Source organism: Equus caballus, chromosome 7 (genome assembly GCF_041296265.1).
Source record: "Equus caballus isolate H_3958 breed thoroughbred chromosome 7, TB-T2T, whole genome shotgun sequence".
Classification (NCBI taxonomy): domain Eukaryota; kingdom Metazoa; phylum Chordata; class Mammalia; order Perissodactyla; family Equidae; genus Equus; species Equus caballus.
The window spans coordinates 44,552,983-44,625,071 of record NC_091690.1 but is presented as its reverse complement, the minus strand read 5'-3'; positions in this window follow the sequence as shown (position 1 = coordinate 44,625,071).

Below are 72,089 nucleotides of genomic sequence, written 5' to 3'. Positions count from 1 at the left end.
ATCCTATGTGAAACATCCTCTCTGGGGGTACCTAACCACTCTGTGCACCCCACTTCTTTGGTGCCCTTTCTTCCTTCGGGAAGAAAGGCCCCAGGTTAGAATCCTCAGATTTAAGCCCAGAATAAACTCACCCAAATTTTCATTTATAGATTGATTATGTATTATTTTCGTCGACATCATCCATTGTAGGAGAGCCCTCTCTGTAGAAAATCTCTTGTTTGCAGTCTGTTGTCTTCAGCTGAGTGGTCACAGGTGAGCTGGGTGGTCAAAGGTGAGAGTGCAGCAATCAGTTCCTAGCCTAAGGAAAGATGCTTATCCCTAAGGAAATGCCACTGTGGGGGGAAGTTGCATCTTTATCTCAAGGGCCTTTGTTCTGGCCGTAGGAAATGTCTAAGCAGATACACAATGTGTGCTCAACAGCCACTGTCAGGCCCTTTTGGAAAAAAGAAAGTCAGGCCGAATTAGGTTTATACCAAATGGCTTCCTCATATACTCCAATATATCCTATTGCTTGCCATTTTTATTTGTCAGCAGCTACAGAGGAGATTCTGAAAAGCGATTAAACTTTGCAGTCCAGGGCATGCTGAGAGTGAATCTCCAACTTAGAATGAGAGGAGGCCTCGCTGGCACGGTTCTATGGCTGTTAAAGCCAGCCTTTTCAAATTTTTAAATCTTTGCTTAGCAGCTAGGACAGCTATATACACTATCCACGGCAGGAGAAGACTGTCAGTTGAAAGTGTCTTGCTTGCATTGTATATATATATCATCTTGAAATTGACTTTCCAAACTTTGCACTTCAGGGCCAGCTGACAGGGTATCTGGCTCAGAGAATGAGGAGGACTTACTGAAGGCAGTTTGTCAAAGCTGTTAAGGAAAGTCTTCCCTGCAGATTTCCCCTATCTCTTCTCTCCAGCTAGGACGGAATATCTATACCTCCCATTGCAGGGGAGCCCTCTCTATAGAAAATCTCTTGTTTGCAGCTACAGAGGAGATTTTGGAAAGTGATTTTACAAACTTTGCACTTTGCGTACCCAGAGGGTCTCTCTCTCAAAGAGAGGAGGCATCACTGAACACAGTTTTCCCTACCTGTTAAGGCCAGTGTTTGATTGGTGTTATAGGCTTACAGAACGGCTATGGGCTTTTACAATTGAAGTAACCCTTGCAAAGCCCCGCTTGCTAATACTTGTTTGCTAACTTTTCCTTTCTTTCCTCAGGTTTCACTACAGCCATGACAGAACATCTGTAGCATTCTTTCAGTGGTGGAGCGCCTTGCTGAGACAGGTTGCTTGTAGCTCTATAGGAACATATTCTTTTTTTTTTTTTTTTTGGTTAAAGACTGACACCTGGGCTAACACCTGTTGCCAGTCATTTTCTTCTTCTCTCCAAAATCCCCTGCAGTACATAGTTGTATACTCTAGTTGCAGGTCCCTCTAGTTGTGCTATGTGGATCACTGCCTCAGCATGGCCTGATGAGTGGTGCTGGGTCCACACCCAGGATCCAAACCTGGCAAAACCCTGGGCCACCGAAGTGGAGCATGTGAAGCCAACCACTTGGCCACAGGGCCGGCCCCTATGGGAACATATTCTTATAAGACTTTCCAAAGATTGCATTATAGGCTGCCCACAACGGTGGTCTTTGCATATAATTAAGAACCCTGATGATGAACCAGCTTGCAAGTAGCTGTTCAAGAACCTCTTCTTACAAATCTTTGGAAACTTTTCACACAGTGGTAACAGAATAACTATAACATTCATTCACTGAAAGAAATATGTGGTGGAAACGTCTCACTTGTAGCTGTTTTAGAAAGCCTTTGTATAACATGAATGTAACATTTCAGTAAGGCAGCAAAACCTAGAACACTCATTCAAAACAGAACACTGAGGTGAAGCCTTCTTGCTTATAGCCATGAATATGTTCCTACAAGAATTTTCAAACTTTTGCTTATAAGCCATAGAGAATGGCTCTCCAATGAAAGACCACTCTTGCTGAATCAGCATGCAAGTAGCTGTTTCAGAACATCTTCTGGAAATCTTTCCAAACATTTCATTGAAGCAGGGACAATATAACTATAACATCCATTCACTGAAAACGCTCTGTAGTAAACAATTTTGCGTCTACCTCTTTAGGAATATTTTCATGTCATACCCATGAATCACTTGTCAGCAAGTGGGTAAGAGTATGCATAAAATTCATTCACTGTATGAACACTGAGTTGTACATTTTTTGCTTTAGGCCTTTTAAGTACATCATCATACTATCTTATAACATCACATATCTTCACATAATACTTATGAAACATTTGACTGCAAGTGGGACAGAATACGTATAACATTCGGTCATGGAGAAAACACACTGCTGAGAAGATCTTGCTTGTGGCTATTTAGGAGTATGTTCCTACAAGAAGTTTCAAGAATTTCAGTGTGTGCATACTGAACAACAATCACTTTTATTGAAAGACAGCTCCTGCCCAGCTTGAATCCAGGTCTTTATTGCCTTGGAATTGGATGTCATTTCAAATGTTTCTTTGCAGTGGTGACAGAATATCTATAACTTTGATTCACTGAAACAACTGAGCCAGGGAAAACACTTGTTTTAAGCTCTTTAGGAACATCTTCCTACAAGACATCTCAATCATTGCAGTATAGGCTATGTAGAGTGGCTCTCACGAACCTGGAAAGAATATTTCCCACACCCAGCTTGCATGAAGCTGTTAGGGAATTATTACTGAAATATATCTTGTAATGATCTGTATGTTCTCAGATCTATTTGTAATGTTTGGCAAATATTGTAGCATTTCCACTGCGCTTACTATCCTCAATCCTTAGGATTGGTAAAAAAGAACTAATGGCACAACCAAAACTTAATTGGCAAAGCTTTCCTAAGCATTTACTCTCTAACGGCCAAAAGCTCTTGTGCTATTGCTCCTTAATCTTAGATCTACACTTTTTGTAAACATCGGCTGTTTCCTTTTGAAATAATAATAAAACAGCCTGTGCAATTAGATGAAGAAATATATGAACCAACTTTGCTTAAGGGATATATTACATTGCTGTCATGGTCTTATTGATGTGCTGAAAAGAAATGAAAGATTGGTAGCTGATTCTTTCACAGAGAGCTCTCAGAACTTAAGGATCTTGGACCATAACCTGGAGAATTTGTTTATGGAAAGAGACATCAAATAAAAGACTCTATGCAGTCCTGTTGGAAAGGACCATACCAGGAGAGGAGAAGACATCTGATCTCCTGTGTAACACTCACCCTGGTATCTTTGACTTTGTGTGTAACAATTCATGAGGCATCTCCAACTTCATGTGTCACACACTCCCTGTTGTCTCTGACTCCCTGTGGAGCACTAACACCTGTGTTTCTGACTCCGTGTTTCACACTTCCCATTCTTTCTCTGAGTACGTGTGTCACACTCCCCCTGCCGTCTTTCACTTTGTATGTAACACTCACTTGGCATCTCTGACTTCATCTACACCTGGCGTTACTGACCACGTGTGTCACAATCCTTCTGGCATCTCTGACTACATGTATAAAAATCCCTCTGGTATCTCTGATTTCATGTGTCAGAAATCGTCTTGTATCTCTGACTTCGTGTCATGATCCCCCTGGCATCATGACTTCATGTATAACAATCCCCATGCCATCTCTGACTTCATGTGTCACACTTACTCTGGAGTCTTGACTTCATATGTCACACTCCCTGTAGCATCTCTGATTTTGAATGTAACACACTCCCTGGTGTCTCTGACTTCCTGTGTAACATTACCCCTGTTTCTGACTTCGTGTGTTAAACTTACCCTGTCATCTCAGACTTCATGTCTAACACTCGCTGTGGTGGCTCTGACGTCGTGTGTCTGTATGTTGGTTTCCTGCCCTGCAACTTTACTGTATTCACTTCCTTTTTGTTTATTTATTCATTTATATATATTTACTAGGGTAACATTGGTTTACGACATAATAGAAATTTCAGGTCTACATCGTTATTTTTTTATTTCTGTGTGGACAACATCATTTTCACCACCCAAAGACTAACTACAATCCATCACCATACACATGTCCCTAATCAAACTTTTCACTCTGTTCCCTCCCTCCATTCCCTCTGGTAACCACCAATCCAATCTGTCTCTTTGTATTTATTTGTTGTGTTTTTCATCTTCTATTTGTGAATGAGATCATATGTTATTTGACTTTCTCACTGCAACTTACTTTACTTAGCTTAATACCTTCATGATCTAGTCATGTTGTCACAAATGGCCAGAGTTTATCCTTTTTTATGGCCAAGTAGTATTCCATTGTGAGCATATACTACATATTCTTTATTGTTTCATCCCTTACAAACATTTCTCTAAAGCTAGGACAGAGTAGCTATAATATACTTTCAATTAAAAAACAATGTGCGGAAAAATAATTGATTCCAGTTGTTTAGGATCTTCAGAAGTGACCTTTCAAACTTTACAGTTCATGGCATGAGGCAGGTTTTCACTCACAAATAGGGAACAAGTACTCAGGCTGAACTCAGCTTGCCAGTAACTGTCATGGAATGACTTCCTGTCTGAAAATTAAAAGTTTTGCTTACAGCCAGGAGAGAATATCGAGAACATCCATTTGATGTGGATTAAAGATGCCCCAGCTAGAGAAGCCCAAGGTGACCTGGCCTACATGTCAAATTATATGACCCAGTGGACTTTTTTTATGGTATGAATTAGGACTGCCCCAGGGAGAGAAGCCCAGGGCATCCTCACCTACATGCCGATCTATATGGCCAGATTCATATCTAAAGTTATATGACCGCACAATAACCAAACCCCATCTGCATGAAATCATTTAATGACTTTTTACATCATCTTTTCTTTTTCCAGTAAAAATAAGTCACGTACCCATGCCTTATAAAATTAGCCCTAACCCTCAACTCAGGCAGCAGCAGGAGCTCTGACCGCCCATGGGTTCTGTTCCCACACACCAGCTCTGCCTGCCCATGGGTCCTGTCCCCATGCTATTCCACACTATTCTCTAAATAAAAGAGCACTACTGCCAGATCTTGAGAGCCTAAGAAATCTTTCTTTCGACTCCTCGGCTCACCGATCCCACATCATTTCTGGTGGCCCATACAGGGACTTGCTTCATCGGCTTGTGAGCTCGAGTTCTGGTAAGTGCCCTTTTCTTCCTTGTGCCTTTCTCATTTTCAAGGATGGATCTAAATTCACTTCTCCATCGGGAACTTTCTTGGACGGCTGTATGAATCCACGTTTGCTGCCCATGGCTACACTAAGGGGCAAATCGTGGCATTCAGCTTGAAGAGAATCAGTATCTTAAGCCTCAGGGTGATGAAGAATGAATTAATCCATTCCTTCCTGACTCTATCTCTAATAGACAAATTTTACGTGGGCACGGGTCGGCCACTTAAGTCATTAGGACGGTCGCCAATCTCCAAGACTCCCGTGGAAGGTTTCTTTTCCTAAGGCTGGATTGGGATCCCTCCCATGCATGGCACCTGACCATTCTTCGAACTGCAGGAAGGTCCCAATTGGGACTCCAGTTCAAGGAAAGTACCAAACTCTATCCTTTGGTGGAGTATGGGAACCCCTTCTTGGGAGAATGGCTACAGGCTGCACTTGGGTAGAATGTCCCCCAGACTGGTGGAAAATTCCTCACTGTTTTTCTCTATCCTGGGGAGCATTCACCAGGTACCTATTCCTGCCAGGCAGAATAGGGAAGATGTTCAAGGGATGCCCCCATCATCCCTTGCTACAGGAACCCCAATGGGGGAATTTTCAAGGTAATGGTTCCTTTTCTTTCCCCTTTTCTCTCGGGGACCATTCACCAGGCCTATGCTACCAGGCAGAATAGGCACCAGGCACCTGTTACTGCCAGGCATAACAGGGATGGTATAAAAGGGATGCAATGCCGGGGGACGCCCCCCATCACCCCTTGCTATAGGAACCCCACAGTAGGAACAACCGGTAGGACGCTGCCCTAGGTTCGGCGGATTCTTCACGGTAATGGACCCGTTTCTTTTGTCTCTCTTGGAGTTACAATGGCCATTTTCATCTCCTTTTGAACTTTGCAACTGGGAAACAAAGAAATCTTTAAAGAGTAAAAGGCTCCACCCCTGGGAGCCCCAACTTTGGGTTTCTGGGCCTGATCACCCCAGCAACCCTAAGTGGGGGTGCCGTCTCTTGATGGTTGACTCATTGAGTATTTTAGTCACCTACTGAGTTGGTTATGAGGGTAGGAGACCTGTGATTTATTCTGTGAACTGTCATGCTAGCGTAGTGTGCCCCAGCACAGGAACTGTTGTGTGACTCTTATCTTGATAACCCTCTGGAAGAGGCCATGAGGGTGAGGTCTGATCTCTTCTTTTCCGTTCTTTGTCTGTTTTGCTCATCTCTTCTGTTGTAACCAAGTCGAGGTTAAGTTCAGGCTAGACCTGAGCAGAACCTTGACCTTCTGTAAAATTGGAAAAATAAGCCTTTTGCCAGGGATTTAACTCTCAAACCTGGATCTGGGAGCCCCAGCCTCCAGCCAGTTCCAGGCCTTTGCCTCCTGCTTCCCTACCTCAACTTTGCTGGCTCAGAGCCAAAGTGCCCAGGCTGAGCGGGACTTGACTAAATCTTTTTTTTTTAAGATTTTATTTTTTTCCTTTTTCTCCCCAAAGCCCCCGGTACATAGTTGTATATTCTTTGTTGTGGGTCCTTCTAGTTGTGGCATGTGGGATGCTGCCTAGCGTGGTTTGATGAACAGTGCCATGTCTGCGCCCAGGATTCGAACCAATGAAACACTGGGCCGCCTGCAGTGGAGCACGTGAACTTAACCACTCGGCCACGGGGCCAGCCCCTTGACTAAATCTTATAACTATGTCAACACCCGCAATCGGCCTCTGCACCCTTTCTCCAGCTGCTGTCAGTCAGCTTAGGAGCCTTCCCCGTGGCGGTAAAGCCAGTGTCTGACTGACAGCAGCTGGAGAAAGGGTGCAGAGGCAGATTGCAGGTATGCAGAGGCCGATTGCGGGTGTTGACATAGTTATAAGATTTAGTCAAGTACTATCTAGCCCATCACTAATTCCTTTGTAACACTCCACTGGGTGTGTGTCTTCATGTGTCACATTCCCCCTGGCATCTCAGAATCCGTGTGTAATATTCACCATTGTATCTCTGACTTCCAGCATAACACTCCCCCTGGGTCTTTCACTTCGTGGATAACTCTCCTCTGTGGCTTCTCTGGCTTAGTGTTTAACAGTCCCTCTGTTGTCTCTGACTTCATGTGACACTCTTCTCATGGTGTCTCAGGCTTCATGCATCACACTCACCCTGGCTTCTCTAACTTCATTCATAACTCTTCCACTGGTGACTCTGGGTTCGTGTGTAACACTCCATGTGCCCTCTCTGGAATCATGTGTAACACTGCCCTGTTATCTATGAATTTGTGTCAAACAATCTGAGTGGCTTCACTGACGTTGTGTGTCACACTCCCCTGTTGTCTTTGTTTCACGTGTTTCTCTCCCATTGGTATCTTTGACTTTGTGTGTCACACTCCCCCATCGTCTCTGATGTCATGTGTAGCACTCCACTTGGCGTTTCTTTCTCCGTGTGTAACACTCCCTGTGGTGTTTTTGACTTCATGTATAACACTCCCTATGGCATCTGTAACTTCATGTATCACTCTCCGCCTTGCATCATGAGCTTCGTGTGTAACACTCCCAGTGGTGTCTCTGACTTCGTGTGTCACACTCCTTCTGGTGTCACTGACGTCGTGGATCTCACTACCCCTGCTGTGTTTGATTTGTGTGTAATACACCCTGTGGCCACTCTGACTTCATGTGTCACTCTCCCACGTGTGTCTCTGAGTATGTGCATCACACTCCCCATGCTGTCTATAAATTTGTGTATAACAGTCCCTCTGGCATCTCTGACTTCATTTGTAACATTCCCCCGGCACCTCTGACTTCAACTGTCAAGTACGAGCTTTTGCCTCTGACTTCATGTGTCATATTCCCCATGGCGTCTCTGCCTTCATGTGTAACACTCACTCTGTTGTCTCTGACTTCAGCTGTAACACTCCCCCTGGTCTCTCTGACTTCCCATGTAACACTCCTCCTGCCATGTTTGTCTTCCCCTGGTGTCTCTAACTTCTTGTTTCCTGTGCAATTTGTCATGTCTGACAAATGTCCCACAACTCCTGTCGTCTCTGATTTTGTGTGTCATTCTTCTCACGGTTTCCTTGAATTCACTTGTAACACTGCTCCTGGCATCTCTGACATCATGTATAGCTCTCCCTCTTGGTGTCTCTGAATTTGTGTCTCACAATCCCCCTTGTCTCGGACTTTGCTCATAACACTCCCCCTGGTATCATTGTTTTCATGCAGAACACCCCCACGTGGCTTCTCTGGCTTCGTGTGTCACACTCCCCCAGCCGTCTTTGGATTCGGGTGTCACTAACTCCCTGTCGTCTCTAACTTCATGCATCACAATGACCCTGTGTTCAGTGTGTTTGTATATCACAAGATACCTGGTGTTTCTTTCTCTCTATGTAACACTCTCCCTGGCATCCTTGACATCATGTGTGACACTCCACATGGCATCTGTTACATTCTGTGTAACACTGACCATGGTGTTTGTCACTTCATGTGTTACACTCAGCATGGCATTTCTGCCTTCTAGTTTAACACTCCCCCATGTCATCTCAGACTTTGTGTGTCACAGTCCAAGTGACATCTCTGACATCGTGTGTCAGACTCCACATGGCATTTTGGACTTCTTGTTTCACACTCCCCATGTTGTCTCTGACTTCATGTGTCACATTCTACCTGGCATCTCTGACATCATGTGTAACACTCCCCCTGGTGTATCTGACTTTGTGGGTTACACTAGTTGTGGTGTCTGTGATTTCATCAGTCACAATCCACCTGTCTTTTTTGACTTTGCATGTGACACTCCTCTGGTGTCACTGACTTCATGAATAATGCTCTCCCTGTTGTCTGTAAATTTGTGCACCACACTCATCCGTGGCATCTGTTATTTCCTGTGTGGCAGTCCAACTGGTGACTCTGACTTCATGTGTAACACTCCATGTGGCACCTCTGACTTCGTGTGTAACACTTGCACTCATGTCTCGAATATTGTGTGTATAACACTCCAACACATATCTTTGACTTCATGCACAACACTGCACCGTGGCATCTCTGAATTAGTGTGTAACACTCCCCATGGCATCTGTGAGATCATGTGTAATACTCCATCTGTCATCTCTTACTTTGTGTGTCACATAGCCGGTGACATCAATGACTTCGTGTGTAACACTCACCTGGTCTCTCTGACTTCGTGTGTAACACTCCAACTGGTATATCTGACTTCATATGTCAAACTCCACCTGCCATCTCTGACTTCATCTGTAACACACACTGTGGCATCTCTGACTTCATGCGTAAGTCTTCTATGTGACGTCGCTAAATTCATGTATGACAGTCCCCATGGCATCTCTGAATTCGTGTGTAACACTCCCCTTGGCTTCTGTGACTTAGTGTTTCACACTCCCCGTCATCTCTGAATTCGTGCATAACGCTCATCCTGTCGTCTCTGACATTGTGAGTCACACTCCAACTGGTTTCTCTGACTTCGTGTATCACACTCCCAGTGGCCTCTCGGACTTTGTGCGTAAACCTCCAAGTGCTGTCTTTGACTTCGTGTGTGACACTCCCCATGGTGTCTCTGACTTCGTGTGTAACACTCCCTTGGCCTCTCTGCCATCCAGTGTAACACTCACCACGGCATCCCTGACTTCATGTGCAATAATCCCTCATGGTGTCTCTGACTTCAGGCACAAAACTCTCCCAGCTGTCACTGACTTAGTGTGTAACAGTTCACCTGACGTCTCTGACTTCTTGTGTCACAGTCTCACTGGCAACTCTGATTTCATGTGTCACATTCCCCCTGTTGTCTCTGAATTCCAGTGTAACACTTCCCCTGTCATCAGTGACTGCGTGTCACACTCCAATTGGCGTCAATAACTTAGTGTGTCACACACTCCCTGGTGTCTCTGACATCCTGTGCAACACTACCCCTTGTGTGTCTGACTTCGTGTGTCACCCTCACCCTGGTGTCTCAGACTCTGTGTGCAACACTCCCCCTGGTGTTTTCTACTTCGTTTGTAATACTCCCACTGGAGTTTCAGAAATCGTGTCTGACATTCACCGGGGTGTCTCTGACTTCCTTTGTCACACTCCACCTGTCATCCCTGAATTTGTGTATCACACCCTCAACATATTTGACTTCATGTCTAACACACCTGGTAGTTTCTCTGACTTCGTGTGTCACAGTCCCACTGTCATCTCTGAATTCTTGTGTCACACTTGGAGTCTCAGACATCATGTGGAACACTCCCTATATCATCTCAGAGTTTGGGTGTAACACTCCCCCTGATGTCTGTGACATCTTTTGTAAGATTCCACGTGGCATCTCTGACTTCGTGTGTCACGGTCCCCTGGAGTCTCTGACATCATGTGTAACACTCCATGTGGCATTTCTGCCTTCCAATGTAACACTCCTCCATGGCGTCTCAGACTTCTTGTGTAACACTAACACTGGCAGCTCTGATTTCGAGTGTCCAACAACTCCTGGTGTCTCTACTTTGACTGTAACACTCACTGTTGCATCTCTGACTCTTTGTGTAACACTACCCCTGGTGACTCTGACTTCTTTTGTCACAATCCCCATGGCGTCTATGACTTCGTGTTTCATACTCACATGTAATCTTGACTTCATGTCTAACACTCCCCATGGTGATTCAGACTTCTTTTGTCACAATACCCATGGTGTCTCTTGCTTCGTTTGTCATATTTCACCTGGCATTGTTGATTTGGTGTGTAACATTCCAGCTGGCATCTCTGACTTCATGTGTCACACTACCCCTGACATCTCGGAATTAATGTGGTGCACATCTCATGCTGTGTCTGACTTCATGTGTAATATTCCAGGTGGCCTTTCTGCCTTCATGTGTAACACTCCCCTATGATGTCTTGGACTGCTTGTATAGCACTCCCACTGGCATCTCTGATTTCTTGTGTCACACTTCCCCTGCCATCTATCACTTTGTGTGTCACACTCTCCCTGGCATCTCTGACTCCGTGGGTGACAATCTCCTTGGTATCTATGAGCTCGTGTGTTACACTCCCCCTTGCAAATCTGACTTTGTAACACTCCACCTGGCGTCTCTGACTTTGTGTGTCACAATCCCTCTGGTGTCTCTGACTTCTTGTATCACACTCCCCATGTCCTCTCGGATTTCTTGTGTAACACTCTGCATGGTGACTCTTCTTGTGTCACACTCCTCCTTGTTTCTGTGTCTTCATGTTTCACACATCTCATGTGGTCTCTGACTTTGTATGTATCACTCCCACTGTCGTTCCTGACTACGTGTGTAACACTCCACATGGTGCTTCTACCTTCAGATGAAACATTCTCCTGTGTTGTCTCGGACTTTGTGTGTAACTTTCCATGTGTCATCTCTGATTTTGTGTGTAACACTCTCCCTAGAGTCTGTGACATTGTGTTTAATACTCCACATGTCATCTTGATTTCCTGTGTAACACTGCCTCTGTCGTCTCTGACTTCATTTTTCCCTCTACCCCTAGTTTCTTTAACTTTGCTTGTAACACTCCCCATGGTGTCTCTGACTACCTTTGTCACACTCTGCCTGGCATCTCGGACTTCGTCTGGAACACTCCACATGGTGTATCTGACTTCATGTGTAACATTGCCCTTGTGTCTCTGACTTCATGTGTCACACTACCCCTGGTGGCTCTGACTTCCTGTGTCTCACTACCCCTGGTGGCTCTGACTTCCTGTGTCTCACACTCCAGTGTCTGTGATGTTGTGTGTAACACTCCCCCTGTTGTCTCTGACTTCATGTGTCATGCTCAAGCTTTCATCTCTGACTTCATATATCACACTCCACATGGTGTCTCTGAGTTCGTGTGTAACACTCCCTTGGCATCACTGACTTCGTGTGTCATGATTCCCCTGGTATTATGATTTTGTATATAACAATCCCTGTGCCATCTTTGACTTCATGTCACACTTCCCCTTGAATCTCTGAGGCTGTGTGTAATATACCCTATGGCATCTCTTACTTCCTGTGTCACACTCCAACTGTCGTCTCTGACTTCTTGCACAAACTGCCTCTGATGTCTTCGACTTGGTGGGTAACATTTCCCTGTGGCTACTCAGGCTTTGTGTGTAACAGTCCCCCACTGTCTCTGACTTCGTGCGACACTCTCTCCCTCTTGACTCTTGACTTCTTGCATCACACTCCCTCTGGCTTCTCTAACTCCCATTGGCATCTCTGAGTTCATGTGTAACACCCAACCTGGCCTCTTTTACTTCGTGTGTCACAATTCCAGTGGTGTCTATAACTTCATGTGTAACACTCCTCCTGGCGCCTCTGACTTTGTGTGTAACATTCAATGAGGCATTTCTTCCTTGTTGTGTAACACTCCACCATGGCGTCTCTGTCTTCCTGTGTCACACTCAGCATGGCATCATGGGTTTCGTGTGTGACATTCCCCGTGGCACCTCTGACTTCGTGTATCATTCTTCCCCTGGTGTGTCTGACTTCAAGTGTCACACAACCCCTGGTGTCTCTGACTTTCTGTGTAACGCTACTCCTGGTGTTTCTGACTTCGTGTGTCACACTTGCCCTTGTGTCTCTGACTTTGTTTCTAACACTCCCTGTGGTTGCTCTGAATTCGTGTGTCACACTGTGCCTGGCATCCCTAACTTCATGTATCACACTCCCCATGGTATTTCTTTGTAACACACCCAGTGTGTTTTGTAACACACCCAGTGGCATCTGTGACTTCACGTGTCACACTTCCTGTTTTGTCTCTGAATTCATGCATCACACTACCCCCATCGTCTCTGACATCGTGTGTCACACTTCACCTGGTGTCTCTGACTTCATGTGTAGCACTTCCTCTGTATTCTCGGATCTTATGTGTCACACAAGCCCTGGCATATCGGACTTTGTGTCTAACACTGCCCATGCTCTCTCTGACTCCGTGTGTAAAATGCCCCCTGTTGTCTATGACTGATTCTAACACTCCTAGTGGTGTCACTGACTTCGTGTGTCACAATCCTTCTGGTGTCTCTGCTTGCCTGTGTCACAACCTCTCTGGTATCTTTTAGTTCCTGTGTCAGACTACCCTGTTGTTTCTGAATTCGTTTCACACTCCCACTTCTTTCTCTGAGTGCATATGTCACAGTCCCTCTGCCGTCTATTTCTTCATGTGTTACACTACCAATGGCGTCTCTGACTTTGTTTGTCACACTCCACATGGTGTCTCTGACTTTGTGTGTAACACTCCACATGGTTTTTCTTACTTTGTAACACACCACATGTCTGTTTTCGTGTGTTACACTCCTCCCCGTGTCTATGATTTCGTGTGTACCACCTCAATATTCCTTTCTGATTTCGTGTGTGATACTGCACCTGTTATCTCTGGTTTTGTGTTTCACACTTCCCAAAGTGTCTATGACTTCTTCCATCACTCACACCCTGGTGTCTCTGACTTCCTGTGTAACTCTACCCCTGGCATTTCTGACTTTGTGTGTCACACTCACCCTGACACATCAGACTTCATGTATAACAATTCCCCTGGTGTTTCTGGGTTAGTGTGTAACACTCCTCCTGGCACCTCTGAATTCATCTGTAACAGTCAATTTGGCATCTCTGACTTCGTGTGTCACAATGCCTCTGGCATCTGTGACTTTGTGTGTCACACTCCCTGTGGCATCTCTGATATCCTGCTTAACTCTACCCATGGTCTTTCTTAGCTCATGCATAACACTCCCCCTGGCATCTCCAACTTTGTGTGTAACACACAACTGTGGCATCTCAGACTTTGTGCATAAAACTCCCCCAGGCGTCACTGACTTTGTATGTTACACACCCCTGGCATCTCTGAATTCCTGTGTCGTAGTACCCCTGACTTCTCTGATTTCATGTGTAACATTCCCCATAGTGTTTGTGACATCATTTGTCACACTCTCCCTGGCATCACACAGATTTCATTTGTAACAATCTACATTGTGTCTCTGAGTTCGCATGTAACACTCCCCAGACATCTATGACTTCATATGTAATACTTCACTTGGCTTCACTGACTTCATGTGTCACAATCTTTCTGGCTTCTCTGACTTGATGTGTCACAACTCCTCTGGCATCTCTGATTTGGGGGTGACACTCCCCATATTATCTATGACTTCGTGGGTAATACTGTATGTGGTGTCTCACATTGTGTGTAACACACCACCGTGGCATCTCTGAATTTGTGAGTAATACTCCCAATGGTGTGTGAATTCATATGTAACACCTCCCCTGGCATCAGTGAATTTGTAACACTCCCTGCTGCATCACTGTCTTAGAGCATTACAATCCCTGGCCTCTTTGACATTTCACATAACACTCTCCTGTGGTGTGTCTGAATTCATGGATCACGCATCCCATGTCGTATCAGCCTTTGTGTGTCATAATCCTAGTGACATCTTTGACTTCGTCTGTCAAACACACTGGTGTCTCTGACTTCCTTTGTAACAGTCCATGTGGTGTCTCTGACATCCTGTAACTCTCCCCCTGGTGTCTCTGACTTTGTGTGTAACACTCCAAGTGACATCTCTGACTTAGATTATAACACTCCCCCTGGTGTCTCTGACATCGTGTGTAACACTCCATGTGGCATTTCTGACCTCCTGTGTAACACACATCCTGATCCTGCTTTCCTTTACTTCATGCATAGTACTCCCACTGATGTCTCTAAATTCATGTATCACACTCTCACTTACGTCTCAGAATTCTTGTGTAACACTACCCTTGGCATCTCAGAGTTTGTGTGTCACATTCCACCTTGCATCTCAGACTTCATTTGTAACACTCCATGTGCTGTCTCTGACTTCATGAGTAACACTCCCCCTGGAATCTCTGACTTCATGTGTAAAACTTCCCCTGCTGTCTCTAAGTGTCTAACACTACAAGTTGCGTCTCTGACTTCGTGTATAATGCTCCCCCTGGTGTCCCTGACTTGTGTGACACTTCATGAGGCGTATCTGACTTCCTGTGTAACACTCACACTGGTGTCTTTGATTTTGAGTTTAACACTTCACGTGGCATCTCTGAATTCATGTGTAACACACTCCCCCTTCTATCTCTGACTTGGTGCGTCATGGTGCCCATGTGGTCTAAAACTTCATTGTGTAACAATCCCGCTGGCATCTCTGACTTTGTGTCTATTTCTCCACCTGGCATCATTGAATTTGTGTGTAACATTCCCCATGGCTTCTCTGAATTTGAGGGCCACACTCGACCTGTTGTCTCTTACTTCGTGCGTCATACTCCCCATGGTGTTTCTGATTTCGTGTGTAACACTCCCGGTGGCATCTCTGACTTCGTGTACCACACTCCCAATTGTGTCTCTGATATCATGTGTCACACTCCCCCTGGTGCCTTTGACTTAATGTGTAACACCCACCATTGCACCTCTGATTTCACATGCCACAATGCACCTGGGATCTCTAACTTCATGTGTCACATTCCTACTGGCATCTGTGTTTGTGTGTACCTCTCCCCATGTTGCCTCTGACTTCGTGCGTTGTGCTTCCCCTAGTGTCTCTGACTTTGTGTGTCACACTTTCCCTGGCGTGTCTGACTTGATGTGTCACACTCCCCTTGGTATCTCTGACTTCCTGCATAACACTCCAACTGGTGTCTCTGAGTTTGTGCATAACACTCCCACCGGCTTCTCTGACGACAGGTGTAACACTCTCTCATGATGTCTCTGATTTTGTGTGTAACATTGCCCCCAGCATCTCTGATTCATCTGTAACACTCCCACTGACATCTCTGACTTCGTGTGTCACATTCCCCTTTGCATCTTGGACTTCATGTGCGACACTCTATGTTGTCTCTCTGCCTTTGTGTGTCAGATGCTACATGCATCTCAGACTGTGTGTGTAACACTCATCATGGCATCTCTGATTTTGTTCATAACACTCCCCCGGTGTCTATGACATTCTGTGAAACACCACACGTGACCTATCTGCATAACACTCCCCATGGCATCTCTGACATCGTGTGTTACAACCACATGAAGTCTCTGCCTTAGTGTGTAACACTCCCCTTTGCATTCCTGACTTCATGTGAAACGCTCCCTGTGGCATCTCTGACTTCGTGTGTCAAACCCCATATGTTGTCTCTGACTTCTGGTGTCACCAGTGTTCTCTGTGTCATCTTGCGATACAATACCCCCGTTGTCTCTGACACCATGTGTAACACACACCCTGTCATCTCCAACATAATGTGTGATGCTCCAACTGTCATCCCTGATTTCATTTATAACACTCCCCCTGGCATCTCTGATTTCATGTGTTACACTTCCCCTGGAGCTTCAGACTCCGTATGTAACATTCCATGTGCTGTCTCTCACTTTGTGTGTAACCCTCCTTCAAGTGTCTCTGACATCGTGTGTAACCCTCCCCATCACTTCTCTGACGATGTGTGTCTCACTCCACTTCTTCTTTCTGACTTAGTGTAGCACAACCAACCAGTTGCTTCTGACTTCTTGTGTAACACAGCCTTGTGGTGTCTCTGACTTCATGTGTAACACTCCCCCTTTCATCACTAACTTCGTGTGTCACACACCCCTTGGCATCATGACTTTGTGTATAGCAATCCCCATGCAGTGTCTGACATCGTGTGTCACACTCCCCCAGGCGTCACTGACATCATGTCTCACACTGCCCCTCATGCCTCTGACATCATGCATCGCATTCTCCCGGGTGTCTTTAACTTCGTTTGTAACTCTCAGACTGTCACCTCTGATTTCATGTGTACCATTCCAGGTGGCCTCTCTGGCATCGTGTGTAACACTCTGTCTGGCATCTCTGACGTTGTGTGAAACATTCCCTGTGGTGTCTGACTTAGAGGGTCACACTTGACATGTCATTATTGACTCTGTGTGTCACACACCGCTGTTGTCTCCAACTTAGCATGTAACATTCACTGTTGCATCTCTGATTTTGTGTGTCACAGCCTCCTGGGCTTCCTGACTTCATACGTTACACTCCACCTGTTGTCTCTGACTTCCTGTGTCACACTCCACGTGGCATTTCTTCCTTTGTGTATTACACTGCCCTGTGTCATCTTGGACTTTGTGTGTAACGCTCCACCTGATATCTCTGACTTCGTGTGTTACACTTCATGGGGCACCTCAGACTTTGGTACACACCCCTGGGTGTCTCTGATTCATGTATAACACTCAACAAGACCTTTTCACCTTTGAGTGTAGCACTCATCCTTGGAGTTTTGGACAAATTATGTGACGCTCACACTGTCATCTCTGATATCGTGTGTCAAACTTCCCCAGACGTTTCTCACGTTGAGTGTAAGATTCCATGATGTGTCTGACTTTGTGTGTCACAATCCACCTGGCATCTCTAGCTTCGTGTTTCACCCTACCCCTAACGTCTCTGACTTTGCATGTAACACTCACGGTGGCACCTCTCATTTTGTGTGTCACAATCTGCCTGGCATCTTTAACTTCAGGTGTCACACTTCCTTTGTTACCTCTTACTTTGGTACACTTCCTGTGGCACCTCTACTTCGTTTGTCACATTTCCTCTGGTGTCTCTGACTTTGTGTGCCACACTCCTGGAGGCATCTCTGATGCTGTATGTAACACACTCCGCCTTGTGTCTCTGAATTCATGCATCACACTGACCCAGCTGTCTATACCTTTGTGTCCAACACTCCCAGTGGAGTCTCTGACTTTGTGTATGACACTCTACCTGGGGTGTCTGGATTTGTGTGTAACATTCCCCGTGGTGTCTCTAACTTCAAGGTTCACACTTGACCTATCATCTCTGACTTCGTTTGTCACACTACACTTGGTGTCTCTGAAGTCATGCGCAACACTCTTGGTGTATCTGTCTTCATGTGGCACATTCCCAATGGCGTCTCTAACTTCCTGTGTTACACTCCACATGGCGTTTCTGCTTTCATGTGTAAAACTTCCCCAGGCCCCATGTAACACTCCCCCATGTTGTCTCGGACTCCGTATGTAACACTCAATGTGTCATCTCTGACTTTGTCACACACCCCATTTGGTCTCTGACTTCGTGTGTCACCCTCTCCCTGGTGTCTTTGAGTTTTTGTGTAACACTTGCCCTGGTTTCTCTGACTTCATGTGTTACACTCCACCTGGTGAATTTGACTTCATGCGTAACACTCCCCATGGAATCTCTGAAATCATAAAACTCCCTCTGTATCTCTGACTTTGTGTGTAACACTCTCACTGGCATGTCTGACTTCTTGTGTCACATTCCCCCTGGCCTCTTGGACTTCGTGTGCAACACTGTACAATGTGTCTCTGCCTTCATGTGTCATACACTTCCTGGCATTTTGAACTGCATGTGTAACACCATGGCATCTCTGATTTTCTTTATAACACTCCCCCTGGTGTCTATGACTTCCTGTAACACCACACACGGCATCTCTGACTTGGTGGGTAACACTTCCCTTGGCATCTCTGACTTCGTGTTTAACACTCCACCTGTAGTCTCTGAATTCCAGTGTAATTCTCCCTATGGTGTGTCAGACTGCATGTGTCACACTTCCCCTCCCATCTATAACTCCTTGTGTTACACTCCCACATGTGTTCTCACTTCAGGTGTAACATTCCTGGTGGCATCTGTGACTTCCTATGTCATACTTGATCTTTCAACTGTCACTTCCAGTGTCACATTCACTGTGGGGTCTCTGAATGCCTGATTAACAGTCCCCCTATGTGTTTGACTTCATGCCTAACACTGCCGTATGGCATCTCTGGCTTCGTCTGTAATAGTGCCCCTGGCATCACAGAATTTGTGTGTAGCACACTACATGGCTTTTCTGACTTCATGTATAACATTCCCACAGGTGTCTCTGACTTCTTGTGTAAAACTACACGTGCTATTTCTTCCTTTGTGTGTAAAACTTCCCCGTGGCATCTGTGACTTCATGTGTAAAACTCCCCAGCCATCTCTGACTAGTTGTGTAATACTCCCACTGGGGTCTCTGAATTCATGTCTCACGGTCCCACTGCCGTCTCTGACTTCGTGTGTAACATTCCCTGTGGCATCTCTGACTTTGCATGTAACGATTGCCCTGGTGACTCCGTTTTCACGTGTAGCACTTCCCATGCCATCTTGATTTCATGTCTAACATGTCCCCTGGCCTCTCTGACTTTGTGTGAAATACTCCCCATGGTGTCTTTGACTTCATTTGTAAAAACACCCCTGGTGTCTCTGACTTTGTGTCACACTCCTCCAGTGTTCTCTGATCTTGTGTGTCACAATACACCCGATGTCTCTGATTTCATGTGTAACACTCCCCATGCTGTGTCTGCTTTCGTGTGTAACACTCCCTGTGGCATTTCTGACTTTGCCTGTAACAATCACCCCGGTGTCTCTGACTTCATGTGTAACACTTCCTGTGATGTCTCTGACTTCTTGTCTAACTCTTTCCTTTGCCTCTCTGACTTCTTGTATAACATTCCCGGTGGCATCTCTGACTTTGTGTCCCAATACCCACCATGTCGAGGACTTCATATGTGACATTCCATGTAGCATCTCTGACTCCTTGTGTAACACTACCCCTGGCTTCTGCGACATTGTGTGTAACAGCCCATGTGGCATCTTTAAATTTGTGAGTAATACTCAGAGGGGTGTCTGTGTATTCACACATAACGTTTCCTCTGGCATCAGTGACTTCGTATGTAACACTCTCCATGGCGTCTCTTACTTCGTGTTTCACAATTCCCCCGGCATCTCTGAAATCAAATGTAACACTCATCATATCCTCTTGTACTTCATGTGTAACTCTACCCATGCTGACTCTGAGTTCATGTGTAATACAACATATTGTTTCTCTGACTTCCTGTGTAACACTCCACTTTCCATCTGTGACTTCTTCTGTGACACTCCCCATGGTGTCTGTGCCTTCGTGTTTCCCAGTCACGCTGGTGTCTCTGACTTTGTGTGTAACAATCACCGTGGTCTTTCTGACTTTGTGTGTAACACTCTTCCTGGTGTGTTTCACTTTGTGCATAATACTCCAATGTGGTGTCTTTCCTCTTGTGACTAACACTCCACCTGGTGTCAGTGACATAGTGGATCACACTCCCCTTGTGGACTTTGTTTTTTACTCTACCCCTCATTTCTTTGACTTTGTTTGTAACGCTCCCCCTGGCATCTCTTAATTCGTGTGTCACACTGCCCCTGGTGTCTCCGAGTCTGTGGGTAATACTCCCCATGGCGTCTCTGACTTAATGTGTCACACACCAACTGTCACCTCTGATTTCGTGTGCAACACTCCCCTTGGTGTCTCTGACTTCTTGTGCCCCACACACCCTGGCTTCTCTTTCTTCTAGTCTAACACTCCATGTGGTCTTTCTGACTTCCTGTATAACACAACCCCTAGCATCTCGGACTCTGTGTGTATCACTCCACCTGGTATCTCTGAATTCATGCGTAACACACCCCCACTCAGTTCTGACTTTGTCTGTAACACTCCCCCTGGCGTCTTTGACTTCATGAGTAACACTCCCTTTGTCACCTCTGATTTTGTGTGTCACAGTCCCAGTGGCGTCTCTGACTTGTTTTGCAACACTCCCCTTAGTGTCTCTGACTTTGTATGTAACACTCCATGTGACATTTGTGACTTCCTGTGTGATGCTCCCACTGGTGTCTCTCACTTAATGTGTAACACTCCACATGGTGTTTCTGCTTTCATCTTTAACACTTTCCCTTGGAATCCTAGACATCACGTGTCACACATCACCTTGCACCTCTGACTTGGTAGGTCACTTTCCACCTGGTGTCCCTGACTTTGCATGTCACACTACCACTGGCTTCTCTAGCTTCGTGTATAAAGCAACGTGTGGCATCTTTGACATCATGTGTCTCTCCACCAGGCATCTCAAACTTCATGTCTAACATTCCCCATGGCATCTCTGACCTCATGTGTCACAATCCACCTGGCATCTCTAATTTCATGATTCACAGTACCCCTCACATCTCTGACTTCGTGTGTAACACTCACCATTGCATCTCTGACTACATGCGTCACTCTGCCCATGTTGTTTCTGACTTCATGTATCACACTTCCCATGGCATCTCTTATTTGTGTGTAAAACACTCCCTTGTGTCTCTGACTTCCAGTGTAACAGTACTCCTGTCATCTCTGTATTTGTGTGTCACACACCTAGCATCTCTGACTTTGTATATCACACTGTCCCTGGTGTTTATGACTTACTGTGCAACATACCTGGTGGCTTCTCTGACTTCATGTGTCACACTTCCCCTTGTGTTTCTGAGTTTGTGTGATACGCTACCCCTTCCGTCTATAACTTCGTGTGTAACACTCCCCCTGACGTCTCTGAATTTGTGTGTAACATTCCCTATGGTGTCTGTGACTTTGAGGGTCACATTCAACCTGTTGTCTCTGACTTCCTGTGTCACACTATCCCTGATGTTTCTGACTTTGTGTGCAACACTCCCAATTGTGTCTCTACTTCCTCTGCCACACTACCAATGGCGTCTCTGACTTAGTGTGTAATAATATCTGTGGGATCTCTGATTTCATGTGTCACAATCCAGCTGGCTTTTCTAACTTTGTGTGTCCCACTCCCCATGGCATCTCTGACCTCTTGTGTAACACTGCCCCTGGTGTCTGTGACATCGTGTGTAACACTTCATGTGGCATCTCTTACTTTGTTTATGACACAACCCATGGCCTCTCTGACTTCACGTTAAAAACTCCATGTGGTGTTTCTACCTTTGTGTGTAAACATTCCCTGTGGCTTCTCAGACATCCTGTGTCACACTCCATGTGGCATCTCACTTCGTTTCTCACACTCCCCATGACATCTTGGACTTCATGTGTAACAACCCTTGTGGCATCTGTGACTTCGTGTGTAACACTCGCCTGGCATCTCAGAATTCATCTGTCACACTCCCTCTATTGTTACTGACTTGGTGTTTAACAGTCCCTGGCTTCTCTGACTTCATGTGTCACACCCCCAGTGGCATCTCTGACTTCCTGCATAACATTCACACTTGTGTCTCTGACTTATTGCATAACACTCCTCCTGGCTTCTCAGAATTCATGCATAACAACCCAGTGACATCTCTGAATTCGTGTGTCACACTCCCCGAGGCCTCTCTGATTTCATGTGTAGCACTCATACTGGCATCTCTGATGTCGTGTGTCACAATACCTCTGGCCTCTCTTACTTCATGTGTAGCACTCTGTGCTGTGTCTCTGCCTTCATGTGTCACATGCTGCCTGGCATCTCAAACTGCGTGTGTAACACACACCATCACATCTCTGATTTCATTTGTAACACTCCCCTTTGTGTCTATGACTTCCTGTGTAGTGCCACATGTGGCATCTATGACTGGGTGTGTAACACTTTCCCTGGCATCCCTGACTTCCTTTTTAAAAGTCCACCTGTAGTCTCTGACTTCGTGTGTCACACTCCCAATTTCTTCTGTGAGTTCGAGAGTAAAACGTCACGTGGCATCTCTGACATCGTGTGTAACACACCCAAGTGGCCTGTCTGGATTCCTGAGTCATATACACAAAGGAGTCTCTGAATACGTGTAGCTCTATCCCCTTGCATCAGTGACTTTGTGTGTAACACTCCCCGTGGCATGTCTAATGTCTTGTTTCACAGTCCCCCTGACCTCTCTGACTTCATGTTTAATGCTCACCATGGTGTCTCTGACCTGTGTAATATTCCACATCATGTCTTACTTTGATAGGTCACACTCGGCCTGTCATTTCTTTCTTCTTTTGTCACACACAGCCTGGTATCTCCAACGTAGAGAGCAACATTCACCACGGTGTCTCTGACTTCGTATAGCAAAATCCCCCTGGCATCTCTGACTTCATCTGTCACAATCCACCTGGCATTTCTGACTTTGTGTGTAACACACTTTTTGGCAATTCTGACACCATGAGTGACACTTTTCTCATGTCTCTGACTTCATGTGTCACATATCCCTTGGCATTTCTGAATTCATGTGTAATAACACTCACTCGTATCTCTGACTGCCTGTGTGACACTAGCCCTGGGTATTTGGATTTGTGTCACACTCCTCCTGGCATCTCAGGCTTCCTGTTTAATACTCCCTGTGGTGGCATCAACTTCGTGTGTAACCCTAGCCCTGTTTCCTCTGACTTCGTGTGTAACACCCAGTGATGTCTCTGATTTATATGTCACACTTCCCCTTGTTTCTCTGAGTTCATGCATCACACTCCCCCTTTCGTCTCTGACTTCATGTGTAACACTGCAACTTGAGTCTCTGATTTTGTGTTTCAAATTAGACAGGTATCTCTGATTTCATGTGTCACACTCCCCCTTGAGTCATGGACTTTGTAACAGACCACATTGCGTGTCTGACTCCATTTGTAACACTCACCCTGGTGTCTCTGACTTAGTGTAATACTCCAAGTGGCATCTCTGACTTCGTGTGTATCACTCTCCCTAGTGTCTCTGACTTCACCTTCACACTCCATCTGGTGTCTCTGATTTCATGTGTCACACTCCCCTGAGACGTTTCAGACTTGATGTGTAACACTCCAGGGCCATTTCTGACTTCATGTGTAACACTCCCCCTGGTGTCTCTGACTTTTTGCATCACACTCCCCTGGCTTCACAAACATCATGTGTAATACTCCCACTGGCATTTGTGACTTTGTGTGTCACAGTCCCCCTGAAGACTGACATCGTGTGTAACCCTCCCTTTGTTCCTCTGACTTCGTTTGCCAGTCTCCACCTGGCATCACGAACTTTGTATGTAATGCTCCATGTGGTGTCTTTGACTTCATGTGTAACACTCACCATGGCGTCTCACACATCATGTCAGAATCTGCTTCCTGTCTCTAAACATCTTGTTTCTCACTACCCCTAGCATCTCTGACATTGTATGTAACACACGGTGCTGCCTCTGATTTCGGGTGTCATACTTCCCATGATGTTTTTGACTTTGTGTGTCACACTCCCCATGGCGTCTCTTACCTTGTATGTAACACTCCCCCGTCTTCTCTGACATCATCTGTACAATCACTTTGGCGTCTCTGACTTCATATTTAACAACCAATGTGGTGTCTCTGACTTTGTTTGTAACTCTCCTACATGGCATTTCTGAATTTGCGTATCATATTCCCCATGTTGTCTTTGACTTTGTGTGTAATACTCTCCCTGTCATCTCTGACATCATCTGTATAATCCCTTTGGCATCTCTGACTTCGTGTGTAATGACCCCAGTGGGATCTCTGTGCTCGAGTGTCATGCTAGACCAATCATTTCTGACTTCGTGTATCACACTGTCCTTGGCATCTCTGACTTCCTGTGTAACACTCTCTTGGCGTTTCTAACTTCATGCTTAACAATCCCCTGTGGTGTCTCTGAATTTGGCACAAGACTCCCGGAGGCGTAACTGACTTTGTGTGAAACACTTCCTCTGTTATGTTTGACTTCATGTGTCACTGTGCCATTTGCATCTCTGAATTTGTTTCACACATCCACTGTCATCTCTGACTTCTTGTGCTTCACTTCTCCCTGGCATCACTGAATTCATGTGTCAACACCCCCTTGTGACTCTGAGTTCAACCTTCATACTCCCCCTGTCGTCTGTGGCTTCATGTGTCACAGCACAACTTGGGTATTTGACTTTGTTCTCAAACTACCCCTGACGTCTTTGACTTCATGTGTCACACTGACCCTGGCATCATAGATTTCATGTGTAACACACCATGTGGTGTTTCTGACTCCATGTGCAACACTCCCCCTGCTGTCTCTTACTTTGTGTGTAACACTGCATGTAGCATTTCTTCCACCATGTGTAACACTCCCTTGTGGTGTCTTGGACTTCTTGTGGAACACTCCATGTGGCATTTTTGACTTAATGTGCAACACTCCTCCTAGCGTGTCTTACTTCATAACACTCAACATCACCTTTCTGCCTTTGTAAAATTCCCCCATTTAGTCTCGGACTTCTTGTGTAAACTCACACTGGTGTCTCTGATTTCTTATGTCACAATACCTCTGGCATTCCTGACATTGAGTGTAAAACTCACTGTTGCATCTCTGATATTGTGTGTCATAATCCACCTGGCATTTCTAACTTCATGTGTCACACTCCCTCTGGCATCTCCTACTTTGTGTGTAACACTCCCCCTTGTGCCTCTGATTTCATGTGTCACACTCCCTGTGACATCTCATGTTGTGTGTAATACTCCACCTGTTGTCTGAGACTTCTGGTGTAACTCTCCCTCTGGCATCTCTGACTTCACGTGTCAGACTCCTCATGTCATCTATGTCTTCATGCATAACACTGCATTAGGCATCTCAGACTTCATGTGTAACACATCCCCATGGCTTCACTGATTTTGTAAGTAATACTCCCACTGGTGTCTGTGTATTTGTGCATATCAGTTCCCTTGGCATCAGTGACTTCGTGTGTAACACTCCCAAAGCAGTCTCTTACTTTGTGTTTCACAGTGTCCCTGGCACTTTTGACTTCCTGTGTCACACTCCTCATGGCCTCTCTGACTTCGTGTGTAACACTCTCCATGGCACCGCTGGCACCATGCATAACACACCCCCTGGTGTCACTGATGTCATGTGTAATGATCAACATGCCATCTCTGACTTTGTGTGTCACATTTTCTATGGCATCTCTACCTTCGTGTTTCACAGTCACCCTGGCATCTCTACTTCATGTATCACATTCCCCCTGGGCTCTCTGACTTGGTGTGTAACACTCCCCATGTTATGTCTCACTTTGTGTATAATACTCCACTGTGGCATCTCTCACTTCATGAGTAACACTCCTCCTGGCATAGCTGCCTTCATGAGTCACACCCCACTTGTCGTCTCTGACTTGGTGTGTCACATTAAGCCTGGAGTCACTGACCTCATGTATCACTTTCCCCCTGGTGTTTCTGACTTCGTGTGTAATACACCCAGTGGCATCTCTGACTTCTTGTGTAATACTCTCCTTTGTGACTCTGAGTTCATGCATCACACTCCCTCTGTCGTCTATAACTCCTTGTGTAACACTCCCACTGTTGTCTCTGACTCCATGTATAACACTACCCCTCGTGTCTCTGATATGTGTAAGATTCCCCATGGCGTCTGACTCAATGGTCATACTCAACCTGTCATCTCAGACTTGTTGTGTAAGACTGCACATGGAGTCTCTGACTTCATGTGTAACACACCCCCAACATCTCTGACTTTGAGTGTAACACTCCTCATGGCCTCTCAGTCTTGGTGTGGCACATACCTCCTGGTGTCTGTGACTTAATTTGTAACAGTCATCGTGGCCTTTCTGCCTTTGAGTGTAACAGTCCCTGTGGAGTCTCAGACCTCTTGCCTAACACTCACACTGACATCTCAGATTTCCTGTGTAACATTCCCCCTGACATCTCAGATATCTTGTGTAAGACTCTCCGGGTGATCTCTGACTTTGGGTGTAACATACCAGGTGGTTTTTCTGAGTTTGTGTGTCACACAACACCTTGTGTCTCTGAGATCTTGTGTCACGTTTCCCATGTGATTTCTGACTTTGTGGCACACTGCACCTTGGGTCTATCACTTCGTGTGTCAAACTTCATCTGGCATCTCTGACTTTGTGTGTGAAACTACCCCTGGTGTCACAGACGTTTTATGTAACATACCACATGACATTTCTGACTCTGTGTGTAGCACTCCCCCTGGTGTCTCTGATCCTTATGTGTAACACTCCATGTGATGTCTCTACTTTGGGGGTAACACATGCCCTGGTGTCTCTGCCTTCGAGTATAACTCTCCAAGTGCCATTTCTTCCTTCATGTGTATCATTCCCTTGTGGTGCCTCAGACTTCATGTGAAACACACCATGTGCCATCTATGACTTCATGTGTAACACTCTCCTTGGTGTCTCTGACTTCGTGTGTAACAATCTACATAGCATCTTGGACTTCATATGGTACACACTCCCTCGTGTCTCAGACTTCATGTGTAGCATGCAACATGGTCTTTCTGCCTTCCAATGTAACACTCCCTCATGGAGTCTGGAACTTGTTGTGTAACACTCACACTGGCGTCTCTAATTTCCTGTTTCACTATCTGCCTGGCATCTCTGACTTTGTGTATCACACTCCCCTTGGCATTTCTTACTTTGTGTGTAGCACTCCACATGGTCTCTCTGACTTCGTATGTAAGATTCCCCTGTTCACTCTGACTTTTTGCATAAGAATCCCTCTGGTGTATCTGAGTTCATGTGTAGTGCTCCCTGTGGCGTCTCTGACTTTGAGTGTCTCACTCTACCAGTCATTTCTGACTTCGTGTGTCACACTCTCCTCAGCGTCTCTGACATCCTGCATAACACTCTCCCTGGCATCTCTGACTTTGTGCATAACAATCCCCTGTGGTGTCTCTGACTTTGGTTGCAAGACTCCCCCAGGGATCACTGACATCATGTTTAACACTCCCCCAGGCGTCTCTGACATCACGTCTCACAGTCCCACTGGTGTCTGTGAATTCGTGTGTTGCACTCCCCCTGTCGTCTATGACTTTGTGTGTACCACTCCCCCTGGTGTCTGATGTCTCAGGTAACATTCCACCTTGTGTCCCTGACTTCTTGTGTAATACTCCAGGCTGCATCTTTGACTTCATTTGTAACACTCCCTGTGCTGACTCTAACTTCACCTGTCACACTCCACATGGTGATTCTGACTTCATGTCTAACACTACACCTTGTCTCTTAACTTCGTGCCTAACACTCCCACTAGTGTCTTTCTGTTCATTTCTCACACTTCCTATGGTGTCTCTGACTCTGTGTGTAACACACACCCTCCTTCTCTCTATTTGTGTGTAACACTCCCCCTGGTGTTTATGTCTTCATGTGTGTAACAAATCCTCATGGCGTCTCTAACTTCGTGTTAGAGACTCCTTTTGTTGTCTCTGACTTTATGGGTAACACTTTCTGTGTCACCTCTAACTTCATGTGTCACACTTCCCCTGACGTCTTTGACTCTGTATGTTACAATCCCCTTGGCATCTCTGACTTCTTTTGACACACTCCTCCTTGTTTATCTGAGTATGTGTGTCACATTGCCCCTTCCATCTCTAACTTCGAGTGTCACACTACCAACATCATCTCGGACTTTGTGTATAACACTGTCAATAGTGCCTCTGATTTTGTGTGTCACACTTCACTTTGTGTATCTGACTTCTTGTGTCACACTGCAGGTGGCATCTCTGACTTCATCAGTCACATACACACTGGTGTCTCTGACTTTCTGTGCCATACTACCCGTGGTATTTCTGACTTCTTGTGTTACATGCTTCTGAGCATCTTAGACTTCGTGTGTAACACTCCCCCTTCCATCTCTGACTTCGTGTGTAACCCCCAAAGTGGCGTCTCTGAATTAGTGTGTAATTCTGCTATGGGGCATCTCTGAATTCATGTTTCATGACATGGTGTGTTACACTCCACATGGCATCTCTGATTTTGTGTGTAACCCTCCCCCAGCATCCGATTTTGTGTGTCACACTCTCCATGTCATCTATAATTTTATGATTAAAATTGTGTGTGGTGTCTCTGACTTGGTGTGTAGCACACCCATGTGGTGTCTCTGAATTCATGAGTAATATTCCTCCTGGTGTCTGTAAATTTGTGCATAACACTTCACCTGGCATCACTAACTTCTTGTGCAACACACCCATGGCACTTTACTTCATATTTCAGAGTCCCCCGTCATCTCTGCCTTCATGTGTAACACAGCCCCTAGTGACTCTGACTTCATGTGTAGCAATCCCACATGGTATCTCTGACTTCAGGCACAAGACTCCCCAGCCATCACTGACTTAATGTGTAACACTCCCCCTGGTGTCTCTGACTTCTTGTGTCACAGTCCCACCGGTGACTCTGAATTCATGTGCCACACTCCCCCTGTCGTCTCTGACTTCCAATGTAACACTTCCCTGTCATCAGTGACTTTGTGTGTCACACTCCTCCTTGGCATCTCTGACTTCGTGTGTCACACACTCCCTGGTATCTCTGACATCTTGTGCAACATTACCCCTTGTGTTTCTCACTTCACGTGTCACCCTTGCTTTGGTGTCTAAGACTTCATGTGTAACACTCCCCCTGGTGTCTTTTACTTCGTTTGTAACACTCCATCTGGAGAATTTGTGTCTGACACCCACTGTGGTATCTTTGTCTTCTTTCGTCACACTCCACCTGGCATCTCTAAATTCGTGTATCACACCCCCCTGATATATTTGACTTCATGTCTAACACACCTGGTGGAGTCTCTGACTTCCTGTGTTACACACCCCATAGTGTACCTGAGTTTGTGCATCACACTCCCTTTGCCGTCTATAACTTCAGGTGTCAAACTGCCCCTGGCTTCTGGCTTCTCTAACTTCATCTGTCACACTACAAGTGGTGTCTCTGACTTCCTGTGTAACACTACCCCTGGTGTTTCTGACTTGTGTCACACTCCAACTGGTCTCTCTGACATCCTCTGTAACACTCCCCCTCGTGTCTTTGATGTCATGCCTAACACTACTCTGTGGCATCTTTGACATCGTTTGTAACAGTACCCCTTTCATCTCTGACTTCCTGCACTACTTGCCCCTGGCATCTCTGACTTTGTGAATAAAAATCTCTCTGGCAGGGTTGGCCCGGTGATGCAGCAGTTAAGTTCGCACATTCTGCTTGTTGGCAGCCCAGGGTTCACAGGATCAGCTCCCGGATGCAGACATGGCACCGCTTGGTGTGCCATGTTGTGGTAGGCTTCCTACATATAAAGTAGAGGAAGATGGGTGTGGATGTTTCCTCAGCATAAAAGAGGAGGACAGGCACAGGTTAGCTCAGGGCTAATCTTCCTAAAAAACAAATATCTCTGACTTCACGTGTCACAATCTCATTGGCATCTCTGCCATCCTGTGTAACACTCACCTTGGTGTCTCTGACTTCATGTGTAACAACGCCTCGTGGTGTCTCTGACTTCGAGCAAAAGACTCCCCCAGCCATCACTGACGTTTCGTGTAACACTCCCCCTGGCGTCTCTGACTTTGTGTGTCATAGTCCCACTGGTGACTGTGAATTTGTGTGTCACACCTCCTCTGTCCTCTCTCATTTCCAGTGCAGCATTCCCCCTGGTATCCATGACTGTGTCACACTCCCTGGTGTCACTGACATCTTGTGCAACACTATCCCTTGTGTTTCTGATTTCATGTGTCATTCTTGCCCTGGCATCTCAGACTTCGTGTGTAACACTCCCTGTGTCATTTCAGAGTTTGGGTGTACCACTCCCCTGTACCTCTGCCATCATATGTAAGACTCCACGTGGAGTCTCTGACTTGATGTGTAACAATCCAATGATGTCTCTGAGTTCGTGTGTAACACTCCCCTTGCATCTCTACTTCATCCGTAACACTCCCCTGGCATCTCTGACTTCTCGTGTAGCACTCTGCCTGGCATCTGTGATGTCCTGTATCACACTCCCTGTGGCATCTTTGAATTCATGTGTAACACTCACCCTGTCATCTCTGACTTTGTGAGTAACACTTGCAATTGTGTCTCTGACTTTATGTGTAAAACACCCTTTGGCAGCTCTGACTTCGTTTGTAACACTCCCCCTGGCATCTCTGACTTCGTTTTGCACACTCCCCCCGACTTCTCTGGCTTAGTGTGTATCCGTCTCCCTGTTGTTCTGACTTCATGTGACACTCTCCCCCTAGTGTCTCTGACTTTGTGCATCAAACTCTCCCTGGTGTCCCTAAATTCATTTTTAACACTCACACTGGCATCTCTGAGTTCCTGTGAAACTCTCCACATGGCCTCTCTGACTTCGTGTGTCACACGTCCCTTGTCGTCATTGACTCATGTCTCACTCTCCCCCTGATATCTTCGATTTCATGTGTCACACTTCCTCTGGTGTCTTTGACTTCATTTCTAACACACGCCCTGGTGACTCAGAATTCGTGTCTAAAAGTTACTGTGGTGTATCTGACTTCATGTGTCACATTCAGGCTGGCATCACTAACTACATGTATCACCTTCCCTCTGGTGTTTATGACCTCGGGTGTAACAAACCCTATGGTGTCTCTGACCTCTTTTGTAACACTCCCCCTTTTGTCTCTGAGTTCATGCATCTCACTCCCTCTGCCACTATACCTTCATGTGTAACACTCCCGCTGGCTTCTCTGATTTCTTGTATAACACTCCCCCTGGCATCTATGACCTTGTGTGTAGCATTCCCTGTAGTGTCTGAATTCAAGGTTCACACTCAATGTGTCATCTTGCACTTTGTGAGTAACACTACCCCTGGTGTCTCTGACTTCATGTGTAACACTCCACATGGCCCTTCAGACTTCGTGTGGTACACGCCCTCATTCTCCCTGACGTCATTTGTAACAGTCTGCTAGGCCTTTTTGCCTTTGAGTGTAACAGTCCCCCGTGGAGTCTCGGACTTCTTGTGTAACACACTGACATCTCAGATTTCATGAGTAACACTCGCTGGGCCAGCTTTGACTTCATGGATAATACACTCAGTGGCATCACTTGCTTCATGTGTCATGCAACCCCTTGTGTCTCTGTGTTCTTGCATCACACTCCCCATGTAGTCTTTGGCATCATTTGGCACACTGCACCTCGCATCTCTGACTTCGTGTGTCAAATCTCCCCTGGTATCGTGGACATTGTGTGTAACACATCATGTGGCATTTTTGACTCTTTGTGTAACACTCCCTCTGGTGTCTCTGACTTCGTGTGTAAAACTCAACATGGCATTTCTTCCTTTGGAATTATCACTCCCCATGGCATCTTGCACTTCGTGTGAAACTCTCCAAGTGCCTTCTATTACTTCTTCTGTAACATTCTCGTTGGTGTCTCTGACTCTGTGTGTACCAATCCATGTGGTGTTTCAGAATTCATGTGGTACACAACCCTTGGTGTCTCAGATTTCACGTGTAATACACAAAGTGGCCTTTCTGCCTTCAAATGTAACACTCCCATGTGGAGTGTGGGTCTTCTTTTGTAACACTCACACAGGCATCTCTGATTTCATGTTTCAGTATCTTCCTGTCATCTCTAACTTTGTGTGTCCACACTGCATCTGATGTCTCAGACTTTGTGTGTAACACTTCCTGTGGCACTTGTGACATCGTCTGTCATACTTACCCTGTCATCTCTGACTTTGTATGTCACACTCGTCGTGGTGTCTCTGATTTCATCTGGCACAAAAACACTATCTCAGACTTACTGTTTAACACTACCCCTGGCGAATGTGACTTCGTGTGTCAAACTCCTCGGGGTGTCTTTGATTCTGTCTGGCACAAAAACCCTTGTGTCTCACACTTACTGTTTAATACTCCCCCCGGCAAATCTGACTTTGTGTGTCACACTCTTCCTGGCATTTCAGACTTCCTGTGTAACAATCCACCTGGTGTCTCTGAGTTCGTGTGTAACACTTCCCCTGGCATCTCTGACTTTGTCTGTAACACTTTGAGTCGCATCCCTGACTTCGTGCATAGAACTCCACATAGTGTCTCTGACTTCATGTATCACATTCTTCCTGCTGTCCATGACTTCAATTTATCACAGTCCCCATTACCTCTCGGAATTCTTGTGTAACTCCCCCTGTCCTCTCTGACTTCTTGCATAACAATCTCCCTGTTGTATCTGACTTCATGTGTAACACTTCCTATGGCGTATCTGACTTTGTGTGTCACACTCAACCAGTCGTCTCTAACTTTGTGTGTAACACCCTCATTGGCATCTCTGACATCCTGCATAACATACTCCCTAGCATCTCTGACTTCGTGCCTAACAATCCTCCATGGTGTCTTTGAATTTGGGCACAAGACTCCCCCAGGCTTCACTGAGTTCGTGTGTGACACTCCCTCTGGTGACTCTGACGTTGTGTGTCACAGTGCCACTGGCGTCTCTGAGGTCATGTGCCGCACTTCAGACCCCTGTGGTCTATGACTTCATATTAATGCTTTCACTGGAGTCAGTGACTAACGGTGTAACACGCCCCCTTGTGTCTCTTCACGTTTCACACTCCCTGTGTTGTGTCTTGAGATGGTGTGTAATATTCCCATGGCGTCTCTCACTTCCTGTGTCACACTCCTGGTTTCATCTCTGACTTTGTGTGTCACCTCCTGTGGCATCACTGACTTCACCCATAAAACTCTGCCTAGTGCCTTTGACTTCTTGCAAAACACTGCTCCATGGCTTCTCTGACTTCATGTTCACACACCCCATATCATCTTTGACATTGGTTGTCACTCTCTCCCTGGTGTCTTTGACTTCGTGTGTAACACTCCACCTGCTGTCTTTAACTTCATGCGTAACACTCCCCCTGATGTCTTTAACTTCGTTCATAACACTCTGCCTGGTATGTTTGATTTTGTTTGTAACACTCCCCCTTGTGTCTCTAACTTCATGTTTAACATTCCACCTGTAGTCTCTGATGTCATCTGTGACCCTCCCCCTGATGTCTCTGAATTAATGTGTAACAATCCACATGGTGTCTCTGACTTCGAGTGTAGCACTCTGCATGGTGTCTGTGACTACCTTTGGTGTTGAGGTCATGTATAACACTCCCCTGGCAACTCTGACTTCTTCTGACTTCTCTGACTTTCCACGTGGCATCTCTGACTTCGTGTGTCACAATCCCTCTGGCATGTCTGACTTCATTTGTCACAGTAACCCTGGTGTCTGTGACTTCGTGTGTCACACTATCCCTGTCATCATGACTTCATGTGTAATAATCCTCATGCTGTCTGTCTTCTCATGTCACACTCTGCCTGTCATCCCTGACTTCATATATCACACTCCTTCTGGCATCTCTGACTTTGTAACACTGAATGTGGCATCTTTGACTTTGTGTGTCACACTTCCTCTAGTGTCTCTGAGTTTATGGGTCACAATTCCACTGCTGTCTATAACTTCATATGTAGCACTCCCAGTGCCATCTGTGACAGTGTATAACTTTCACCCTGGCCTCTCTGACTTCATGTATAATATTCCTGGTGGCATCTATGGCTTCGTGTGTCACACTCCCTGTGGCATCTCAGATGTCATGCAAATCACTCCCCTTGGCATCCCTGACGTCATGTGTAACACATCCCCGTGGTGTCTCTGACTTCATTGTTACACTACCCCAGGCATCACTGACTTCGTGTATAACACTCACACTGGCATCTCTGGCTTCGTGTTTCACAGTCTCATGGCATCTCTCACATCATGTGGTAAACTGCATGTGCCCTCTCTAACTTCATCTGTAACACACGTCCTGGCGGCTCTGGTTCCACGTGTTACCCTTCCCCAGATGTCTCTGACTTTGTGTGTAACATTCCACTGCCATGTCTGAGTTCATGTGTAATGCCCAGTTTGGTGTCTCTGAATTCGTGTGTAACTCTCTTAGGTGGCATCTGTAAATTCCTGTATCACAATCCTCCTTTTGTCTCTGACTTCATGTGTAACTCTCCAACTAGCATCTCTGTGTTCTTGTATCACACTCCCAATGGCATCTCTGATTTTGCTTTTCATAGTCTGCCTAGTGTCTCTAACATTACGTATACCACTCCATGTGGCTTCCCCGACTTCATGTGTAACACTTCCCCTGTTGTCTCTGTCTTCATTTGTAACACACTACTTGGCATCTCTGATTTTGTGTGTAAGCAACCGCTGCTGTCTTTGACTTCATGTGTAACACACAACACGATGTCTCTGACCTCGTGTGTAACTCTCCTATATGGTGTTTCTCAATTCTTGTATCACACTTCCTATGTCATCTCTCAATTTGTGTAACACTCCCCTTGTCTTCTCTGAGTTTGTGCATCACACACCCACTGGTGTCTGACTTCATGTGTCAAAATCCCTATGGCATCAAGGACGTCTGGTGTAACAGTTCCACTTGTGTCTCTGACTTTGTGTGTAACACTCCACCTGGCATTTTTGCTTTCATGTGTCACACTCCCCCATGTCATCTTAGATTTCATGCGTATCACACCCCTGTGGTGTCTCTGACTTCATTTGTCACATACCCCATGTTATCTCTAAATTCCTGTGTCCCTCTTTCCCTGGTGCCTTTGAATTCTTGTGTAAAACTCCCCTTGCTGTCTCTGTCATCTTGTTTCACACTAACCTTTGCCTCTTTCTTCATGTGTCACACTCCCCATGGCATTTATGACTTTGTCACACACACTATGGTGTCTCTGACTTCGTGTGCAACACTACCCCAAGTGTTTCTGACTTCCTGTGTCACACTTCCACTGGTGTCTCAGACATTGTGCATGTGCATAGCACACCCCTTTGCATCTCTGACAAACTGTGACACATGCCACATTGCATCTCTGACTTTTTGTGTCACACCCAACCTGGTGTATCTGCCTTCTTGTGCAACATTCTACATGGTGTCTTGGTATTTGTGTGTCACATTCCCTCTAGCATCCCTGACTTCCTGTATCACACTCCCCCTGGCATGTATGACTTCATGTGTAACTCACCCCATGGAGGCTAAGACTTCATGCATCAACCTCCCATTTGTATCTCTGAGTAGGTGTGTCACACTCCCCCTGCCATCTATAACTTCGTGTGTAACAGTCCCAATGCCATCTCTGGCTTCCTGTATAACACTCCTACTGGCATCTGTGACCTCGTGTTTCACACTTTCCCTGTCGTCTCTATCTTGGTGACTAGTACTTCCCCTGGTATCATTGTTTTCATGCATAAAACACCCCCATGGCCTCTGTAGCTTCGTGTATCACAATCCCCATATCCTCTCTAAATTTGTGTGTCACTAAAACCCTCAGGTGTTTGACTTCATGTACAACACTCCCGCTCTCGTCTCTTACTTCATAATTCACAATGCCCCTGCCGCCTCTGATTTTGTGTGTCATACTATACCTGGTGTCTCTGACTCTCCGTGTAAGACTCCGCCTGACGTCTCTGACGTCTTTTGTAATACTTCTCCTAAGGTCTGTGACATCATGTGTAACATTCCATGTGGCGTCTCAGTCTTTGTGTGATACACTCACTGTGTTGTCTTTGACTTCATGTGTTACACTCCATGTGGCATTTTTGCCTTCAAGTCTAAGACTCTTGCGTGTCCTCTTGGACTTCTTGTGTGACAATCACCTTGGCAGTTCTGATTTCGTCTGTCAAATTCCCCCTGGCATCTCTGACTTGTGTAACACTCCACATTTCGTCTCTTGCTTTGTGTTTCATGCTCCCACTGACATCATGAATTTCTTGTATCACACTAGCCCTGTGTTCTGAATTCCTGTGAAACAGTCTACATGGTGTATCTGACTTTGTGATTAACACTTCCCCTGTTATCTCTGACTTCTTGTGTCCCATGTCACCCTCATCTCTGACTTCATGTCACAAAACTCTGTCATCTCTGACTTCATGTGTCACTCTACCCCATGTTTCTTTGACTTCATTTGTGACACTTCACCTGGCAACTCTGACTTTGTGTGTAACGCTCACCTTTGACCTCTCTAAATTGATGTGTCACACACCCCCTGCCATCTCTGACTCCATGTGTAACAAACCCACTGGTGTAACTCACATCATGTGTAACAGTTTATGTGCCATTTCTGACTTTTTGTGTCACACATCCCATGGTGTCTCTGTCTTCGTGTTTTGTGGACACCCTGGAGTCTCTGGCTTTGTGCATAACACTCCCCCTTGTCTCTCTGACTTCATGTGTAACAGTCCCCTTGGCGTGTTTCACTTTGTGTGTAATACTCCACCATTGCATCTCTCAATTTGTGAATAACAATCCTCCTTGTGTTGGTGACATCGTGAGTCACTCTACCTGTGGCCTCTGACTTCATAAGTCACGCACCACCTCTTGTCTCTGACTTCATTTGCCACTCTACCTGTGATTTCTTTGACTTTGTAACACTGCCCCTGGCATCTCTGACTTCATTTGTCACACTGCCCCATGGCTTCTCTGGCTTAGTGTGTAAAAGTCTCCCTGTTTTCTCTGATTTCTTGTGACACCTTCCCCACGGTATCTCTGACATCATGCACCAAACACCTCCTTGTGTCTCTAAATTCGTTTGTAATGTTCCTTCTGGCATAACTCAGTTCATGTGAAACCCTCCACGTAGCCTCTCTGACTTCATGTGTATAACTCCCCATGGCATCTCTGGCTTCCTCCGTAACATTCCCTTGGTTTCTCTGACTTCTTGAGTAATAATCCTACTGACTTCTGTGACTTCCTATGTTTCACTCCCCTGTGGCATCTCTGATGTCACGTGTAACCCTCCCCCAGGCATTACTGGCTTCATGTGTAACACATACCCTGGCATCTCTGACATCATGTGCCACAGTTCTCCTGGAGTCCTGACAACATGTTTAACACTCTATGTGGCCTCTCTGACTTCCTATGTCACACTCTCCCTGCTATCTTTGCTTTCGTATGTAACATTCACCCTATCGTATATGACTACATGTGTAACACTCCTCCTGGCATCTCTGACATTTTCCGTAACACTCCAAGTGGTATTTCTCCCTTCGTGTGTAATACCCCCATCTTGTGTCTCTGTCTTAGAGTGTAATACTCCCCTTGGTGTCTCTGGCTTCATGAGTAACACTGCTGCTGCCATCTCCGTGTTCATGTGTAACACTCAACGTGTCGTCTCTGAATTAGTGTGTGACTCACACCCGTGGCATATTTGACTTTGTGAATCACAATCCCTGTGACATCTCTGACATTGTGCATCACACTCCCCCTTTGTATCTGAATTCATGTATAACTCTTTCCCTTGTGTCTCTTTGTGTGTAACACTCTCCTTATCATCTCTAACTACTTGTGTAACACTCCCTCAGTCGTCTCAGACTTTGTGCATGACACTCCCCCCGGTGTCTGTAAATTGATTTGTAAATAACTGCATGGAGTCACTGAGTTCATATGTAAAACTCCCCTTGGTGTCTTTGACTTCGTGCATAATACTCCACTATTTTGTCTCTCACTTTGTGTGTAACATACCCCGTGGCACATCTGACTTCGTGTAAAACACTCCCTCTGGTGTCTGTGACTTCACGTGTAACACTTCCCCTGTCATCTCTGACTCTGTGTCACAGTCTCCCTGGTGTCTCTGGCTTCGTGTGCAATATTCCATGTGGCCTTTCTGACTTCATATAACACTCCCACTGGGTCTCTGTTGCTTGTGTAACACTCCCTCTCATGTCTCTTACTTCATATGTCATACTCTCATGGTGTCACAGATTTCGTGTGCCTCACTCTTCCTTTTGTTCTCAATTAGTGTGTAACATTCTACATGGCATCTCTGACTTTGTGAGTAACACTTCCCCTCATGTCTCTGACTTCTTTTGTCCCAATCAACTTATCATCTCTGACTTCGTGTGTCACACTCTACCTGGTGTTTCTGACTCTGTGTGTAACAGTACTCATGGCACCTTTGACTTTGAGTGTGACACTCACCCTCATGTCTCTGACTCCCTGGGTAACATTTCCCCATGGTGTCTCTGACATAGTGTGTCAAACTCTGCTTGAGGTCTCTGACTTCATGTATCACACACCCTCTGGCATATCTGATGTCTTCTTATAACACACCTGGTAGGATATCTGAATTCGTGTGTAGCACTCCCCCTTGTGTTTCTGAGGTCATGTGTCAAACCCTCTGCCGTCTATAACTTCATGTGTACCTCTCCCACTGGCATTTCTGACTTCATGTATAACACATCTCTGACATTGTGTTAACATTCCCCATGGCATCTGACTTCGTGGGTCACACTTGACCTGCCATTGCTGACTTTGTGTATCACACACCCCCTGGCATCTCTGACTAGGTGTTTCACAATCCTCCTTTTGCTTCTGACTTTGTGTGTAACATTCCCCCTTTGCACCTCGGTCTTCTTCTGTAACACCCCACATGGCATCTCTGACTTCATGTGTAACACCCCTGGTGTCTCTGACTTCATGTGTAACACTTCATGTGGCATCTCTAACTTCATGTCTCTGACTTCATGTGTAATACTCCACGTGGCATTCCTATCATTGTATGGAAAACTACAATGTGGAGTCTGAGATTTCCTGTGTAACAATCTCACTGGTGTCTCTGACTTCATGTGTAACATTACACATGGCATCCCTGACTTCACATGTAACACTCTCCCTGTTGTCTCTGACTTTGTGTGTAACACTCCATGTAGCTTCAGTGATGTCAAGTGTAATACTCCCCCTGCCTTCTCTGCCTTCATGTGTAACACACCTCTATGTCATTTTGGACATCTTGCATCACACTCCACGTGGCTTCTCTAACTCAGTCTGGTACACTCACCCTGGCATCTCTGACTTCATGTGTAACAGAGCATGGTGGTTCTGCCTTTGATTCTAACACTCTCTTGTGGCACATCAGACTTCTTGTGTAACACTCACCATGATGGTTCTTATTTCATGTGTCAAACTCCCTCTGGCATCACTTCGAGTGTTACACTCACCATTGTGTTTCTGACTTCGCGTATTACAATATGCCTGGCCTCTATAACTTCATGTGTGACAGTCCCTCTGGCATCTCTGATTTGGGGTATAACACTCCACATGGCACATCTGACTTTGTGTCTCATACTTCTCCAGGCATCTCTGACTTTGTCACACTCCCTGTGGCATCTGAATTCTTAGGTCATAAACACACTGGTGTCTGTGACTTCCTGTATACCAGTACCCCTGGCATATCTGACTTCATTTGTCACACACCCTGGTGACTCAGACGTCTGTCACAATCCACCTGAAGTCTCAGTTCATGTGTAACACCCCACTTGGAATCTGACTTTTTCTCTAACATTTCCCCTGGCATCTCTGACTTCGTGTGTCACACTCCACCTGGCGTCCCTCACTTCATGTATCACACTCCCCATTGCATCTGTGACTTCTTGGGTAACACTCTCCCTGTTGTCTCTGACTTCATGTGGAACACTCCCACTTGCATAACAGACCTCGTGTCTAACACATCCCCAGTTGTCTCTGAGTTACTGCATAATATAACCCCTGTGGTCTCAGACTTTGTGCTTAACACTCCCACTGGTCTCTCTGACGTCCTGTGTGACACTTCCCCTGGTTTTGTTTACTTCATACCTGACACTAACACGTGGCATATCTGACTTCATGTGTAAAAGTCCCCACATCGTCTATGACTTTGTGTGTAACACAATGCATGGTGTCTCTTACTTTGTGCATAAGAGCCCATTATCTCTCTGACTTCATGCATAACAATCCCTCTGGCACCTCTGATGTCATTTGTAACTCTCCCTGTGGCATCTCTGACTTTGTGTGCCACATTTGACAGGTCGTCTCTGAATGCATGTGTCACTCACTCTTTGGTGTCTCTGACATCTTGTGTAACACTCACCCTGGCATCTCTGACTTTGCATGTAATAACCTCCATGGTGTCTCTGACTTTGGGTGAAAGATCCTCCAGGGTCTCACTGACATCTTGTCTAACACTGCCCCTGGCCTCTCTGACTCTTTGTGTCACAGTGCCACTGGCATCTCTGAATTAGTGTGTCACAACATCTTTGTGCTCTGACTTGGTCTGTAACATTCCCTCTGGCATCAGTGACTCCATGTGTCACACTCCCTAACATGCCTCTGACTTCATGCATAACACATCACCTGTCATCTATGACTTCGTGTGTAACACTTCCCCATGGCATCTGTGAATTCCTGTGTCACACTCCCTGTGGTGTCTCTGATGTTGTGTGTTACATTCCTCCTGTCATCTCTGACTTTTTATGTAACTCTCCCACTCACGTCTCTGACATCGTGTGTCACACATCCTATTTCATCTATGATTCGTGGGTAACACTGCACGTGGTGTCTCTGAATTTGTGAGTAATACTCCTCTTGGTATCTGTGAATTCGTGCACAACATTTCCCTTGGTGTCAGTGACACCAAGTGTCTAACACTGCCTCTGCCATCTATTTCATATTTCACACAATGCCTGATGTGGCAAGACCATGTGTAATATTGCCTGTGGCATTTCTGACATTGTGTGTCACAGTCCAGTTGCATCTCAGACTTAATTTGTCACACTCCCTGTGGTGTCACTGTCTTTGTGTGTAACACTTCCCCAGTATTTTGACTTCTTATGTAACACTCACCCATGGCATCTCTGACTTTCTGTGTTATAACACCCCATACTGTCTCTGAATTTGTGTGTCACTCTTTCCCTGTTGTCTTTGTCTACATGTGTAAAACTTCCCCTGGCGTCCCTGACTTCATGTCACAGTCCCCTTCTTGTCTCTGACTTGGTGTGTGTCACTCAAAATGGTGTCTGTGACTTCGTGTTTCACACTTCCCCTGTCTTCTCTGACTTTATGTGTTACACCCTGCCATGTCATCTCTGAATTCGTGTATCAATCTTACCCCAGTGTCTTTTAATTCTTATGTAACACCCCCCTGGTGTCTTTAACTTCATGTGTAACACTTCCCCTCGTGTCTTTGACTTTGTCAGATTCCCCCTGGCTTCTCTGACTTTTTGTTTAACACTCCACCTGTAGGTTCTGACTTCGTACGTCACACTCTTTACCCTGTCTCTGACTTCATGCATCACACTCACCCTATCTTCTATAACGTCGTGTGTAACAATCCCCCAAATATCTCTGACATTGCATAACATTCCCCAGTGAATTTCTGACTTCCTGTGTCACACCTGACCTTTAGTCTCTGACTTTGTATGTAACATTCCACAATGCATCTCTGGCTTCCTGTGTAACAATCCCTCTAGTGTTTATGACTTCATTTGTAACACTTCTCCAGGCGTCTCTTACTTCATGTGTACCACTGAAATTTGTTTCTCTGACTTTGTGAATAACAGTACACATGGAATCTCTGATGTCAAGTGTCGTACTCACCCTAGTGTCTCTGACATCAGCCATATCAATCCCCTGGATGTCTCTGACATTGTGTGTAACAGTCTCCCTGGCATCTCTGACTTTGCGTGTAACACTCCATGTGGCATGACTGACTTCATGTATCACACTCTCCCTGGTGTCTATGGCATTATACATAACACTACCCCTGGCATCTCTGACTTTGTGGGTAACACTCACTGTGGATCTTCAGGCATCATGTGTCACACTCCCTCTGCAATCTATAACTTTTTGTGTAATAAACATGAAGTCAGTGATGCCACAGGATGTTTGACACACAGATTTAGAGGCACCATGGGGAGTGTTACACACAAAGTCAGAGACACCAAGGGGAGTGTGACATACAAATTTAGAGATGCTAGACAGATTGTGACATACAAAGTCAGAGATGCCACAGTGAATGTTGCAAAGTGGGAAACATCAGGTTGAGTGTTACATATGATGTCAGAGAGGCCATGGGGAGTGAGAGACTCCATGTCAGAGAAACACAAGGGAGTGTTATTCATGAAGTCAGACACTCCAGGGGGAATGTGACACTTGAAGTCAGAGATGCCATGTGGAGTGTTATACACGAAGCCCAAGATGCCAATATGAGTGTTACATATGATGTTATAGACAGCAGGGTGAGTGTGTTGCTTGATATCAGAAACACAAGTGGTAGTGTGACACACGATGTCAGAACCTACAGGTGGGGTGTTAAACATGAAGTCAGAGACAACTGTAGGAATGTTTCACACGAAGTCAGAGATGACATGTGGACTGTGATACACAAATTCAGAGACATCACCTAGGAGAGTTATGCATGAAGTCAGAGACACCATGCTGGGTCTGATACATGAACTCAGAGATGGCAGAGGAGTGTTGCACATGAAGTCAGAGACACCAAGGGATGTGTGACAAACAAATTCAGAGATGAAATGGTGAGTGTTACATACAAAGTCAGAGAAGACATTGGGAGTGTCATACATGAAGTCCAAAATGCCAGGGGGAGTGTGACACATGAAAGCAGAGATGCCATGGGAAGTGCTATATACAAAGTCTGAGATGCCAGGGGTAGTGCCACATACAAAATCAGAGATGACAGGGGGATTGTTACACAAAAATTCAGAGACACCAGTGGGAGAATGACACACAAAGTCACAGACAACAGGGGGAGTGTGACACACTAATTTACAGATGCCAAGGAGGAGTGTTATCCACAAAGTCAAAGACACCAGGAGTAGTGTTACAAAGGATGTCAATGATGACAGGGGTATTTTATCACACGATGAGACAGACAATATTGGGAGTGAGATGCACAAAGTTAGAGACATTTGGGGTATGACAGATGAAGTCTGAGGTGCCATGGGGAGTCTTACACATGAAGCCAGAAACACAAGGGGGAGTGTTACACACAATGTCAGAGACTAAATGCAGAGTGTTATTCATGAAGTCACAGACTACATGGGGTATGTTACCCATGGATCAGAGACACCAGGGTGAGTGCTACACACAGTCAGAGACTCCCTGAGGAATGTTACACTCTAAGTAAGGACGCCACAGGGGAGTGTTACACTCAAATTCAGAAGCATCACATTGCTTCTTAGACAGAAAGTCAGAGATGCCATGGTGAGTGTTACACCCACAGTCCCAGATGCGAGGCAGCATGTGGCAGACAAAGGCAGACACAACATAGAATGTGAAACATGAAGTCAGAGATGCCAGGGGGATTGTGATACACGAAGTCAGGAAGCCCTTGTGGATGGTGAAACAGGAAGTCAGAGACATAATGGGGAGTGTCACACACGAAGTCAGAGATGCCAGAGGGAGTGTGACACACAAAGTCAGAGATGTTCTTGGATTGTGATACATGATGTCAAAGGGGCCAGGGAAAGGTGACATATGAAGTCAGAGATGCCACGTGTAGTGTTACACATGAAGTCAAAGATGACAGGGAGAGTGTTACACATGAAGTCACAGACAGAATTGGGAGAGTGACACATGATGTCAGTGATGACAGGTATTGTATTGCACGACACAAAAAAACATTGGGAGTGTGACACACGAGGTCACAGACAACATCTGGGGCATGACACATGAAGTGAGAGATGCCACGGGGAGTCTCACACTCAAAGTCAGAGATTCCATAAGGGCATGTTACATATGAAGGCAGAAAGGTGACTTGGTATGTTACACATGAAGTCAGAGATGCGACGTGGTGTTTTACAAATGTCATACATGACAGGTGGAGTGTTACAGATGAAGTCACAGATGACAGAGGGAGTGTTACAAATGAATCAGAGACACCTGGGCAAGTTTTACACTCAATGTCAAAGAAGACACTGGGGAGTGTTACACACAAATGCAGAAAGGTTACTTGGTTTGTTACACATGAAGTCAGAGGCACCAGGAGGTTTGTTACACACTGAGTCAGAGACACCAGATGTGGTAATACACAGGAAGTCATAGACATGAGGGAGTGTTACAAATTAAATAAGAAATGCCTCAGTGATTACTACACACACAGTTGGAGATGCCAGGCAACATATAACACATGAAGGCAGAGATACAAGTGGAGTGTTACACATGAAGTCCAAGACTCCAGGCGCAGTGTGACACATGAAGTCAGAGACACCAGGGGGTGTCTGATGCAGGAAGTCAGAGACACCAGGGTGGTGTTACACAGGGTGTCAGCGACACCACAGGGAGTGTTGCACAGGAAATCAGAGATGACAGGTGAAATGTTACACACAATGTTAGAGACACCACAGGGAGCGTGATGCATGAACTTAGGGACACCATGTGGAAGTGTTACACACACAATCAGAGCTGACAGCAGGAGTGTTACACACAGAATCAGAGACACCAGGTACATTGTGGCACACAAAATCAGAGATGACAGGGGGTTTCTGATGCACCAAGTCATAGATGTGAGTGAGTGTGTTACACATGAAATCGAAGAGACCAGTGGGGTTAGAGATACATGAATTCAGAGATGACAGGGGGGAGTGTGACACACAAAGTTATAGAGGCACCAGGTGTGTGTCATGCATGAAAACAACAATATCATGGGGAGTGTTACAGACTAAGTCAGAGACAACATGGAGAATGTGAAATGCAAAAGTCACAGATACCAGGGGGTGTGTGATACACAAAATCACTGCCAGTGGGAGTGTTATGTATGGAGGCAGAGATGCCATTGGGAGTGTTACACATGAAGTTATAGACAGCAGGGGAGTGTGATGAACATACTCAGAGACACAAACGGGGGTATGACCCACATAATCGTAGACGCCACTGGTTGAGTTAACACACAAAGTCATTCACGCCAGCAGTATCATGATACAGGAAGTCAGGATGACAGACAGAATGTGACATTATTTCAGAGATGCCAAGGGGAGGGTTACACACAAAGTCAGATACACCAGGTTGAATGACACAAGATGTCACTGATTCCCTCTGGAGTGTGACACCTGAAGTCAGAGATGCCAGGGGTAGTGTGACATACTAAGTCATAGCCGACAGGTGGACTTTTACACATGACATCAGAGATGCCAGGGGGAGGGTTACAAACAAACTCAGAGACACAAGGTAGATTGTTACAAACGAAGCCTGAGGTGCCAGGGGTTGTGTGACACAGGAAGTCTGAAACAACTCAGGTAGTGTTACAAGGAACTCAGAAACACTAGGGATAGTTACACACAGGAAGTCAGAGACAAAAAGGCATGTGTGACAGATTAAGTCAGAGAGTCATGGTCAGTGTCACACACGAAGTCAGAGACACCAGAAGTGTGACACAGGAAGTCAGAGGTTCCCTGGTGAGTGATACTCCAAAAGTCAGAGATGCAAGGGGAAGTGTGACACATGATGTCAGAGACCCCACAGTGAGTGTTACACTCAAAGTCAGAGATGCCATGTGGAAGTATTACACATGAAGCCAGAGATGGCAGGGGAAGTGTTATGCACAAAGTCAAAGATGACAGGGAGAGCATGGCACACAAGTCAGAGACCCAGTGTGCAGTGTGCTACACGAAGTCAGAGACAACAGGAGGAGTGTGATGTGTAAACTAAGAGTCAAACTGGGGAGTGTGACACACGAAGTAAGAGTTGGCACTGGATGTGTTGCACACTCTGTCAGAAACAACAGGAGACATGTGATACAGGAAGCCAGGGATGCCAGATGGAGTGTTATACAGGAAGTCAGAGACGCCACGTGGAATGTTACAGATGATGTCAGAGACACACGAGGGAGTGTTACACATGAAGTCAGGGACGCCTGTGGGAGAGTTACATATGAAGTTATATAGAGCAAGGTGAACGTGATGCATGAAATCAAAGACATGAAGGGGAGTATAACACAGGAAGTCAGAGACTAGAGGTAGAGAGTTAAACACAAGCTCAGAGTCACCAAGGGGAGAGTTACAAATGAAGTCAAAGACACCAGGGTAAGTGTGACACACAAATTCACAAACACCAGGGAAAGAATGACACTTGAATTCAGAGACGACATGGAGTGTGTGACACATGAATCAGAAACGACAAGGGGAGTGTTACAAAGTCAAAGAAACCAGGAGTAGAGTAAGAAATGACGTCAGAGACGACAGCTGGTGGATGATATACCAAATCAGAGACCCCTAGGGAGGTCTGACACATGCAGTCGGAGATGCCATGGGGAGAGTTACACACAAAGAGGCCATGGAGAGTGTTACAGATGATGTAACTGACATGATACGAAATGTTAAGCATGAATTCACAGACACAGTGGGGAGTATTGCACATGAATTCAGAGACACCACTGGGGATGTTACACATGGAGTCAGAGACACCACATGCAGTGTTACCCACGAAGTCATACACGACATGGGGAGTGTGACACAGGAAGTCAGAGAAGCCAGGGGGAGAGTTACACAAGAAGTCAGAGACAATAGGTAGAGTGTTAAACACAAGGTGAGAGACATCAGAGGGAGTGTGACACTTGAAGTCAGAGACACCACAGAGAAGTGTTATACACAGAGTCAGAGACAGCAAGGGGACTGCTACACATCAAGTCAGAGATGCCATTGGGAGTGTTACATACATAGTCAGAGAAACGAGTTAGAGTGTCACGCACAAAATTAGAGAAGACACGGGGAATGTTACACATGAAATCAAAGACACCAAGGTGTTAATGACACACAAAGTCAGAGAAACCACGTGGAGTGTGACACAGGAAGTCAGAGACAACAGGGGAAGTGTTACATATGGAGCTAGTGAACACCATGGGGATTGTTATACAGGAAGGCAGAGAGGGCACCTGGAGTGTTACACATGATGTCATAGACTCCAGGGGGACTGTGACAAATGAAGTCATTGATGCCTAGGGGAGTGTTATGCCTGAATTCAGGGATACCAAGGGGGAGTGTTACACATGAAGTCAGAGACGTCAGAAGGAGTGTTATGCATGAAGTCACAGACACCAGGGGGAGTGTTACACAGGAAATCAGAGACTCTAAGGGGATTGTGACACACGAAGTCAAAAGGGACATGGGGAGTGTGATACATGAATTCGGAGATGCCATGTAGGAGACTTACACACGAAGTCAGAGACTCCACTTTGAGAGATACACATGAAGTCAGACACTGCAGGCCAAGTGTTACACAAAGTCAGAGACACAAAGTGTAGTGTTACACATGAAGTCAGAGATGCCAGGCTGATTGTGACTCAGACAGTCAGAGACACCACTGTGAGTGTTAAAATTGAAGCCAAAGATGTCAGGGATAGAGTGATACATAAAACCAGAGAGGCCAGTGAGAGCCTTACAAAAGAAGCCTGAGAGTCCATGGGAGAGTGTTACACTCTAAGGAAGAAAGTCCAGGTTGGGTATTACACAAGAAGTCAGAGACACCAGGGGGTGTGTACCACATGAAGTCCGAGATGCCATGTGGAGTGATACACATGAAGTCAGAGACACCAGGGGGAGTGTTAGACACGGAGTCAAGAACACCACATGCTGTGGTACACATGAAGTACGAATTGCTGGGGAAGTATGACAAATGAAGCCAGAGACCCAAGGTGCAGTGTGACACACAATGTCAGAGACAACAGGGAGAGTGTTATGCACAAAGTCTGAGACAACAGGGTGAGTGTGAAACACGAAGTTACAGATGCCATGGGGAGTGGGACACACAAAATCAGAGACCACAAGTAAAATGTGAAAGACTAAGTCAGAGATGCCTATGGGTGTATTACACAAGATGTCAGAGAGGGCACATGGAGTGTTACACATGATCTCAGAGCCTCCAGGGGGACTGTGACACACGAAGTCTGAGACACCACGGGGAGAGTTAAACACCAAGTCAGTGATGTCTGGGCTAGTGTTACACACCAAGTCAGTGAAGCCATGGAGATTGCACGATGTCAGAGACACCAGGATGAGTGTGACACATGAAGTCAGAGACATGACAGTGAGTGTGTCACACGACATCTGAGACTGCATGTGGTGTGTTAAACACAAAGTCAGAGACACCAAGGGGAGTCCTACAAACAAAATCAAAGACACCAGGGGAGTATTACACACAAAGGTAAAGACACCAGGGGGAGGGTTACACAAGAATTCAAAGAAACCATGGAGAGAGTGACACACTAATTCAGAGACGATATTGGGTGAGTGACATATGAAGTCAGAGAAGCAACAGTGAGTGTTACACTCTAAGTCAGGGACGCAAGGGGAAGTGTGACACATGATGTCAGAGATGTCATATTGAGTATTACACTCAGATTCAGAGACACCGGCAAGAGGCTGACATAGGAAATGAGAGAATCCAGTGAGTGTTATACAAGAATTATGAGACACTGCAGGGGGAGTGTTACCCTCAAAAGCAGAAAGACCATGTGGAACATTACACATGAAGTCAGAGACACCAGGGGTTGTGTACCACAAGAAGTCTGAGATGCCAGGGATAGTGTGACACTCGAGGTCAGAGGTTCCACTTAGAGTGTTACACACCAAACCAGAGATGCCAGATGGAATTTGACACACAAAGACAGAGATGACATGAAGACTGTTATGCATGAAGTCAGAGACTACAAGCAGACTGTGAAACAAAATGTCACAGGTGCCACAAGAATGTGACACACCCAATCAAGACCAGAGGTGAAGTGTGAAACGTAAATTCAGAGACACTATGGGGATTGTGACACAGATAGAGTTGCCAGGGGAAGTGTCACACATGAATACAGGTACACAAATATGACTGTTACACTTGAAGTCAGAAATGCAAGGAGGTGTTTGAGACACAAAATCAGAGCTCCCAGGGTGAGTGTTAAACAAGAAGTCTGAGAGACAATGAGGCAGTATTACACTCAAAGGCCAAAACGCCACATAGATTGTTACACATGAAATGAGAGACTCCAGAGGGACAATGACACGTGATGTCATGGATGCCACATGGAGTGTTACACACGATGTCACAGACACCAAGGAAAGTGTTACACCCAAACTCTGAGATGGCATAGGCAGTGTTACACACAATGTCTGTGACATCATGTGGAATGTGACACATGAAGTCAGAAACACGAGAGGCAATGTCACACAGGAAGTCAGAGACACCAGGGAGTGTATCACACATGATGTCAGAGATGCCAGAGGGAGTATGACACACGAAATCAGAGACACCAGAGGAAGTGTGACACCTGAAGTCAGAGGTGCTGGGATGCTGTTATACACGAAGTCTTAGATGCCCTTGTGAGTCTGACACACGAAGTTATAGATGGCAGGGGAAGTGTGATGAGCATACTCAGAGAAACAAGGGAAAGTGTGACACACGAAGTCAGAGATGTCATGGGGTGTGTTACACATGAAGTCAGACAAACCAGAGGTATTGTGATACAGGAAGTCAAGGATATCAGGTGAAGTGTTGCACACGAAGTCAGAGATGCAAGTGGGAGTGTGAAACACGAGGTCACAAATTCCAGGAGCAGTGTGTCACATGAAGTCACAAATGCCAGGGGGAGTGTGACACATGAAGTGACAGACTCCAGGGTGGTGGTGACACATGAAACCCGAGACACCAGTTGGAGATGTACAGACAACATCAGAGATGCAAGTGGGAGTGTTTAACACAAACTCAGAAACGCAAGTTGGATAGTTACAAATGATGGCTGAGATGCCAGGGAGTGATTAACACACGAAGACAGAAACATCAGGGGTAGTGTTACACAGGAAGTCAGAGACAACATGGAGTGTATGACACATTAAGTCAGAGACGCCAATGGGGAGTGTTATGCACAAAGTCAAGGACACCAGGGTGAACATTACACAGGAAGACCAAGATGCAAGGGGGATTTCCACACACAAAGTCAGAGACTCCAGATGGAGTGCTACACACAAATTCAGAGAAGCCAGGGGGATTGTGACACACAATGTCACAGATGACAAGGGGAAAGTTATGCATAAAGTCAGAGATGACTTTGGGAATGTGATACACGAATTCATAGAAGTGATTTTGGGAATTACACAGGAAGAAAGAGATGGCAGGGGAGTGTTAGATGAAGTCAGAGGCACATAGTGGATTGTTAATTACCAAGTCAGAGATGTCAGGGTAAGTGTTACACATGGAGCTAGAGACAAAATGGGAAGTGTTACACAGGAAGTCAGATGCACCACAGGGAGTGTGACACACGAAGTCAGAAAAGACAGGTCACGTGTGACACACGATGTCAGAGAATTCACAGGTAGTGTGACACATGAAACCAGAAACACCAGTGTATGTGTTACACAAGAAGTCCGAGATGGCAAAAGGTATGTTACACATGATATCAAAGACTACAGGGGGACTGTGACACATGAAGCCTGAGACACCAGGGGGAGTGTTACACAGCAAGTCAGTGGCACCTGGGGAAGTGTTGCACACCAAGTCAGTGATGCTAAAGGGCAGAGTTAGACATTTTAGAGATGCCAGGTAGGTAACACATGAAGTCAGAGACACTAGGGTAAGTGAGATGCAGGAACTTAGAGACATGATGGGGAATGTAGAACACGAAGTCAAAGACTACAGGTGGAGTGTTAAACACAAAGGCACAGACGCCAAGGGGAGTCTTACAAATGAAGTCAAAGACACCAGGGGGTATTCCCCACAAAGCTAATGACACCACGGGGGAGTGATACACATGAAGTCAAAGACGCCCAGGGGAGTTTGACACTCAAATTCTGAGATGACACAGGGCTTGTGACACAGGATTCACAGATGCCATGGGGTATTGTAGTGCAAGAAATCTGTTACACCATGGGGTTTGTGACAATGGAAGTCAGAGATGACATGGGGAGTGTGACACACAAGCTCAGAGACACAATGGGGAGTGAGACATATAAGGTCAGAGATGCCACCAGGTGTGTTACACACGAGGTCAGAGATGACAAGGATATTGTGATATACGAAGTAAGGGATGCCAGGTGGAGTGTGACACAAGAAGTCAGAGGGCATGGGGATTGTTATACAAAAAGTCATGGTGCCAGAGGGAGTGTTACACGTGGAGGCAGAGACACCAGTTAGAGTGTTACACAGGAAGTCAGACAATGCACATGGAGTGTTATACACCATGTCAGAGTCTCCAGGGCGACTGTGACACACGAAGTCAGAATTGCTACAGGGAGTGTTACACCCAAAATTGGAGACATCAGGGGGAAAGTGACACAAGTCAGAAATCCCAGGGCTAGTGTTACACAGGAAGTCAAAGAAACAAGGGAGTGTATTAAACACAAAATCAGAGATGCCATGGGGAGTGTGACACATAAAGTCAGAGATGCCAGGGGAAGGCTGACTCAAGAAGTCAGATGTGCCATGGGGATTGTGACACATGAAGTCAGAAATACCACAGTGAGTGTTTCATTCAAAATCAGAGACTTCAGGAGGTAGTGTGACACAAGAAATCAGAGACGCCAGTGTGTGTTACATAAGAAGTCCGAGAATGGACTGGAGAGTGTTACACTGGATGGCAGAAATACCACAATGAGTGATACATGTGAAGTCAGAGACGCAAGGGGGACAGTGACAAACCAAGTCTGAGATGTCACATGGAGTGTTTTACATGAATTCCGAGATGCCAGGTAGAATGAGACACACAAAGTCAGATAAGCCACATGGAGTATTACACAGGCAGTACGAGATGGCATGGGAAAGTGTCACACATGTATGCAGAAATGCCATGTGGAGTGTTCTACATGTAGTCAGAGGTGCCAGAGGAATCAATACACAGGAAGTCACAGACAAGATGTGGAGTGTAACACATGAAACAAAGACACCAGGGGGAGTGTTAAACACGAAGTCAGAGATGCAATAGTGAGTGTTACACACTAAGTCAGAGACTCTAGGGGTTGTGTGACACATGAAATCAGAGACCCTAGTTTGAGTGCTTCACAAGATGTCTGAGACTCCATGGTTAAGTGTTACACTCAAAAGGAGACAGGCCATGTTGAGTGATACAAATGAAGTCAAAGGCACCAGGAGATGTGTACAAAAACTCAGAGGGGCCACGTGGAGTGTTACACATGTATTCAGAGACAGCAAGGTTAGTGTTACACACTAAGTCAGAAACTCCACATGGTGTGTTACACACAAAGTCTGGAGGCCAGTGGGATTGTGACACATAAAGTCAGAGACACCAGGCATAGTTTGACACAGAAGCCAGAGAGCCAAGGTGTAGTGTGCCACAAGAAGTCAGAGGCAACACGGGGAGTATGACTCATGAACTCAGGGACACAATGGAGAGTGTGAAACATGAAATCAGAAATGCCACTGAGAGCGTTACATGCGAAGTCAGAGATGACAAGGGTAGTGTGATACCCCAGGCAGAGTGTGACTCACGAAGACAGAGATGCCAGAGGGAGTGTTACACACAAAATTTGAGATGCCAGTGGGTTCAAGGCACAAGTCATAAGCACAAGTGGTAGCGTTACATAGGATTTCAGAGACACCAGGTAGCATGTTACACATGAAGTCAAAGACACCAAGAGGAGTGTGACACACAAAGTCACAGATGCCAGTAGTAGTGTGAAACACGAAGTCAGAAACACCAGGGGGAGTGTAACACATGAAGACAGTGACGCCTGCGGGAGTGTTATGCATGAGTCAAAGACACCTCAGGTGTATGTTACACACAATGTCAGAGATGCCAGGTGCAGTGTTACGCATAACATCAGAAAGTCAGAGACACGATGGGGACTGTTAAAGACGATGTCAGAGACAACAGGTCATGTGTGACACTTGAAGTTAGAGATGCCATGGGGAATGCAACACATGAAGTCAGAGATGCCATTGGGAGCGTCACAGACTAAGTTGCAGATGATGGGGAGTGTGATGCTCGTGCTCAGAGAAACAATGGAAAGTGTGACACACAAAGTCATAGATGACAGGGGGATTTTTACACACAGATTCAGAGATACCAGTGGGAGAGTGACAGATGAAATCAGAGACAACAGGGGGAGTTTGACACATGAAGTCAGAGAATCCAGGGGGAGTTACACATGAATTCATATACAAAATGGTGAGTGTTAAACTCAATGTCAGACACACCACAGGGATTGTGATGCATAATGTCAGAGATTCCATGGTGGTGCATTACATATGAAGTCAGAGATGCCACGTTGGTTGTTCCAAATGAAGTCAGAGAAGTCAGGGGGAGTGTTACACACGAAGACAGAGATGCCACATGGAGTGTTACACATGAAGTCCTAGACAACGGGTGAAGGGTTACACACAGAGCCAAAGGTGCCAGTAGGAGTGTTACACACGAAGTCAGAGAGGCCAAAGGGAGTGTTACACACAACATTATAGACATCAGGGGGACTGTGACAAAAGATCTCGGAGACGTCAGGGGGATTGTAACAGAAAAAGTCACTGATGTCTGGGGGAATGTTACACACGAAATCAAAGACTCCAAGGAGGTATGGTACAAATGAAATCAAAGAAGCCAGGGGGATTGTTATTCAAGATGTCAGAAAGACCTGGGGTAGTGTTATGCAGGAAGTCAGAGATGCCATGGGAACTGTGACACACAATGTCTTAGACACCAAGGGGAGTGTTACACATGGAGCCAGTGAAGCCAGGGGAGTGTTAAACATGAAATCAGTGTGGGAATGTGGAGTGTTACACAGGACAACAGAGACTAGGGGGACTGAAAGGAAGTCAGAGTCACCAGTGGGAGAGTTACACATGAGGTCATTCATACCTGTGACAGTGTTACACACCAATTCAGAGATGCCATGATGGTGTGTTATACATGAAGTCAGAGACACCAGAGGGAGTGTTACTCAGGAACTCAGAGACTCTAGGTGAGTGTGGCACACAAAGTCAGAAACGACATGGGAAGTATGATACATGAATTCAGAGGCGCCATGTAGAAGAGCTACACATCAAGTCAGAGATGCCACGTTGGGTGTTACACAAGAATTCAGACATGGGAGTGGAGGTGTTACATGACATCAGAGATGTCAAGTGGAATGTTACAGAAGAAGTCAGAGACCCAGGGGGAGTGTTACACACAGAGCCACAGATGCCAGGCAAAGTGTGACACATGAAGTCAGAGAGGGCACGTGGAGTGTCACACACAACATCAGAGTCTCCAGGAAAACTGTGAAAAACAAAGTCAGAGATGTCAGGGTGGGTGTTACAGACGAATTCAGAGTTGCCATGTGGGAGTGTTACCCGTGAAGTCAGGGACACCAGGGTATGTGAGAGACAAAATCAGAGATGCCACAAGCAGTGTGACACATGATTTCAGAGGCACCATGGTGAGGGTGACACTCTATTTCAGAGGCAAGAATTGGACTTTTACGCAGAAGTCAGATATGATGGGGGAGTGTGAAACAGGAAGTCACAGACGCCATGTAGAGTGTGACACACAAAGTCAAGACCAGAGGTGATGTGTAAAACATGATGTCAGAGACACAATGGGGATTGTCACAAGAAGTCAGTCACCAGGGGGAGTGTTGCATGTAAAGCCAGAGATGCAAGGATGAATGATACACTTGAAGTCAGACACGCTGGGAGGAGTTTGACACACAAAATCAGAGATGCCATTGGGAGTGTTATACAAGAAGTCCTAAACACCATGGGGGAGTGTTACATTCAAAGTCAGAGACTCCACGAGGCCTGTGAGATGAAGTCAGAGAAGCCACATGAAGTGCTGAACAAGATGAAACAGACACCAGGGGCACTTTTACACCCGAACTCTGAGACTTCACAGAGAGTGTTACACATGAAGTCTGACATGTCCTGGGGTGTGTGACCCACGAAGTCAGAAATACCAGGGTAGTGTTACACACGAATTCAAAGACATCATGGAATATGTTACACATGAAGTCAGAGACGCCAATGGGAGTGTGACACATGAAGTCAGAGATGCTAGGGGAAGTGAGACACTGAAGTCAGAGATGCCAGGGGAAGTGTGACACACAAAGTCAGAACACTAGGGGAAATGTGACTCATGAACTCAGGGACACCACAGGGAATGTTGCATGCAATGTTAAAGACGCTAGTTGGAATGTGACACAAGAAGAGAAAGACACCAGACATTCTAACACATGAGGTCAGAGATACCATGGTTAGTGTTACACAGTAACTCGGAGTTGCCAGGGGGAGTGTGACACACCAAGTCATAGACGCCATTGGCTGTGTGTGACACAAATTCACAGATACCAAGGGGAGTGTTGCACAGGAAGTCAGAGACACCAGGGGGAGTGTGAAAGATGAAATCTGAGACCAGGGGGAGTGTAATGCATGGAATCAAAGACAAAAGAATGAGTGTTATGCACAAAGTCCGAGAAGCCACCAGGCAGGTGACAGATGAAGTCAAAGATGACAGCTGGTGTCTGACACAGTGTCAGAGATGACATGGGGATTTCTACACATGAATTGAGAGACAAGAGGTTGTGGGTGACACACAAAGTCGTCATAGACGCCATCGGGAGAGTTACACATGAATTCAGAGGCACCAAAGTGAGTTGATACATGAAATCAGGGACATCAGGCAGAGTGTGATACATGAAGTCAGGGACACAAGGTGGAGTGTGACACACTAGGTCAGAGACACCACATGGAGTGTTACATACAATGTTAGATCTGCCAGGAGTGTGTTACAGACAAATTCATTGATGACAAAGGAGTGTCACACACGAACTCAGAGACAGCAGTTGGATTGTTACAAATAATTCAGAGATAACAGGGGGAGTGTGACAAATGAAGTCAAAGATGACAGGTGGAGTGTAACACCTAAAGTCAGAGATGCAAGGGGGAGTGTTGCACATAATGTCAGTGATGCATGGGGTAGTGTCACACATGAGGTCAGAGACATGAGGGGGAGTGTTGCACATAATGTCAGTGATGCATGGGGTAGTGTCACACATGAGGTCAGAGACATGAGAGGGAGTGTGACACATGGAGTCAGAGATGACACAGGATGTGTTACACACAAAATCAGAGTCACCAAAGGTGAGTGTTAGGCAGGAATCAAAACACACATGGGGTGCCTGCCTGGTGGCACAGTGGTTGAGTGTGTACATTCCACCTTGGTGGCCCGGGGTTCACCAGTTTGGTTCCGGGGTGCAGACATGGCACCACTTGGCAAGCCATGCTGTGTCAGGCATCCCACATATAAAGTAGAGGAATATGGGCACGGCTGTTAGCTCAAGGCCAGTCTTCCTTAACAAAAAGCGGAGGATTGGGAGCAGATGTAATCTCAGGGCTAATTTTCCTCCAAAAAAAGTTAGATAAAATAAAACACACATGGGAGAGTGATACTCAGGCAGTCAAAGACACCAGGGAGAGTGTGACACATGAAGTCAGAAACAACATAGGGTGTGTGACACACGAACTAGGAGATATCTTGGGGGAGTGTTACATAAGAAGTCATAGACAGCAGGGGAAGTGTTACACAAGAAGACAGCAATACCACCAGGAGTGTGACATGCAACGTCAGAGACACCATGGAGAGTGTAAACACAAAGACACTGACGCCAGGGTTCGTTTCAGGCTCAAATTCACAGACACCAGGGAGAGTGTTACTCAGGAATTCAGAGACACTATGTGCAGTGTTAGCAAAAAGGTCATAGAAGAAAGGGTGATTGTGACACCTGAAGTCAGTGACACCTTGGGGAGTTTTAAACATGAAGTCAGACACTTGAGGGGGAGTGTGAACACAAAGTGAAGGATGCTTTGTGGAGTGTGAAACAGGAATTCAGAGACACCATGGGGAGTGTTACACATGAAGTCAGAGTTGAGAGGGGTAGTGTGACACACGAAGTCAGGATGCCACAGGGACTGTCACACACAAAGTCAAACAGGCCAGAGGGATGTGAACATGATGTCAGAGATGCAATGTGAGTGTTACACACGAACTCAGAAATGACAGTTGGATTTTTACACATGGAGTCAGAAACTCCATGTGGTGAGTTACACACAAAGTTGATGATGCAATGGGGAGTATGACACACAAAGTCAGACACACAAGCTGCAGTCGTGTGTGACTCTTGAAGTCAGTGATGCTACAGGGATTGATACTCATGAAGGCAGAGATGTCATCAAGAGTTTAATACATAAAGTCAGAGATGCCAGTGGGAATGTTAAACACGAAGTTATTGTTGGTGGAAGGAGAGTGAAGCATGAACTCAGAGACACCAGAGGGAATGTGACAAACAGAAAAGAGGCCAAGGGGTGTGTTACACACTAAATCAAAGACAACATGGTGAGTTGATACATGAAGTCAGGGAGGCCAGGTGGAGAGTGACATACAAATACAGTGGTGGCAAGGGGTTTGTTATATGAGATCATGATGCCATGGGGTGAGTGACACACAAAGTCAGAGTCACAAGGTGTAATGTGATACATCAGGTCTGAGACAGCTCAGTGATTGTTACACACGAAGTCATGATGTCAGGACAGTGTGACACATGATGTCCCAGATGCCAAGGGCAGTGTGACATGTGAAGTCAGAGATGCCAGGGGAATTGTGACACAGGAAGTTAGAGGCACAAGAAGATGTGCTACACACAAAGTCAGAGATGCCCCAGGGTGTGTGACTCATGAAGTTAGAGACACCTGTCAGATTGTCACACATTAAGTCAAAGACACAATGGTAAGCATTATAGTCAAAGTCAGAGACACCAGGGGTAGTGTGACACAGGAAATCAGAGACACCACTGTGAGTGTTACCCAAGAAGTCTGAGACTCCACAGGAGAGTGTTAGACTCAAAGGCGAAGGCAACAGAGGGAGCATTACATAGAAAGATACGCCAAGTGGTGTGCTGTACAAGAAGTCAGAGACTCCAGGGGTTGTGGTACACATAGAATCAGAAACGCCACATGGTGTATTCCACAGAAATCCACGATGCCAGGGGCAGTGTGACACATGATGTCAGAGACCCAAGTTGCAGTGTGACACACCAAGTCAACAACAAGTGGAGTGTGAAACATGAACACAGAGACATAAGGGGAAGAGTGACACATGAAGTCAGAGATGCCACTAGTTATTTTACACAAGGAAGCAGAGATGAAACAGGGAGTGGGATACACGAAGTCTGGGATGGCAGTTGGAGTGTGACACATGAAGACAGAGACACCTGGTAGATTGTGAAACAAGAAGTATGAGATGTAATGATGAGTGTTATACTCAAAATCAGAGATACCAGGGGTAGTGTGACACAGGAAATCAGAGATGTCAGTATGAGTGTTACAAAAGAATTCTGAGACTCCACAGTGGAGTTGTACACAGGATGTCAGAGATGCCAGGTGGAGTTTGACAGGTGAGATTCTTGATGCCAAGGGGATTGTGACACACGAAATCAGAGAGGCCAGGGGTTGTGTGACACACCAAGTCAGAGATGCCATGAGGTGTGTTCCACATGAATTCTGAGATGACGTGTGGAGTGTGATATGCCTTCTCAAGGAAGATAGGCAGCACGTGACACGAAGACAGAGATGCCATGGGGTGTGTTACACACCAAATCTGAGACTGCAGGTGGAGTGTGAAACAAAGTCAGAAACAAAAGGTGTAATGTTACATAGGAAGTCAAAAACACCAGGGCATGTGTTACACATGAAGTTGGAGATGCCTGGGGATTGTTATACACCAAGTCAGAGGTGCCAGAGGGAGTGGGAAATACGAAGTCAGAGACACCAGGGGAATTGTGACACACGAAGTCATGGATGTCACAGTGAGTGTTACACAATAAGTCGGAGATGACAGGGTGAGTGTGACACACAAAGTCAGAGACACCAAGGGGAGCACAGTACACCAAGTCAGAGACAACTGGGGCAATGTGACACACAAAGTCAGACACTACTGGTCAAGTGTGATCCTCAAAGTCAGTGATGCTTGGGGAATGTTCCACACAAATTCAGAGATGCCAGAGGTAGTGTTATAAACGGAGTTAGAAATATCAGTGGAAGTATGACACAGGAAGTTATAGATGGCAGGGGCACAGTGACACGCAAAGTCGGAGAGGCCAAAGGGATTATGAAACAATATCAGAAACGACAGATGGAGTGTTCAAGAAGTCAGAGATGCCAGGGTGAGTGTTACACATGAACTCAGCTACACCGGGGGGTTGTTACACACGAATTCTGAAATGCCAAGTGGAGTGTGACACACGAGGCTAGAAACACCAGGGTTAGTGTTACACAGGAAGCCAGAGACACCAGGGTGTGTGTGACAGATGGATTCAGAGATGGCATGGGCTCTGTGACACACGAAATCAGAGCCACCATGGTGAGTCTTTCTGTTGAAGTCAGATACAACAGGGGAAGTGTTACTCATGAAATCAGAGATGCCACATGAACTGTTACGAATTCAGAACACAATGGAGAGTATGTCACAAAAAATCCATGATGCCAGTGGGAGTGTGACACAAGAAGTAAGAGATAATACGGTGAGTGATACACTCAAAGTCACAGATGCCAGGGGGATTTTGACACACAAAATCAGAGCCTCCAGGGTGAGCATTACGTCAGAAGTCCGAGATGCCACAAGACAGTGTTAGACGCGAAGGCAGAAATGCCACAAGGAGTGTCACACAGGATGTCAGAGACACCAGGGGGAGTATACCACACAAAGTCAGAGATATCACATGGAGTGTTACACATGCTGTCACAGACACCATGGGGAGTGTTACACAAGAAGTCAGAGAAGCCAGGAGAAGTGTTATACACAAAGTCAGAGAACCAGGTCGTGGGTGACTCATGAAATCAGAAAAGACGGGGATTGTGATGAACAAAGCCAGAGAGTTGAGGGGGAGTGTTACAAATGAAGTCAAGGACACCATGGGTTTAGTGACACACGAATGCAGAGATGACATGGGGATTATGGCACGGATTTAGAGAGGGCCTGGGGGTGTTTTATGCATGGAAATAATGATACCTTGGGGAGTGTTACTCACTAAGTCAGAGATGACAGGGGGAGTGTGAAACATGAAGTCAGAGCCTACAGGTGGAGTATTAAACATGAAGTTAGAGACACCAGGGGAATTGTTATATATAAAGATAGAGATGGCATTAGAAGTCTTACACATGAAGTTATAGATGACGGGGGAGTGTGATGCACATACTCAGAGACACAAATGGGATTGTGACACACAAAGTCATAGACGTCATGGAGTGATTTATAAACAAAGTCATACACGCCAGGCAAATGTGATACTCGAAGTCAGGGATGCCAAGAGGAGTCTTCCACATAAATTCCGAGACACCAGGTTGAGATTGACACATGAAGTCACAGGCGCCATGGGGATTGTGACACACGAAGTCAGAGATGCCAGGTGGAGTTTCACACATGACATCAGAGATGCCAGGGTGATTGTTACACCTGAACACAGAGACACAATTTGCACTGTTACACACGAAGTCTGAGATGCCAGGGGTGGTGATGCATGAAGGCAGAAACACCAGTGGTAGTGTTACACAGGAAGTCACATACATCAGGGAGTGATGACACAAAATCAGAGATGCCAATGGGGAGTGTTATGCATAAAGTGAGAGACAACAGGGGGAGTGTCATAGAAAATGTCTAAGATGGCAGTTGGAGTGTTACACATGAAGTTATAGATGGCAGGGAGAATGTGAGCACAAACTCAGAGACACGAGATGAAGTGTGACACACAAACTCAGAGATGCTTAGTGGATGGTTACACACACAGTCTGAGACACCAGTGGAAGTCTGACACAGCAAGTCAGAATCAGGAGGGGTAGTGTTACACAGGAAGTCAGAGACACCAGCGTATGTGTCACAGAAGAAGTCATAAACCCCACAGAAAGTGTGACACATGAAGTCAGAGATGACAGGTGGAGTGTCAGACACGAAGTCAGAGGTGAAATGTAGTGTGTTACACAAGAAATTACATATGCCAGGAGGAGTGTTACACATGAAAACACAGACTCTACATGGAGTGTTACACATGAAGTAAGAGACAACACATGGAGTGTGACACGAAATCAGAGACACCATTGGTATTGTTACACAAGAAGTAATAGATGGCAGGGGAGTGTGATGCACCTACTCAGAGGAAAAAGGGGGAGTGTGAGACATGATGTCACAGATGCCAGGAGGAGATGATGACTCATGATGCCAGAGACAACAAAGGGAGTAAGACAGAGGAAGTCATAGATGTCACTTGGAATTTTACCCATGACGTCAGAGATACAAAGGGGAATATTACACACGAACTCAGAGACACAAGGGGGATTGTTACACATGAATCTGAGATGCCAGGGGGTATGTGACACATGAAGTCAGAAACACCAGGAATAGTGTTACACGGGAAGTGAGAGAGAACAGGGAGTGTGTGACACATGCATCAGAGATGACACATGGAACTTTTATGAACAAAGTCAGACACCAGGGTGAGTGCTATAGAGGAAATCAGAGATGTTAAGAGGAGTGTCATACCAGAAGTCAGAACACCAGGAGGAGTGCTACACATGATGTCAGTGATGCCAGGTGGAGTGTTACAAAGTTAGAGATGACAGGGTGTTGTGACACAGAACGTCAGAGACACCTCTGTCAATGTTACACACTTAGATATGCCACAGGGTGTGTGACATACAAATTCAAAAATGACTATGTCACACTCCCCCTGACATCTCGGACTTTGTGTGTAACACTCCACCTTGTGTCTCTGCCTTCAGGTTTCACATACTCCTTCACATCTCAGTTTGTGTAACACTCCCCGTGACATCTCTGTTTTCATTTGTAAGACTCCACCTGGTGTCTACAACTTCCTGTGTAATACCACAAGTGTCCTCTCTGACTGGTGTGTAACACTACCCTTGGGGTCACTGACTCTATTTGTAACAAACCACATGATGTTTGTGCCTTCATGTCTAATGTTCCTGCTGGCATCTCAGACTTCGTGTGTAACACTCTGTGTAGTCTCAGAGATTGGTTGTAACATTCCCCAAGGTGTCTGTGACGTCGTGTGTAGCACTCCATGTGGACTCTCTGACTTCATGTGTCACTGCCCCTGGAGTCTTTGACTACATCTGTAACACACCATGTGATGTTTCTGCCTTCGAGTGTAACGCTCCCCTGTGGCCTCTCAGTCTTCTTGTGTAACAGTAACCCTGGTGGCTCTAATTCCATGTGTCACCTCCTGGCATCTCTGGCTTTGCGTGTAACAAACACCATTGCATCTCTGGCTTCATGTGTAACACTACCCCTGGCAACTGACTTCTTGTATCATAATCTTCATGATGTCTTTGATTTTGTGTTTCACACTCCCTGTAGTCTTGACTTCATGTGTCACACTCCCTGTTTTGCTTCTGAGTTCATGTGTCACACTCTGCCTTGCATCTGTGACTTCGTGTATCACACAATCTCTGTAGTTTCTAACTTTGTGTGTAACACAACCAGTGGGGTCTCTGACTTCATGTGTCACACTGCCGCTTGTGTATCTGAGTTCATCCATCACACTCCCCCTTTTGTCTCTGACTTCATGTAGCACTCTGCAACTTGTGTCTCTGAATTCCTGTGTCAAACTCACCCTGGAGTCTTTTTTGTTTTGGAGGAAGATTAGCCCCGAGCCAACATCTGTTGGCAATCCTTCTGTCTTTGCTGAGGAAGACTGGCCCTGAGCTAACATCCGTGCCCATCTTTATCCACTTTACATGTGGGACGCCTACCACAGCATGGCTTGCCAAGCAGTGTCATGTCCGCACCCGGGATCAGAATGGGTGAACTCTGGGCTGCCAAAGTGGAACATGCAAAATCAACTGCTGCACCACCAAGCCAACCCCTCCCTGGCATCTTTGACTTCGTGTGTCACACTCCCCCTGTTATTGACTTCCTGTGTAACACACCACATGGCATCTTTGACTCCATGTAACACTCCTCCTGGTGTCTCTGACTTCGTGTATAATGTTCCATGTGCTGTTTCTGACTATGTGTGTAACACTCCACATGGCATTTCTCCCTTTGTGTGTTATACACACATGTCATCTTGGACTTAGTGTGTAACTCTCTGCATGGTGTATCTGACTTTTTGCATAACACTCCCTTTGGTATCCTTGTTTTCACGCATAATACACCCCCATTGCATCTCTGAATTCATGTGTTATGCTCCCTCTGTCATCTCTGTGTTCATGTGTCACAAAACCCTTGGTGTCTTTGAGGTCATATATAACACTCCTCCTCATGTCTCTGAGTATGTGCATTGCACTCCCCCTGTGTTCTCTGATTTCTTATGTTACTCTCTACCTGTTGTCTATGACTCTGTGTAACACTTCCCGTGGCATCTATTGCTTCATGCATAACACTCCCTCTGTAATCTCTGGCTTCAAGTATAACACTTCCTAGTGGTGTCTCTGACTTTGTGTGTCAATCTCTCTGTGGTGTCTCTCACATTTTGTGTAACACTCCACCTGTGGTCTCTGACTTCTTATCTCTCACCCTTGAATCTCTGTTTTTGTGTTTCACTCACACTGTGTCATCTATGACTTCATGGGTAACACTGCACCTGGCATCTCTGACTTCGTGTATAACACACCTCCATGTCATCTCTGAATTCATGAGTAATACTCTCCAGGGTGCTGAGTTTGTGTGTAACACTTCCTCTGGCATCAGTCACTTTGTGTGTAACACTCCACATGACATCTCTTACTTCCTGTTTCACAGTCTCCCATCATCTCTGACTTCGTGTGTAACACCCCAAATTTCCTCGCTGACTTCGTGTGTAACACTCCCCCAGGCAACTCTGAGTCTGTGTGTAACTCAACCCCTGGTTTCTCTTATGTGTGTAATAATCCACATGCTGTCTCTGACTTCATGTTTCACAGTCACCGTGGCATCTCTGATGTGATGTGTAACACTTTGTCTATTCTCTCTGAATTCGTGTCTAACACTCTCCCTGGTGTGTTTCACCTCATACATAATACTGTTGCATGGTGTCTCTCATTTTGTGAGTAACACACTCCTTGGTGTCATTTATTTCATGTGTCACACTCTACCTGTGGTCTTTGATTTCTTGTCTCCCAAAACATCTGTCATCTCTGATGTCGTTTGTCATTCTACCCCAGGTTTCTTTGACTGCATTTGTAACAATCCCCCTGGTGTAGCTGACTTCATGTGTCAGACTCCCACTGGTGTCTGTGACTTAGTGTGTCACAACACCTGCATCATTGACTTCATGTATAACAAACCCATGTCATCTCTGAATTCTTGTCTCACACTCCACATGGCATCCCTGACTTTGTGTTTCACATGCCAACTGGCATCTCTGAATTCGTGTGTAAACACCCCATGGTGTCTCTGACTTCATGTATAACTCTCACAAAGACATCACTGACTTTGTGTGTAACACTCCCCTGGGATTCTCTGACTTCATCTGTCATAGTTCCCCTGGAGTCTCTCATTCTTTGTGACCTATCATGTGCCCTCTCTGGCTTCTTCTGTAACACTCCCCTTGGCATCTCCGGCTGTGTGTGTACCACTCCCCATAGGGTTTCTGACATTCTGCTTCACAATCCCCCTAGTGTTATGCAGGAAGTCAGAGATGCCCTGGGGTTTGTGACACAAGTAGTCAGAGTCACTGGGAGCATTATACAAACAAACTCATAGAGGTGTGTAATGTGAATTGTTACACACGAGGTCAGAGAGACAAGGAGGACTATAATACATGAAGTCAAAGATGCGATTTGGAGTGTTAAACATGAAGTCAGTGATGCAAGGGGACTGTTACACATGAACTCAGGACACAAGTGGGATTTTTACACAGGAATTCTGAGATGCCAGTGGGAATGTGACACAGGAAGTCAGAAGCACCAGGGGTAGTGGAACACAGGAAGTCAGAGTCACAAGTATGTGTGACATTCAAAGTCAGAGATGCCACAACAAGTGTGACACGAAGTTAGATACACTATGGGAAGCGTGACACATGAAGTCAGAGCCACGAAAGACAGTGTGACACATGAACTCAAAGATGCCATGTGGAGTTTTAAATATGATGACAGAGATGACAAGTGGTGTGCTACACACGAACTCAGAGACAAAATGGGTATTGTTACACACAAAGTCTGAGATGCCAGGGGGTTAGTTACATACGAAGTCAGAGATGTCAGGATGATTGTGATGGGTGAAGTCAGATATGCCATGGGGAGTGTCACACACAAAGTCAGAGATGCCAGCAGGTGTGTTACGAATATAGTCAGAGACAAAATTTGGATTATTAGCCACTGTCAGAAATGAAGGCATAGTGTAACACACGAATTCAGACAAACCAAGAGGGTGTGTTACACAAAGAGAGACACTAGGTAGATTGTTACACACGAATTCATAGATGACAGGGGGATTGTGAATCACGAAGTCAGAGACTTCAGTGGTAGTGTCAAACACGAAGTCACAGATGCCACGAGGAGTGTTACACTCATAATCATCAACACCGAATAGATTCTGAACACACAAAATCAGAAACAACAGAAGAATTGTGAATCATGAAGTCAGAGACGAACGGTGGAGTGTTACACTTGAAAGCAGAGATGCCAGAGGAGAGCTACAGAAGAAATCAGAGACTAGAGAGCAAGTGTTACACACAACGTCAGAGGCACTAAAAGAAGTGTGACACAGGAAGACAGTGATGCAACTGGGAAATGATGAACCAGAAATCAGAAATGACAGGGGGAGTGTTATCCACAAAGTCAGAGATCCCACGTGAAGTTTTACACAGAGTCAGATACTCCAGGTAGAATGTGACACAGAAAGTCAGAGTACAGGGTCATTGTGATGCATAAAGTCAGAGATGTCAAGTGGAGTGTTTATACATGAAGTCAAAGACATCAGGCTGTTACTGACACACGAAGTCAGAGACAACAGGTGTAGTGTGACATACCAGGTCAGAGACACAGCAGGGACTGTGACACACAAAGTCAGAGACAACAGATGGATTGTGACAAACAAATTCAGAGGTGACAGGGTAAGTGTTACACACTAAGTAAGAGATGCCACAGAGCATGTTACAAATGAAGTCAGAGACACCAGGGGGAGTATTGCACATGAATTCAAAGACACCATGTGCAGTGTTATGCATGAAGTCAAAGACACCAGGGGAGTGTAACAAGCAGGTCAGAGACAACAGTGGAAGTGTGACACATGAAGTCAGACATGTCACAGGTGACTGTTAAATACGAAGTCAACAGACAACAGGGAGAGTTTTACTCATGAAGAGAGAGACACCATGGAGGAGTGCTACCCATGAACTGAAAGATAACAAAGGGAGTGTTACACATGAAGTCACACAAGACAGTGAGAGTGTGACACACATCAGAGATACCATAGCGGAGTATTACACATGAAGTCAGTCACATCATGGTATGTAGGGCACATGAAGTCATAGATGACAGGTAGAGTTTGACACACGAAATCAGATATGTCAATCAGAGTGTTACACACAAAGTAGAGACAACAGGGGGAGAGCTGCACAAGAAGTCAGAGAGGCCACTGGGGAATGTTAGGCATGAAGTCAAAGACACCAAGGGAAGTGTAATGCAGGATGTCACAGATGCCATGGGGACTGTGACAAACCATCTCAGAGATGAAAGGTTGAATGCAACACATGAAGTCAGAGACACCACTGGTAGTGTTACACATGATGTCAGAGGTGTCAGGGGGTGTGTGACACATGAACTCAGAGATACCACGTGTAGTGTTACACACAAAGTGAGAGATACTGTGGGAGTGTTACACATGAAGCAGGGCAAGCCAGGGCTTGTTTCACACATGAAGTCAGAAAGGCTATGTGGAGTGTTACAGGTGATGTCATAGATGACAGGAGGACTGTGACACAGGAATTCAGAGATGCCAGTGAGAGTGTTACACACAAAGTCCATGAAGTCATGGGTAGTGTGACACATGAACTAAGAGACACCAAGTGGGGTGTTACACATGAAGTCTGAAATGCCATGGGGGAGGGTTAACATGAAGGCAGAAATGGCATGTGGAGTTTACACATGAAGTCAGGGACGACAGGGGCATTTTTACACACAAAGTCAGAGATGCTGGGGGACTGTTACACACGAAGACAGTGTGGAGAGAGTGAAGGTTATGCAAGAAGTCACGGACACCAGTGGTAGTGTTACACACCAAGTCCAAGATGACAGGTGGAGTCTTGTGCATGATGTCAGAGGAGCCAGATTGAGTGTTACACATGAAGTAATAGACCCACAGGGGAGTGCTATCCACGATGACATAGACGACAGGAGGAGTGTTACACGATTTCAGAGAGACCATGGTTACAGTTACACAAGAAGTCAGATATGACAGGTGGAGTGTTACACACAACTTCAGAGACATCACAGGGAGTGTGACACACGAAGTCAGAGATGACACAGGGAGTGTTATGCATGAAGTCACAGACACCATGGGGAGTGTTACACACAGAGTCAAAGATGCCAGGTGGAGTGTGACACTCAAAATCAGAGATGAGAGGGTGATTGTCAGACATGATTCAGAGATGCCATGAGGTGTGTGACACACAAAGTCAGAGAGACCACTGAGAGAGTGATGCAAGAATTCAGAGACACCAAGGGGAGTGTCACACATAAAGTCAGAGATACCAGGGGGAGTGCTACACATGAAGTTAGAGACAGCAGGGGGAGTGTTACACACATTTAGTGTTACACAGGAAGTACAAGACAAAAGCAGATTGAGACATAGGAAATCAGAGACTCCAAGGGGTGTGTTACACATGAAGTCAGATATGCCAGGGGTAGTGCGACACATGAAGTCAGAGTCACCATGTGAAGTGTGAGATGAGATGACAGAGACAACAAGGGGAGTGTGACATGCAAAGTCAGAGGCCACAGGTAAAATCTGAATTGTGAAGTCAGAATCACCAGGAATAGTGTTAAACAGGAATTCTGAGACACCAGGGAGTGTGTGATTCATGAAGTTAGAGATGCCACATGTAGTGTTACTCATGGTGTCACAGACGCCAAGGGAGTGTTACACACAAAGTCAGAGACACCATGGGGAGTATTACATGTGAAGTCAGAGACAGCATTTTGAGGTTTACAAACAAAGTCTGATAGGACAGTTGGAGTGTGACACACCATGTCAGAGGTGCCAGGGGCAATGTTACACACGAATTCAGAGAGGCCAGGGGAGTGTGATACACGAATTAGAGATGTCACATAAGAGAGTTACACATGAAGTCAGAGATGCCACAGTGGGTGTTACACATGAGGGCAGAGACCACATGTGGAGTGCAACACACAAAGTCAGAGATGCCATGTTTAGTGTTACACGGGAAGTATGAGATGCCAGGGCACTGTGACACACGAAGTCAGAGACACCAAGGGGTGTGTTATACACAAAGCCAGAGAATCCATGAGAAGTATGGCACAGGAAATCAGAGATGCCTTGTGGAGTGTTACACAGGAAGTGAGAGACACAACAGCGAGTGTTAGACACAAAGTCAGAGATGCCACAGGGAGTGTTACACACGATGTCAGAGATGCCAGTGGGACTCTAACACAGGAACTACAAGACACCAGGGTGCTGTGACATATGAAGTAAAAGACGCCACGTGAAGTGTTACACACAAAGTCAGATGCGCCTGGTGGAATGTTACACATTAAGTAGAGCTTCCAGGGGGATTGTGATGCAAGAGTCAGAGACAACAGGGGGATTGTGAGAAAGGGAGTCAGAGATGAAACGGGAGTGTGTTAGACATGAATTGAGAGATGCCACGTGGAGCGTTACCCATGAAGTCAGATAGAACAGGGGGAGTGTCTCACACGAAGTCAGAGTTGCAAGGGTGAGTGTGACAAATTCAGAGATGACATGGGGAGTGTTAGGCAAGAGGTTAGAGATGCCCCAGGGAGTTTCGCACATGAATTCAGAGACACCAGTGGAGTGTTAAATACAACGTCAGAGAAGTCATGGGAAGTTTTAGGAACAAAGTGTAAGACATCAGGGGGATTGTTACAAAAGAAGCCAGAGGCAACAGAGTGAGTGCTATACACAATGTAAGAAATACCACAGGGAGTGTTACACAAGAATTCAGAAATGCCAGGGGGAGTGTGACACAGCCAGTAAGAGACGTCACATGGAGTGTTACACAAAAAGTCAAAGATACCACAGCATGTGTGACACATGAATTCTGAGAGGCTACGTGGAGTGTTAGAAAGTCAGAGATGCCAGGTGGAGTATGACACGTGAAATCAGAGATGAGACGGGTTTTGGGATGCACAAAGACAGAGATGACAGGGGAACTGACAAACACAATTTCAGAGACAGAGGTGGAGTGTGACACATGAAGTCAGACATGCCAGAGAGAGTGTGGCACATGAAGTCACAGATGCCAGGGGTGTGTGACACGCAAAGTCAGAGACGTCAGAGGGATTATGACACACAAATTCAGAGACGACTATTGGAGTGTCACAGACCAAGTTAGATATTCCAGAGGGAGTGTTACAAATGAGCCCAAACACACAGGGGGGATTTTTATCCATGAAGTCTGAGATGCCAGGGTGAGTGTGACACACGAAGTCAGAAACACCAGGGTTAGTGTTACACATGAAGTCAAAGACACGAGGGGTTGTGTGACACAGGAAAACAGAGATGACAGGTGGAGGGTTATGCATGAACTCAAAGACAACAGGGGAGGTGTTTCACACCAAGTCAGAGACAACAGGGGGTGTGTGACACACGAAGTCAGAGAAGAAATGTGGACTGCTACAAACGACGAAATGACAGGGAGACTGTTACACACCAAGTCAGAGATGCCACGGTTTAGTGTCACACATGAAGTCAAGGAAAACAGGGGAGGTGTTACACAGCAAGTCAGAGATGAAAGTGAGAGTGTGACACACGAAGTCAGAGACAACAGAGGGACTGTTACAGATGAAGTCAGAGACCTCATGGGAGTGTGTTAATGCTGAAGTCAAAGACAACTGGGCAGGTGTTACCCAACAAGTCAGAGACGACAGTGGGAGTGTGACACAAAAATTCAGAGATGTCATGGTACAGTGTTAAGCATGAAACCAAAGACAGGAGGGGTGTGTTACACATGAAGTCAGAGACCCCAGGGGGAGCATTACAAAGGAAATCAATGACACAAGGGCTTTAGTGACACATGCAGTCAGAGATGACAGGAGGATTGTGTCACACACTGTCAGAGACAACTGTGGGAGTGTGACACAGGAAGTGAGAGACGCAATACGGACTGTACCACATGAAGTCAGAGACCCCAGGTGGAGAGTTACTCATGAAGTCAGAGATGCCACGGGGGAGTGTTATGCATGATGTTAGACAAAACAGGAGGAATGTTACACATGAAGTCAGAGAGACCATGGGGAGTGTTATGCATGAAATCAGAGATGACAGGATGAGTGTTACTCATGAAGGCAGAGATGCCACAGGGAGTATGACAAATGAAGTCAAAGACGACAGCTGGAGTGTGACACACAATGTTAGAGATGACAAGGGGAGTGTTTCACATAAACTCAGAGACCCAGGGGGATTGTTACACACAAATTTAAGGATGGCACAGGGGAGTGTTAAGCACCAAGTCAAAGAAAACAGAGGGAGTGTTACACTCCAAGTCAGAGATGAGAGGGGGAGTGTGACAGATGAATTCAGAGATGGCATGGGATAGTGTTACACACAAAGTCAAAGACACCACTGGGAGTATTACACAAGAAGTGAGAGACACCAGGTCATGTGTTACACATGATGTCAGAGGTGGCACAGGGAGTGTTACACACAAACTCAGAGAAGGCAGGTGGAGTGTGACACACAAAGTCAGAGCCACCACTGGGACTGTTAGACATGAAGTCTGAGACTTCATGAGACACCAGGGTGAGTGTAATACGATGAGTCAGAAACACCAGGGGTAGTGTTACACAGAAGGTCAGAAACACAAGGAAATGTGTGGCACATGAATCCAGACATGAAAGTGGGAGTGTGACACAAGAAGTCAGAGATGCCAGGGGAAGAGTGACACGAGTGAGTGGTGCCATGATGACTGTTACACACAAAAATAGAGACGCTAGGGGTAGTGAGTTACAAGAAGTTAGAGCTGCCAGGTTGATTGTGAAAAGAAGTCAGAAATGCCACGGTGAGTTTTACACATGACATCAAAGATGCCAGGTGGAGTGTTAGACATAAAGGCCATGATGCCAGCAGAGAGTGACGCATGAAGTCAGAGATGCCACACTGAGTGTTATACAAGTAGGAAGAAATGCCAAGTGGAGTGTTACACATGAAGTCAGAGGTGCCCGAGGGAGTGTGACACAGGAAGTCACAGATGCCCAGGGTATTGTATCACACAAAGTCAAAGAGGCCAGGGAAATGTGGCACATGAAGTCAGAGATGTCACAGGGAGTGTTACACAGGAAGTCAGAGATGAGGGGGGAGTGTTACACAGGAAGTCACAGACTCCAGTGGTAGAGTCACACACAATGTCAGTGATGACAAGTGTATTGTATCACATGATGGCACAGACACTTGGAGTGTGGCACACGAAGTCAGAGGAAACATTTGGTGTGTGACACGCAAAGTCAGAAATGCCACAGTGAGACTTACATATGAAGCCAGAAATACGAAGGGGACTGTTACACACGATGTTAGACATGACAGGTG